Source organism: Salmo salar, unplaced genomic scaffold (assembly GCF_965601325.2).
Source record: "Salmo salar unplaced genomic scaffold, fSalSal1 ptg000519l, whole genome shotgun sequence".
NCBI lineage: Eukaryota > Metazoa > Chordata > Actinopteri > Salmoniformes > Salmonidae > Salmo > Salmo salar.
In genome coordinates, this window is record NW_027675407.1 from 146152 (window position 1) to 205598 (window position 59447).

Here is a 59447-nt window from a genome sequence, read left to right on the forward strand (position 1 = left end):
GGCACTCTTCATATAATTGATTAAAATGCCTTTATTAGTATGGCAGGTTCAATAGAAACAATGTTTAAAAAAAAAATCCAACGCGTTTCGGCTGCATGGCCTTCGTCAGGGAGTACAAAGAAATAATACAATGTCCTCTTTTTAACAGCTTTTCCAATCAGCCCTAATTGGAGAGGGAGTGGTTACAAAATTGATTGGACACACCTAGTAAGCAATACTATACACATTAAAAAGTGAAACACTGTGGCTGTGTCATCACAAAAAAGGAAAGGTAATACAACTCCAAGCTAGAGGCACTAGAACACCCAGCAAGGTAGTTCCAACCCTAAACATGTCTGGGAGAGAAGTCAAGAACAAGAAAGCAATCTATTCCCTAGTACACTTGAACCCAACAAAACATGAACAACAGTCTAAACATAGCTGAGGGCAATTGAGAAGAAAGACCACTAGATGATAGCAAATGGACCTATCACAACCCTACAGGAATGGACCTATCACAACCCTACAGGAATGGACCTATCACAACCCTACAGGAATGGACCTATCACAACCCTACAGGAATGGTGAGAAATCCATATCTTCATGTAAACCTGGGTATTTAGTGGCCTGTAGTTTGTAAATCCATATCTTCATGTAAACCAGGGTATTTAGTGGCTTGTAGTTTGTAAATCCATATCTTCATGTAAACCTGGGTATTTAGTGGCCTGTAGTTTGTAAATCCATATCTTCATGTAAACCAGGGTATATCTAATAGAGGCCGGGATATGATCAATACCCACAAAATACAGTACTGAAGCAGAGAACATTAAAATAATCAATAAAAATAATTGGGGAATTATCCAAAGTGATACTCTACTACGCCAAGTCTTTCCTGTGCCACCAGTCATAAGCTTTAAAAGATGTCCTACCCTAAATGATAAATTAGTACACAGTTATCTTCCGGGTGACTCTCAAAAAACTTGGCTTGACCACAAACCCAAGGGCTCTTTTAAATATAACCACTGCAGAAATATTGCACAGAAAAAGTATTTTGTTGATACAGCTTCCAAAATGGAGTATTACGTCAAGCATTTCATTAACTGCAAAACCACTCATGTCATCTATAGATTGGAATGTCCACAGTGCAAGGTGTTCTACATTGGACGGACAAAGAGACGCCTTCAAGACCGCCTAGCGGAACACAAGTACGCCATACGGGTAGGCAATGACGACTACCCCATGGCAAGGCACTATAAGTCCTTACACCAAGGCAACCCTGCCTCCATCTCTTCGCCCCAACCCGGCCTCAAACCAGGGACCCTTGCACACATCAACACCTGACACCCCACGAAGCAACGTTACCCATCGCGCCACAAAAGCCGCGGCACTTGCAACGCAAGGGGAAACCCTACTTCAAGTCTCAGAGCGAGTGACGTCACTGATTGAAATGCTATTAGCGCGCACCACCGCTAACTAACTAGCCATTTCACATCGGTTACACCTACAAGCTGTGGGTATTGATCACATTCCGGCCTCTATTAGAAAAGGGGACCGTCTTAAACAGTTAAACCAAAGGGAAAGTTTTGGGATTAAATATTTATGTCCCCTTAGTGGTTCATCACGTCAGCAAAAGGGAATATGTTCCATTTATGTTTATTTAGTGCAAATTGTCCTCTGGTATTGCTGTATGAAAGTGAATTTCCCCCCAGGCATACATACATGTTTTTTGTTATTACCCGAGCCACCTGAGCCACTGCCTGTTCACCCTGCTATCATTCAGAAGGCGAGATCAGTACAGGTGCATCAAAGCTGGGACCGAAAGACTGAAAAACAGCTTCTATCTCAAGGCCATCAGACTGTTAAATAGCACAGAGAGGCTGCAGCCTACATATAGACTTGACATCATTGGCCACTTTAATAAATGGAACACTAGTCCCTTTAATAATGTTTACATATCATTTCTCATCTCATATGTATAAACTGTATCTCAGTCTATGCTGCTCTGACATTGTTTATCCATATATTTATATATTCCTAATTCCATTCCTTTACTTAGATTTGTGTGTATTAGGTATTTGTTGTGAAATTGTTAGATATTAATTGTTAGATATTACTGCACTGTGGGAACTAGAAGGACAAGCATTTCACTACACCTGCAATAACATCTGCTGAACACCTGTATGTGACCAACAACATTTGATTTATTATGAAGGTCATTTGTGTCAAATTTACTTTTCCCCTCATTCACCCCACCTCTTTACATTGCTGATGCATAATCAGTGGCCTGACTGTGTCAAAGGCCCATCCTGGTAGATCTGAACCTAATGCAGCTTGGAGTGATCAGATGACAGAAGTCACATTTAGGTGCCAGGTGTAACTGAGGCCATAGATGCTCCATATCCATTACTTTGAGAGTTTTATATAATATGACTAAATGTGTTTCTGTGTTGCAGGGACAGTCAAGAAATGGAACAGCAAGGCCACAGAACATGACATAAGCAGAGCTGTGGGAGACCACTTCAAGCCCCTGGTAGAGCCGGGGGTGGTGTTTACCACTCCACCACGCCTTCAGCAGGCTGGAAAAGTGGGATTGATCTGGTTGATCCATTTGTTTGTGTCCGTTTCCAGTAGTTGAATCCTTTGACATATTGTTGAATTAAACATTTATCTTCAACAAATGCACTGGGTTGGTTGAAAAGTGATACTAAACGTACATACCAGCACTATTTTGACATAGTGGGAAATATACTGAATTTATACTTTTTTCATAATAAGATGGACCAAGATACGTATTGGTTTTGCAAGAGTCTGTTGATTGTCAGTCATTATGTTAATTTCTTTTGCAATATGTTCAAATCAAGCTTTATTTATACAACACATTTCAGACATGGATGCTTCACAGGAAAAAAATAAAACAATGAAAATAAACAGAAATATTTACCACAACAAACATAAGATTAACAACTGAAAGACGAATTAGCATTCTAAGGAAAATCCATTGATTAAAATATTAATTGGATGCAACATCCAACCCAAAATATAAGCATGTTTTTAGGAGGGGCTCTGAAAGACACTATGGGGGTGTCCACTGGAAGTTGACTAGTAACAACAACTGGGACCTAAAAGACACCCACCATGAGGCCCACTAAATCTGCCCAAGAAGAGGAAAACAAAAGAAAAACCCACACCAAACTTAAAGACAGGAAGTAAACCAAAAAGGTGGAGCAACTAAAGGTGTTGACTCTCCACATGTATCAAGACAACTGGAGCACTGGGCCAGACACTCTTAAATAGAACCTGGACCAGCTCAGGTGAAACACCTTCCCACTAACGAGATGGACAAGCCAGCACAGGTGTAACACATACTGACTAACGAGGTGACACCAATCAGTGCGTCCTACGTGCTAACGAGCTAGACGGGCTAACGAGCTAGACGTGCTAACGAGCTAGACGGGCTAACGAGCTAGACGGGCTAACGAGCTAGACGTGCTAACGAGCTAACGGGCTAGACGGGCTAACGGGCTAGACGTGCTAACGTCCAACCTCAAAACATAAATGGAAAAACCAAAGCCTGTAACACCTTATGACAACAAATATATCCTATATTTCTTTTGGACAAGTTTGCTCACCACCAACAGAAAACAACTTCCATTTCACATTATAATCAACTACAATGCTTCACCTTCACCAATATAAACATGGTGTCTACTGGATGTCAACAATTAAAAACAAGAAAAAAAACACGTATTTCTAAATAATAATATACAATAGTATTATTTGTTTCTCCTTTTTCTTTCTATAGAATCCTAAATCCCACTAGCTTCTAGAACTCTCGTCTTCCTAAATCCCACTAGCTTCTAGAACTCTCGTCTTCCTAAAACTCACTAGCTTCTAGAACTCTCGTCCCCTTGGAACGAGCCCAAACAAAACTCATCTCCAATACGGAAAAACGTGCAGTCAAAATACATTGTGATCCATGGCAACGCACTGTCTAAACACAAAACTTTTTGACTGCCCACCTTGAGACAATCAGCAACCAAGTTGTCCTCACCACAGACATGTCTGATTTCAAGAGGAAACTCCTGCAATATCCATAGTAACTTTCCACCTCACTGCAGAGCTTCTCTCCCTTTTCAGGGTTCACTAGATAGGCATGTTGTTGGATCGGGGCCCAGTCCCCAATGTCATGCTCTAGTACATTTGGGTTGGCACATCTGAGAATGAACCCTGATATTTTAAAAGCAGGGCAACAATGTCAATATAATTGTACCAAAAATTGTCAGTTGGTTGCATGAATAAATATCATCAATAAATCGATTACTAAATCTGATCATGAAATGTAAATATGAAATATTTGGTTGCATAGTCATATTTTCAATGTCTTTTCAATGACATGTTGCTAGATGGGATATCCCCAATGTCAAAACACAGTTTTAACGTGTCCAAATCAATAACCAATATGCAGAAACAGTTTGGGATATATTGAAAACATAAAATGTGCTATATACACAAACATCTGCCACAATAATCATGTTACTCCTTATAAAATAGGGGGAAATTAGGGGGAAATCAGGTTGTACGTGATGTTGAAACTAACAACTAAACAAAACACATGGAAATGGGAGATATATTTTACCTCACTGATTAGAGGACAACCTGCAGAAGACAGTCAGCTACATTTTGGAGTGATGCATTTAAATGTAGGGGTCGCTAAACAAAGGAACACAACACTTATTTGTCATAACTCATCGATATCATGTTAAAATCATTTGTGTGACAGGAGGGAGATGAAGTTGCACGTCCTGTTAAAACGAACAGCTCAAAAAGCACACGGAATCTGGGAATAATGTGTACATCCCTGGTTAGAGGACAATTTGTAGAAAGCAGCTAGCTACATTTTGAAGTGTTGCATTTTGATTCAAGTGCGTCACCAACGTGGTAAGTGTAACACAGCTCTTTTTGGTTCTACATTGTGACATCATTAAAATACTCCTTCTACAATGTTAAAACATTCTACATTGTGACATTATTTCATTGATATCATGAAACAACTCCTTCATGTATTTTCTGATGTTTAATCAGAGATCTGTTATCAGAGTATCTCTTCCCACATTGATCACAGCTAGGAGATTTCTCTCCTGTGTGTGTTCTCTGATGTGATACTAGGCTGGTTAGCCAAGAAAATCTTGTCCCACATTGACTACAGCTATATTGTTTCTCTCCTGTGTGTGTTCTCTGGTGTATAGTGAGATAGCTAGACGTAGAAAAACTCTTCCCACATTGAGTACAGCTATATGGTTTCTCTCCTGTGTGTGTTCTCTGGTGTATAGTGAGATAGCTAGACGTAGAAAAACTCTTCCCACATTGAGTACAGCTATATGGTTTTTCTCCTGTATGAGTTCTCTGGTGTTTAGTGAGATAGCTAGATGTAGAAAAACTATTCCCACATTGGTTACAGCTAAAAGGTTTCTCTCCTGTGTGTGTTCTCTGGTGTATAGTGAGATAGCTAGATGTAGAAAAACTATTCCCACATTGGTTACAGCTATAAGGTTTCTCTCCTGTGTGTGTTCTCTGGTGTAATATCAGGCCGTCTGACCGAGTAAAACTCTTCCCACATTGATTACAGCTATAAGGTTTCTCTCCTGTGTGTGTTTTCTGGTGCTTCTTCATATTCTGTGAAGTTGAGAATATTTTTCCACAATCTGAACAGTGGAAAGATTTCTCTCCTGTGTGTGTTTTCTGGTGTAGAGTCAGAGAGCCAGATGCAGCAAAACTCTTCCCACATTGATCACAGCTATATTGTTTCTCTCCTGTGTGTGTTTTCTGGTGTAATATCAGGCTGTCTGGCCGAGTAAAACTCTTCCCACATTGATTACAGCTATAAGGTTTCTCTCCTGTGTGTACTCGCTGGTGTTTAGTCAGATGGCAAGATGAAATATAAGTCTTCCCACATTGATCACAGCTATAAGGTTTCTCTCCTGTGTGTGTTCTCTGGTGTATTATCAGGCTGTCTGGCCGAGTAAAACTCTTCCCACATTGATTACAGCTATAAGGTTTCTCTCCTGTGTGTACTCGCTGGTGTCTACTCAGATGGCAAGATGAAATATAAGTCTTCCCACATTGATCACAGCTATAAGGTTTCTCTCCTGTGTGTGTTCTCTGGTGTGATAACAGGTTGCTTGACTGAGTAAAACTCTTCCCACATTGAGTACAGCTGTACGGTTTCTCTCCAGTGTGAATTCTCAGGTGTACTTTTAGTGCTTTTAAACTTGAGTAACTCTTCCCACAATCAAAACAGTGGTGAGATTTCTCTCCTGTGTGTGTTCGCTGGTGTATTTTAAGTTCTGATGAAGATTTGCAATGTTTTCCACAGTCAGAGCAGCAGATAGATTTCTTCCCTGTGGGTCTCTGCTGGTGTTTCTTGAGGTGATAGAATCTGGACAGACTCTTCTCTGACTCGTCAGCATCATGATGTTGAGGCTCCCCAGAGGATCCATGATAGTCACGTCTCTCACCTGTGTGAACAAGTCAGACAGATAGTTAAAGGCTCACAACAGCAGAAATCCACTGAAAAAGGTGATGCCAACAGCGTAGCCATGATACTGTACAACAATTGACGTCTGTAATGAATGTTAAAATGACTTGACAATTGTCTTAAGACAGTCAAGTGAGCAACAATAGTCATATTTAGTCTTGTTTTCACATTAGTAGTAACTAGAAATAAGTAAAAGGTGTTGAACTCCTAAGCAGTGTGCCAGGCGACTTTTGTTCTCAAATATAGGCACCTTTCTGTGTTTGCTAAAATTGCGACAAGGGCGATGCGCACACAATTTGATTGCAGAAACACCTCCCTGCTAATGCAGAAACCGCTAGTTATGGATGTAGTATATCTGCCTGGAGCAAAAATGGTGAGCAAGTGGCCTAAGCTGTGCCATTAGAGATTCTGGGTTCGAGTCCAAGCTCTGTTGCAGCCGGCCGCGACCGGGAGGCCCATGGGGCGACGCACAATTGGCCCAGCGTCGTCCGGGTTAGGGGAGGGTTTGGCCGGCAGGGATATCCTTGTTTCATCGCGCACTGGCGACTCCTGTGGCGGGCCGGGCGCAGTGCACGCTGACCAGGTCGCCAGGTGTACAGTGTTTCCTCCGACACATTGGTGCTGCTGGCTTCCGGGTTGGATGGGCATTGTGTCAAGAAGCAGCGCGGCTAGGTTGGGTTGTGTTTCAGAGGACGCATGGCTCTCGACCTTCGCCTCTCCAGAGTCCGTATGGGAGTTGCAGCAATGAGACAAGACTGTAAGTACCAATTGGGGAGAAAAAAGGGGTGAAAAAAAATATATATTTAACAAATGGTGAGCAAAGATTAGTTTTCACAATGTATTCTGAATATTACAGCACTAGATCAGGAGTGTTACTCAAGGAAACTCACATTAAGCTCTGTGTCTATTCACTAATTCACCACCGTGGGGGAAACTCAGGGGAGTTCTCATAGGCTGACAGCAAAAATAGCCTCCATTTCCAGGTTGATTATGATTATTATCATCATTTGACACTACTTTGGATTATAATTGTAAGGCTCGTTTGAATGTCCTGATTTAATATAATATTTGTGTTATTGTCAAATGTACTACTTTATATTTAAAAACGACTTCAACCAGTAAAATGCTCATTGGCTAGTTTTCCATCAGCCTGACATCAGCCTGACAATGAGGTTTTGTCCACTAAGTGTATGCCAAAATGGTCTATAATCTCACCTAACAATAACATAGACCTACTGTAGGACCCATAACTTCACCTAACAACAACATAGACCTAGGACTATAAATCATTTAATATTTTAGGTGAAACAAGGAGACTAAAATGTCTTTGTCATGACAATTCATAACCTGATCACCAGATAATTTTGTGAATAATCCCACTAGGCTACTCTGTAATGTGTTGTCATTCTAAATGTCCTGAATAAAGGAAAATAGCTCTGTGTGTTGTACAATAGCCTATCCATCAAGGAACAGTTCTCTACACATTATGAGCTAAGTATCTCCGTTTCCAAACGGACTAACGAGACCCTACTGTAAATCAAGTAGACAATAACACATTATAAATATCGATTTGTTTGGGATGTTGGATCCAACGTGGAGCACGGCATAACTGTCTTTACCGGTGTAATGAATGAAGAACTACGTTTGACTGGCATGCAGAAAATGATTTCCTGGATCAGCTGATGATAGTTGAACATGTGACTGTAACTAAACAGCTACAGTATTAAGTATTATGTGTAATTATTGAAGAACCGCATTAATGACAGTATCCATTTGGGAGTTGTCAATAAAGTTAAGGTGACTCTCGGTTAGAACCATTGGATTTAGTAAACTGAAATGATTTAGGATTTCTGTGCCCATGAAAACTGTTTTCCCAGCGTAACAAAAGGAGACACTAAATGTTACGTAGGTAGAGAGCATTTCGGAGATCTGAATATACAAAAAAACTGTCCGACAGCAAGATCCAGTATTTAAGTTAAAGTTCATCATATGACAAGCATAACGTTATGACTATAACTACTGTTCCCTGAAGGAGGGAAACTAGGTAGAACATACTATTAAATCCACACGTTATGACTATAACTACTGTTCCCTGAAGGAGGGAAACTAGGTACAACATACTATTAAATCCACACGTTATGACTATAACTACTGTTCCCTGAAGGAGGGAAACTAGGTACAACATACTATTAAATCCACTGGCTTACTGGTGTTCTTCCATGCCGTCCATGGGAGGGGTGCGTCACTTGAGTGGGTTGAGTCACTGACGTTGTCTTCCTGTCTGGGTTGGCGCCCCCCCTTGGGCTGTGCCGTGGCGGAGATCTTTGTGGGCTATACTCGGCCTTGTCCCGGGATGGTATGTTGGTGGTTGGAGATATCCCTCCAGTGGTGTGGAGGCTGCGCTTTGGCAAAGTGGGTGGGGTAATATCCTACCTGTTTGGCCCTGTCCGGGGGTTTCATCAGATGGGGCCACAGTGTCTCCTGACCCCTCCTGTCTCAGCCTCCAGTATTTATGCTGCAGTAGTTTATGTGTCGGGGGGGCTAGGGTCAGTCTGTCACATCTGGAGTATTTCTCTTGTCTTTTCCGGTGTCCTGTGTGAATTTAAATATGCTCTCTCTAATTCTCGGAGGACCTGAGCCCTAGGACCATGCCTCAGGACTACCTGGCTTGATGACTCCTTGCTGTCCCCAGTTCACCTGGCCGTGCTGCTGCTCCAGTTCAAACTATTCTGCCTGCAGCTATGGAACCCTGACCTGTTCACCGGAGGTGCTACCTGTCAAAGACCTGTTGTTTTCAACACTCTAGAGAGCAGGAGCGGTAGAGATACTCTCAAAGATCGGCTATGAAAAAGCCAACTGACACTTACTCTTGTGTTACTGACTTGTTGCACCCTCGACAACTACTATGATTATTATTATTTGACCATGCTGGTCATTTATGAACATTTGAACATCTTGGCCATGTGCTGTTATAATCTCCACCCGGCACAGCCAGAAGAGGACTGGCCACCCCTCATAGCCTGGTTCCTCTCTAGGTTTCTTCCTAGGTTTTGGCCTTTCTCTGGAGTTTTTGCTAGCCACCGTGCTTCTACACCTGCATTGCTTGCTGTTTGAGGTTTTAGGCTGGGTTTCTGTACAGCACTTTGTGATATCAGCTGATGTAAGAAATACATTTGATTTGATTTGTGACTATAATTACTGTTCCCTGAAGGAGGGAAACTAGGTACAACATACTATTAAATCCACACCTCGCTGGAAGCCCCGCATTCCACAGGTGATGAGCGTGAGACTCGGATATATTCCTTAACCTGTTAGGGCTAGGGGGCAGTATTGACACGGCTGGATAAAAAACATACCCGATTTAATCTGGTTACCACTCCTACCCAGTAACTACAATATGCATATACTTATTACATATGGATAGAAAACACCCTAAATTTTCTAAAACTGTTTGAATGGTGTCTGTGAGTATAACAGAACTCAAATGGCAGGTCAAAACCTGAGAGATTCCTTTACAGGAAGTGGCCTGTCTGACCATTTCTTGAACTTCTTTTCCATCTCTATCATTTACTAAGGATCTCTGCTCTAACGTGACACTTCCCACGTCGTCCATAGGCGCTCAGAGCCCGGGAAAAAACAGAATGTCGTCATTCCAGCCCCAGGCTGAAACACATTATCGCCTTTCTCAAGTGGCCGATCAAGGGACACTGGGCTTATGCGCGTGACCCGACCGCCCCCGCCTTTGGGATTTTTTCCTCTGTTTGCCGAAAAGGAGATTCCCTGTCGGAATATTATCGCTTTTCTACGAGAAAAATGGCGTAAAAATTGATTTTAACCTGTTGGGTCTAGGGGGCAGCATTTGCACGTCTGGATAAAAAAAATGTACCCGATTTAATCTGGTTACTAATCCTACCCAGTAACTACAATATGCATATACTTATTATATATGGATAGAAAACACTCTAAAGTTTCCAAAACTGTTTGAATGGTGTCTGTGAGTATAACAGAACTCATTTGGCAGGCAAAACCCTGAGACATTTTCTGACAGGAAGTGGATACCTGATGTGTTGTATTGACTTTAAACCTATCCCATTGAAAAACACAGGGGTTTAGGAATATTTTGGCACTTCCTATTGCTTCCACTAGATGTCACCAGCCTTTACAAAGTGTTTTGAGTCTTCTGGAGGGAGATCTGACCGAACAAGAGCCATGGAACGGTGATGTCCCATTAGACACCTGGCGCGCTAGTTCATGTTGGGTACCCTCGTTCCAATACGTTATAAAAGAGTATGCATTCGTCCACCTTGAATATTATTCATGTTCTGGTTAAAAAAGGCCCTAATGATTTATGCTATACAACGTTTGACATGTTTGAACGAACGGAAATATATTTTTTCCCCTCGTTCATGACGAGAAGTCCGGCTGGCTTACATCATGTGCTAACGAGACGGAGATTTTTGGACATAAATGATGAGCTTTTTTGAACAAAACTACATTCGTTATGGACCTGTGATACCTGGAAGTGACATCTGATGAAGAGAATCAAAGGTAATGGATTATTTACATAGTATTTTCGATTTTAGATCTCCCCAACATGACGTCTAGTCTGTATCGCAACGCGTATTTTTCTGGGCGCAGTGCTCAGATTATTGCAAAGTGTGATTTCCCAGTAAGGTTATTTTTAAATCTGGCAAGTTGATTGCGTTCAAAAGATGTAAATCTATAATTCTTTAAATGACAATATAATATTTTACCAATGTTTTCTAATTTTAATTATTTAATTTGTGACGCTGACTTGACTGCCGGTTATTGGAGGGAAACGATTTCCTCAACATCAATGCCATAGTAAAACGCTGTTTTTTGATATAAATATGAACTTGATAGAACTAAAAATGCATGCATTGTCTAACATAATGTCCTAGGAGTGTCATCTGATGGAGATTGTAAAAGGTTAGTGCATCATTTTAGCTGGTTTTATGGTTTTGGTGACCCTGTCTTTGACTTGACAAAACATTACACACAACTCTTGTAAATGTACTGTCCTAACATACTCTAAATTTATGCTTTCGCCGTAAAACCTTTTTGAAATCGTAAAACGTGGTTAGATTAAGGAGATGTTTATCTTTCAAATGGTGTAACATAGTTGTATTTTTGAAAAATTTGAATTTTGACATTTATTTGGATTCAAATTTGCCGCTCTTGAAATGCACCTGCTGTTGATGGAGTGCACCACGGGTGGCACGCTAGCGTCCCACCTAGCCCCAAGAGGTTAAACAGCGGTTGACATGCTTCGAAGTACGGTAATGGAATATTTAGAATTTTATTGTCACGAATTGCGCCATGCGCGCGACACTTCTTTACTATTTCGGATAGTGTCTGGAATGCACAAACAAAACGCCGCTATTCGGATATAACGATGGATTATTTTGGACCAAACCAACATTTGTTATTGAAGTAGCAGTCCTGGGTGTGCATTCTGACGAAGACAACAAAAGGTAATCAAACTTTTATAATAGTAAATATGATTATGGTGAGTGCTAAACTTGCCGGGTGTCTAAATAGCGAGCCCGTGATGCCTGGGCTATGTACTTAGAATATTGCAAAATGTGCTTTCACCAAAAAGCTATTTTAAAATCGGACATATCGAGTGCATAGAGGAGGTCTGTATCTATAATTATTAAAATAATTGTTATGCTTTTTGTGAACGTTTATCGTGAGTAATTTAGTAAAATGTTAGCGAATTCCCCGGAAGTTTGCGGGGGGTATGCTAGTTCTGAACATCACATGCTAATGTAAAAAGCTGGTTTTTGATATAAATATGAACTTGATTGAACAAAACATGCATGTATTGTATAACATAATGTCCTAGGGTTGTCATCTGATGAAGATCATCAAAGGTGAGTGCTGCATTTAGCTGTCTTCTGGGTTTTGGTGACATTATATGCTGGCTTGAAAAATGGGTGTCTGATTATTTCTGGCTTGGTACTCTGCTGACATAATCTAATGTTTTGCTTTCGTTGTAAAGCCTTTTTGAAATCGGACAGTGTGGTTAGATTAACGAGAGTCTTGTCTTTAAATAGCTGTAAAATAGTCATATGTTTGAGAAATTGAAGTAATAGGATTTTTAAGGTTTTGAAAATCGCGCCACAGGCTGCCAGTGGCTGTTACGTAGCGTCCCACCTAGCCCATAGAGGTTAAATGATTTAATCCTTAAATGTAATACCTCACTTCACCGACCCAGGAAGTGGAGGAGCCAAACAGGTGTTGTAACTCGTTCATAACTGGCACGCAGATCGTAGAAATGGTAAGATAAATTGGCACTTCAAACGGAAATGGAAAAAGTTTGCCTATTTTACCGGAAACTTCAGGAGCATAACGTCAGAATTAACGAAGGCCAGCAGCAGGTGGGGAATTGGTTATTTTCTTCTGGTTATATTGACCTCTGGCTTCCTCAAGTAATTTGTTTGTGTTAATTATTTAATCAAATGCTTGAAGCATCAGTTCAATTCAAGTTCTGCACATACAGTTGATTTTATTAAACACATGGGGTGTGTCTATATGAACAAATACACGTCATAAAATTTCAACCAATCAATTGGTAGAAAGAATACAGTAGGTTGTATCTCTCTAGGTCATGCCAGTAGGTTACAGTAGGTTGTATCTCTCTAGGTCATGCCAGTAGGTTACAGTAGGTTGTAACTCTCTAGGTCATGCCAGTAGATTACAGTAGGTTGTAACGCTCTAGGTCATGCCAGTAGGTTACAGTAGGTTGTAACTCTCTAGGTCATGCCAGTAGGCTACAGTAGGTTGTATCTCTCTAGGTCATGCCAGTAGGTTACAGTAGGTTGTAACTCTCTAGGTCATGCCAGTAGGCTACAGTAGGTTGTATCTCTCTAGGTCATGCCAGTAGGTTACAGTAGGTTGAACCTCTCTAGGTCATGCCAGTAGGTTACAGTAGGTTGTATCTCTCTAGGTCATGCCAGTAGGTTACAGTAGGTTGTAACTCTCTAGGTCATGCCAGTAGGTTACAGTAGGTTGTATCTCTCTAGGTCATGCCAGTAGGTTACAGTAGGTTGTATCTCTCTAGGTCATGCCAGTAGGTTACAGTAGGTTGTATCTCTCTAGATCATGCCAGTAGGTTACAGTAGGTTGTAACTCTCTAGGTCATGCCAGTAGGTTACAGTAGGTTGTACCTCTCTAGGTCATGCCAGTAGGTTACAGTAGGTTGTAACTCTCTAGGTCATGCCAGTAGGTTACAGTAGGTTGTAACTCTGTAGGTCATGCCAGTAGACTACAGTAGGTTGTATCTCTCTAGGTCATGCCAGTAGGTTACAGTAGGTTGTAACTCTCTAGGTCATGCCAGTAGGTTACAGTAGGTTGAACCTCTCTAGGTCATGCCAGTAGGTTACAGTAGGTTGTATCTCTCTAGGTCATGCCAGTAGGTTACAGTAGGTTGTACCTCTCTAGGTCATGCCAGTAGGTTACAGTAGGTTGTACCTCTCTAGGTCATGCCAGTAGGTTACAGTAGGTTGTAACTCTCTAGGTCATGCCAGTAGGTTACAGTAGGTTATAACTCTCTAGGACATGCCAGTAGGCTACAGTAGGTTGTAACTCTCTAGGTCATGCCAGTAGGTTACAGTAGGTTGTAACTCTCTAGGACATGCCAGTAGGCTACAGTAGGTTGTATCTCTCTAGGTCATGCCAGTAGGTTACAGTAGGTTGTAACTCTCTAGGTCATGCCAGTAGGCTACAGTAGGTTGTAACTCTCTAGGTCATGCCAATAGGTTACAGTAGGTTGTATCTCTCTAGGTCATGTCAGTAGACTACAGTAGGTTGTACCTCTCTAGGTCATGCCAATAGGCTACAGTAGGTTGTAACTCTCTAGGTCATGCCAGTAGGTTACAGTAGGTTGTAACTCTCTAGGTCATGCCAGTAGGTTACAGTAGGTTGTACCTCTCTAGGTCATGCCAGTAGGTTACAGTAGGTTGTATCTCTCTAGGTCATGCCAGTAGGTTACAGTAGGTTGTATCTCTCTAGGTCATGCCAGTAGGTTACAGTAGGTTGTATCTCTCTAGGTCATGCCAGTAGGTTACAGTAGGTTGTATCTCTCTAGGTCATGCCAGTAGGTTACAGTAGGTTGTATCTCTCTAGGTCATGCCAGTAGGTTACAGTAGGTTGTATCTCTCTAGGTCATGCCAGTAGGTTACAGTAGGTTGTATCTCTCTAGGTCATGCCAGTAGGTTACAGTTGGTTGTATCCAAGTGGAAACAATTATCAACCCAATGTGGAAAGTGTTGAATTTGGTCAACAACAAAATGAATGGCTTATTTGCTACGTGAGGTTTACTTGATCTAACAGAAGTTTCGTAATGATTAAGTTGTTACGTGGACACGTGACATACCGACAACTTTGATAAAAACACTATTGGAGTTGTCTCCAGATTGCTATGCATATTCATGCTAGTAGCTTAGCATCTCTCTCCATTGAATACAGGCGGTTGACGACAACAACCCTCATAGAATATAAACAATAGATTACAATAATAAGATGTATCCACCAATCCAAAGACAGGATAGGCGGGAGATAGACAACCCACAGTGCAGCTTTGTGGACAACGACTCCCCTTGTCAGGACGGAGAGACATCTTGTCAGTATATCCATAATCTTTGGTGTAGCCAACCCAACTCTCACATGGCTCTATTGGGGGTCACGGTGTGTAGTAAAACATCACTACATTAAAATCACTACATGCCGTGGCCCCCCAGTCTGCGGTCAGCAGATAGACCCTCCTCAAATATATATGTTAAGTCACTTTTTGGAAACGGAACGGAGAAAACAAGGGGTAGCTTGTCTCTACGTCGTCTGATTCTGGACATATCAGTCATCATCCCAGGACCCTCCGTTGAAGAGGTATTGACGAGCCAACTCCGAATATCCAAAGTTAAAAACTAATTGAAGGCGGTACTTACTGGTGTTAATCAGATCTCCTATCTCCTCCTCTTCATCTTTCAATGTGACAGTAATCTCCCCTTCCTTCTTCACTCCAAAAACAGCATCATCCTCTTCTTCCTCTTGTTTAACTGAAACGTCTTTCTCTTCATCTTTCACTGTAACAGCCTCACCCTCTACTTCTTGTTTTACTGTAACATCCTCCTCTTCCTTCTCCTCTTTCACGACAATGTTCAGCCCCAGAGCTTCTGTCTCCGTCCAGCAGACCTCCTCTTCTTTAACAGGAGGGGAGTAGTTTAGGGAGCTCATGTTCGGGGATGTTAGCTAGCTAGCTATCATTAGCGACTAGGCTAATGCTAACTTAACCAGCCAGCTACTATAGCTGACTAATAAAAAATAACGTAATATTAAATTAAATAGGTTAACAAGTAGATACGACAGAAGTGTGTCTAAAACACAGTAGCTAATATAGACCGAAAGCGTATAAATAGCTTGATTCTTTCGGCTATGTTGGCTAGCAAGCTACCGAGGTGGTTGACGAGCTGTTTATGAAGAACCGTCCACTAGATTATACGTCACGCTGGCAGCATCGCCTGAAAGACGCACATCGCCGTCTGCTGACTGGAGGGAAACGCAGTTGAGGATCACATTTTATATTCAGTCAAAGATTATTTTACATGGATTTAATTAAATAATACTATTGAGACATACAAAGACAGGAATGTGGTGATTGATTAGTGAGAATAAAAAATGTTTACTACAGCACATTTAAGGCAGTTTCATTCAGTCAAACAACATATAAATAAGTAGCCAGCTGCTGTAGGTCTATACTGCTCCTACATGGTGTAACAATACATCATGTAGATGTATATAATGAACAGACTAGGTCTATACTGCTCCTACATGGTGTAACAATACATCGTGTAGATGTATATAATGAACAGACTAGGTCTATACTGCTCCTACATGGTGTAACAATACATCATGTAGATGTATATAATGAACAGACTAGGTCTATACTGCTGCTACATGGTGTAACAATACATCATATAGATGTATATAATGAACAGACTAGGTCTATACTGCTCCTACATGGTGTAACAATTGTTAGGGTTGAACTGGCTATTTGTATGCATAACCTTTATAATATACTGGGGAAGCTATGCTACAATATTAAGTATATGAACTGCGAGTAAATCAACTGAAGACAAGAAGAACTACAACCGGCAACAGGAAGTGCGTCACGACGCTGGTTATCAGCCTACACGCCGACGACAGGAGGAGCAAGTTTAAACCACGCTCCTCCTCCCTCGGACAGGCCAGCATTGAGCAGGAACTATCTCTGTCAGTGTAAAAGACAGAACAATAGGATGTGTCGTCCTCTTCTCTGTTTTGCCCTGCGAGGTAAAACAGTGAGACCGTATATATACACGAACCACACATATACCACGCACGTGTTTGCATTAATTAAAGTACAGCTAAATCAGAAGTTACTATGTGCTGACTATTTTGTTCTGTTACCAGAAACGAACTGTCGCAACATTAACATGGTGAACCCCGACGGTCTGGTATATAGGACGTTTACGCTGAGCATTTAATCAGCCAATTGGACTTCGCTTTCGGGGAAACGGTGTACTTTACAAATTGTCCGGGCTACTAAAAACAGGTAAGCAGACACCTATTGTTATAATAACTAAAGATCTGCATATTGGCTTTAACCAAATTAATTTTGTGAAGCACCTGTTCGATGTAAGTGAACAAAATTATGAATTATTATGAGTAGATAAGAAATTTGATAGTCACCATTGTGAAATGCAAACCTGTGGTAGATGTGTTGTTATTAATGGTACCTTTGAGTATTTTGCACCTGGCGAGATCCGTAAAATATAAAAGGTGCGGTTAGGTTCAGGGAGAATACTGAAATCTATCGGCGAGATTCGTAAGGAAGGATACGATTAGGTTCGATGATATAGGGAATAATTGGGTTTGTAATTGGTATCGGCAATGATTCGTACATATAGAAATGCGGTTAGGTTCGATCGGGAAATTTTAGATAGAGAATAATTGGGTTTGTAATTGGTATCGGTAATGATTCGTACATATAAAAGTGCGGTTAGGTTCAAGGAATTACCCCGACAATGATCGTGAAATTTTAGATAAGAATACTGGATGACAGGCAAGATTCGTTCATATAAAGGTGCGGTTGGGTTCGGTAGAGTAATTCTTGGGAAAGGAGGTGAGGTTATAAGGCGAAATAAAAGAGGAATACTGAATTGAGGATTTAAAGATAAGAGAATAATGGTATAATAAAAGGATTGGAAATAAAATAATATGATACATTTAGGCGTGGAATAATAGGGAATAGTTTACTGTTTGAAATTATTAACGAAAAAGCAATAAAAGACGGGAGGAATATTTTAGATAGGACGATAATTGTGGCTATTGGCAAGGCCCATACTGCGGGAGTGGTTGGGTCTGAAGAATATATGGTTTAAATGAGAGATATTGTTGACTCGACTGGAGAGTTATCAAATTAGTTGATGTTTGAAGCTTGACACTGTAAAACACGGGTTTAAATAATTGGTTTGAAATGTTATGGAGTGATATTTGAATTGTATTGAATAACTCCGGTTCCATATAATTAGGTTAAAATAAGAACCGAGTTTAACTAAATAGGTTGAAATAAGTGGATTTAAATAAATAGTTAACGTGCTTTAAATAAGGGACTAATTATCGAATTGGTCAGAAATAAAAATGAAAATCATACAGTAAAACTAAAATATGACTATCAGTGAAGAAGCGGAGAGAGTATTACAGGCTCTAAAATCCACGCTGGAAATCAACGGAGGGAAAGAATAGAAGAGACGAGGAGAGAAACTCTATATGGATTGGATAGAGGATGGTTGGGTATTGTCTCCTGATGGAGTTCCCACAGAAGGTGAGCCAGGTAGAATACTGGGAGCATTGAAGCGGAAAATTCAGAAAGCAGAGGGGAAATGGAAGAAAGCGGGAGAACCCGGAGAAGGTACATTTATGGAAGCAATGGAGAAAGCCAGACAGAAGGAGAGAATAGGACTGATAATGATAGAGAAGCTTAAGTAAATGGGGAAAGAAAAACAAAGTAACGAGGAGGAACAGGAAAAGACAGAGAGGACTCCCACGGCTCACACAGAGACAACATCTAAACCCATATTATACCCCTCCCTGGCTGACCAGGGGTGGCGGGAGAAACCAGATAGCGAGGTGGTGGTAGTGGGACGGAGGCAACTATATCAAGTGCCGCCCGTAACTTTACCCCCTCCCCCATATGCTAGTCCTCAGGGAGCCGAGGGAGGTAAAGAGGAAGAGACACAGGGAGGAGGACAGGATGTAGCCACTTTATTAAAAAAGTGGATAGAAACAAAGGGAGATATAATGATAAGAACGTGGGGTCGAGAGCGTGTAAGTGGTGCTGCACCACCCAGAGCCCCCGGTAGACCCGTTTACCATAACCAAAGTCCGGATGGGAATAGACAAAAGAAAGGGGGAGATGGATGCTTTAACTGTCACAAACCGGGTCATTTTGCTAGAGAATGTGAGGTTCTGTGTAAACACTGCAATAAAATAGGTCGAAACTGCAAAAAGAGTGAATCGGTTGAGATAGAGCAACTAACCGTAACTGTCGGGGTAACAGAGTACCTGATAACAAACCTAGGAGAAATAGCGGGGAGGAGCAGAGACTCCGTAGACAGAAGGGGAAAAACAGGGAGATACGCTGACAAAGACGGAGTGAAGCGGTGTTTTAACTGCGATAGGACGGGACATCTCGCAAGAAACTGTTATACACCCTGTAAACATTGTGACGGAGTTGGACATAACCACCGAAATTGCACCTCCAAGCAATAGCATTGGTGGTTCAGTGGTAGAATTTTCGCCTGCCACGCGGGAGGCCTGGGTTCGGATCCCAGCCCATGCACTATGGGACTACAATTTTATTGTTATGTTTTGAATGGAACCATAAGGTTGATGGTGGTTGTTTAAGATATAAACCGAACGTTTTGATGGCTTGTTTAGTTTAAAATGAAGAGAAGGTTACCGAAATCTAATGAATTATAATGAGCGGATAGGGAGTAGTAATAAATTGTATTAAGTATTATATAAATTTGGCGATTTACATGGTACATATAAAGTCATAGACATTTCAAAAATGTGAAGCCGAAAGAGATACAGTTGGAACATTGGTTTTAATCTTACTATAGAGGTAAGGCAGAACGTTGGTTGAGTAGTGGGTTATATTTTTGCTTACGGGTAAAACAAAAGATGAGAAGAGAATTGGTTATGTGCGCTGAGCTATGCTTGGGCTATGTTTGGCTGGAAGGAAGCATTTTGTGATGTGAAGCTGGTTATTGATTCTTGGTTTGAATGTTTAGGTAACACCAGTGAATTACAAAAGGAAGTTTATGTATTTAAACATTATACTCTGTTTCCATTACGTGGAACAATGTCAGGACAGTACAGTGAATTACAGGTGGAGTTAATTTTATATTTACAGGGACAGGGCAAATTCATCACAGTTGTGCGTGTGCTTGGCCGGTATGCGCGTTCCTGTAAGACGTAAGATAGCGCGAGGACGAGCTTTGTGAGGGGGTGAGTGTAACCGATGTGAAATGGCTAGTTAGTTAGCGGTGGTGCGCGCGAATAGCGTTACTCGCTCTGAGACCTTGAAGCATAGTTTAGTTACTTCTGTAGTAAAACAATTTCATATGTTTTGGAAATTAGCTAGGTTGCATATGGTTATTTGAAGACATTTTTTTCATTTGCTTTTAAAAGAGAGGTTGGAATCAAGTATGATGCCGTGGAACTTAAAATCAGATACCACCTGGAACTTTTCCCCTGATACAATAGACATCTGTCTCAGGGGCATCAGTTGTTTTCCTTGTAAGGAACATGCAGACTGTGTTTGGTGTTTTTTAATTTTATTGAGATGCAAACATGAGTCTCTTAGCAACTTTGTCATCTGAACCGTTACAGTAGTGAGTTTTTGTGTAGGTTGTTTGTTAATTGCATGCATTTATCACTGTATCATCTGCATACATTGGAACTTCAGACCCTGTACAGACAGAAGGAAGATCATTCATGTATGAGCTGAACAGTATTGACCTTTGGGGAATTAAAAGATTGTATATTATGAATGGAAAAAAGTTTGTTTTGATTCTTACGCTGATGAGACAGCACACATTTTTTGAAAGGTTTTAGATTTGTTAAACAAGGATTGTTGTACTAAATTTATGCTACAGGTTGAAATGATTTGATTGCTGGAAAGAGGTTATGGGTTTGTTTACTGTTTATTTTTGGTGTTGTTTTCACTTAATTAAACATTGTATTATCTGATGTGTTTGAGTAGGATTCTTTCCTCCAGGACGGATGAAAGTCAACTGAAGTATGTATGTTAAAGGCGACATGAGAGAACACGTCTCAAACTACATTTTATTAAATGCCTGGGATTAAATATTGCTGAACAATCCAAAGGTGAAAAAGCTATCACATATTTGTTGGACATTGGTCTAGTAATGATACCAGGATAATTGTGTCTAAGGGTCAATTAAGCATGCATATACAATTGATGCAGATTAAAACTAATAATTAATGATGAGGGAGTACAGTGGAATTATCATTAGGTTTTGTTTGTAGTTAACTTTTGGGTTTCTGAATCAGTTGTATAATGAATGCTAACGAAGTGTTTTGTGTTTGTCTTTGGGAAAATGGGGATTTCATTGTCTCTCTTTGGAATGTTTCCTGGGACTATAATCTTGGGTGAGTGAGATTGAGGCTGTAAACTACCTAAATGGAAAAGGCCTGGACATATTTTGTTTGTTTTTACTTTAGGGTTTGATAATACCCACACACAACACTGTCATGACGTTGGCCTGTGGGTAAGGTTTATGACCCCCCCCCATAAATACCTTTCTCTCTTCCCCTCTCTGAATCTACTGAAGGACCTGAATAGACTGTGTTAAATATAGAGGTTTATGACCCCCCCCCCCCTATAAACATATTTCTAAATATATATTTTTCTACAACCTTATTTTTTGAAAACTCACTAGCTTCTAGAACTCTCATCACCCCAATCAGGAACCAAGTCGTCCAAAAGAGGAAAACACAAATCTTTTTGACTGCCCACCCTTGAGACAATCAGAAACCAAGTTGTCCTTATCACAGACATGTCTGATTTCAAGAGGAAACTCCTGCAAATATCCGTAGTAACTTTCCACCTCACTGCGGAGCTTCTCTCTCTTTTCAGGGTTCACTAGATAGGCATGTTGTTGGATCGGGCCCAGTCCCCAATGTCATGCTCTAGTACATTTGGGTTGGCACATCTGAGAATGAACCCTGATATTCTAAAAGCAGGGCAACAATGTCAATATAATTGTACCAAAAACCCCAAAATTGTCAGTTGGTTGCATAAATAATTATCAGTACTAAATGTTACATGTAAATATGAAATATTTGATTGTCTTATTTTCAATGACATGTTGCTAGGTGGGATATCCCCAATGTCAAAACACAGTTTAAACGTGTCCAAATCATTAACCAATATGCGGAAACAGTTTGTGATAAATTGAAAACATAAAATGTGCTACATACACAAACATCTGCCACAATAATCATATTACTTGTATTTTTTAAAACAAGCACCTTATAAAATGCACAAGCACCAAAAACGCTGTTGTTTTGACAAGTAGCTATAAATCACTGATATCGATTAGGGGGGAAATCAGGTTGTACATGATGTTGAAACTAACACAACTAAAAAATAAACATATGGAAATGGGAGATATATTTTACCTCACTGGTTAGAGGACAACCTGCAGAAGACAGTCAGCTACATTTTGGAGTGATACATTTAAATTTAGGGGTCGCTAAACAAAGGAACACAACACTTATTTGTCATAACTCATCGCTAAAATCAATTGTGCGAGAGGAGGGAGATGAAGTTGCACGTCCTGTTAAAACTAAGCTCAAAAACCACACGGAATCTGGGAATAATGTGTACATCCCCGGTTAGAGGACAACTTGTAGAAAACAGCTAGCTACATTTTGAAGTGTTGCATTTTGATTCAAGTGGGTCACCAACGTGGTAAGTGTAACAGAGCTCTTTTTGTGTTAGTCACTTTTTGTTAAATCACATAAATAGTAACTCTTCCAATTCAGAGCCTGGATTTTCCCCCTGAGGCTAATATCCATATCATGCTGAAATCAATAGAACAGGGGGCAAACATTTAGGTTTCTACATTGTGACATCATTAAAATACTCCTTCTACAATGTTAAAAACATTCTACATTGTGACATCATTTCATTGATATCACGAAACAACTCCATGTATTTTCTGATGTTTAATCAGAGATCTTTTATCAGAGTATCTCTGGTCACATTGACCACAGCCAAAAGATTTCTCTCCTGTGTGTGTTCTCTTGTGTTGAGTCAGATCTCCAGATTGACCAAAACTCTTTCCACATTTACCACAGCTATAAGGTTTCTCTCCTGTGTTTGTTCTCTGGTGCACTGTCAGATGTCCAGATTGACCAAAACTCTTCCAACATTTACCACAGCTATAAGGTTTCTCTACTGTGTGTATTCTCTGGTGTACTGTCAGATTATCAGATGTAGTAAAACTCTTCCCACATTGATCACAGCTAAAAGGTTTCTCTCCTGTGTGTATTCTCTGGTGTACTGTCAGATGATCAGATGTAGTAAAACTCTTCCCACATTGATCACAGCTAAAAGTTTCTCTCCTGTGTGTATTCTCTGGTGTAAAGTCAGTTCTCCAGATTGACCAAAACTCTTCCCACATTGACCACATATATAAGGTTTCTCTCCTGTGTGTCTTCTCTGGTGTACAGTCAGAATGCAGAGGTCTCGAGGTCAACTATTTTTGATGTGTTTTCGCGTATCATTTTCTCCAGACCATCGGCTCTTTCGTTTATCTTTGCAGAGACAGCATCGATTATGTTGACCTGTAATTCGCGCAAAGATAATTCTTTCTGTGTCTTTTTGGGTGCAGGACTATTGACTGCATTTTCAGAATCAACCGAATGTCCAGAATCCTCCATTTCTTCTCCTGATGAGTCAGGTGGCGGTTTTTCTCCAACATATGAGTGCTCAGCTAGCAACTGCCTTCTCCTCCCTTTGCTCTTTCGCACATTTTTTCCTTCCATTTCTCAAAGTTATGAATCAAATTATCGGTCAACTAAGTGTTGTTCTCTATTGTGTTTACTATAAGCCAAGTTCCGTTACATTTAAGTAAGTTTGAGAGGGATAAAAGTTAAGGTTACTCGGAGCAAGCTGAAATCTCGTCTACACTCGCCGCCATCTTCCAGCGCCCCCCCCAGCCCAGGTGTGTCCCATTTCACTGACGACCCTCCCGGCTCCGCCCACCGACATCCTATTAAGGAAGAGCAAAGAGAAAGAATTCAGCAGACAGAGTGGGAGGGTCACAGCAGTCTGGTGATATACCAGGGACTGGGGATGCAGTTAGGTTTGTACAGTCTGGTGATATACCAGGGACTGGGGATGCAGTTAGGTTTGTATACAGTCTGATGATATACCAGGGACTGGGGATGCAGTTAGGTTTGTACAGTCTGATGATATACCAGGGACTGGGGATGCAGTTAGGTTTGTATGCAGTCTGATGATATACCAGGGACTGGGGATGCAGTTAGGTTTGTATGCAGTCTGATGATATACCAGGGACTGGGGATGCAGTTAGGTTTGTATACAGTCTGGTGATATACCAGGGACTGGGGATGCAGTTAGGTTTGTATGCAGTCTGATGATATACCAGGGACTGGGGATGCAGTTAGGTTTGTATACAGTCTGATGATATACCAGGGACTGGGGATGCAGTTAGGTTTGTATGCAGTCTGGTGATATACCAGGGACTGGGGATGCAGTTAGGTTTGTATACAGTCTGATGATATACCAGGGACTGGGGATGCAGTTAGGTTTGTATGCAGTCTGGTGATATACCAGGGACTGGGGATGCAGTTAGGTTTGTATGCAGTCTGATGATATACCAGGGACTGGGGATGCAGTTAGGTTTGTATACAGTCTGATGATATACCAGGGACTGGGGATGCAGTTAGGTTTGTACAGTCTGATGATATACCAGGGACTGGGGATGTAGTTAGGTTTGTATACAGTCTGATGATATACCAGGGACTGGGGATGCAGTTAGGTTTGTATACAGTCTGATGATATACCAGGGACTGGGGATGCAGTTAGGTTTGTATGCAGTCTGATGATATACCAGGGACTGGGGATGCAGTTAGGTTTGTATGCAGTCTGATGATATACCAGGGACTGGGGATGCAGTTAGGTTTGTATGCAGTCTGGTGATATACCATGGCCTGGGGATGTAGTTAGGTTTGTACAGTCTGATGATATACCAGGGACTGGGGATGCAGTTAGGTTTGTACAGTCTGGTGATATACCAGGGACTGGGGATGCAGTTAGGTTTGTATGCAGTCTGATGATATACCAGGGACTGGGGATGCAGTTAGGTTTGTATACAGTCTGATGATATACCAGGGACTGGGGATGCAGTTAGGTTTGTATGCAGTCTGATGATATACCAGGGACTGGGGATGCAGTTAGGTTTGTATGCAGTCTGATGATATACCAGGGACTGGGGATGCAGTTAGGTTTGTATGCAGTCTGGTGATATACCATGGCCTGGGGATGTAGTTAGGTTTGTACAGTCTGATGATATACCAGGGACTGGGGATGCAGTTAGGTTTGTACAGTCTGGTGATATACCAGGGACTGGGGATGCAGTTAGGTTTGTATGCAGTCTGATGATATACCAGGGACTGGGGATGCAGTTAGGTTTGTATGCAGTCTGATGATATACCAGGGACTGGGGATGCAGTTAGGTTTGTATGCAGTCTGGTGATATACCAGGGACTGGGGATGCAGTTAGGTTTGTATGCAGTCTGATGATATACCAGGGACTGGGGATGCAGTTAGGTTTGTATACAGTCTGATGATATACCAGGGACTGGGGATGCAGTTAGGTTTGTACAGTCTGATGATATACCAGGGACTGGGGATGTAGTTAGGTTTGTATACAGTCTGATGATATACCAGGGACTGGGGATGCAGTTAGGTTTGTATACAGTCTGATGATATACCAGGGACTGGGGATGCAGTTAGGTTTGTATGCAGTCTGATGATATACCAGGGACTGGGGATGCAGTTAGGTTTGTATGCAGTCTGATGATATACCAGGGACTGGGGATGCAGTTAGGTTTGTATGCAGTCTGGTGATATACCATGGCCTGGGGATGTAGTTAGGTTTGTACAGTCTGATGATATACCAGGGACTGGGGATGCAGTTAGGTTTGTACAGTCTGGTGATATACCAGGGACTGGGGATGCAGTTAGGTTTGTATGCAGTCTGATGATATACCAGGGACTGGGGATGCAGTTAGGTTTGTATACAGTCTGATGATATACCAGGGACTGGGGATGCAGTTAGGTTTGTATGCAGTCTGATGATATACCAGGGACTGGGGATGCAGTTAGGTTTGTATGCAGTCTGATGATATACCAGGGACTGGGGATGCAGTTAGGTTTGTATGCAGTCTGGTGATATACCATGGCCTGGGGATGTAGTTAGGTTTGTACAGTCTGATGATATACCAGGGACTGGGGATGCAGTTAGGTTTGTACAGTCTGGTGATATACCAGGGACTGGGGATGCAGTTAGGTTTGTATGCAGTCTGATGATATACCAGGGACTGGGGATGCAGTTAGGTTTGTATGCAGTCTGATGATATACCAGGGACTGGGGATGCAGTTAGGTTTGTATGCAGTCTGATGATATACCAGGGACTGGGGATGTAGTTAAGTTTGTACAGTCTGGTGATATACCAGGGACTGGGGATGCAGTTAGGTTTGTACAGTCTGGTGATATACCAGGGACTGGGGATGCAGTTAGGTTTGTATGCAGTCTGGTGATATACCAGGGACTGGGGATGTAGTTAGGTTTGTACAGTCTGGTGATATACCAGGGACTGGGGATGCACTTAGGTTTGTACAGTCTGGTGATATACCAGGGACTGGGATGCAGTTAGGTTTGTACAGTCTGGTGATATACCAGGGACTGGGGATGCAGTTAGGTTTGTACAGTCTGGTGATATACCAGGGACTGGGGATGCAGTTAGGTTTGTACAGTCTGGTGATATACCAGGGACTGGGGATGTAGTTAGGTTTGTACAGTCTGGTGATATACCAGGGACTGGGGATGCAGTTAGGTTTGTACAGTCTGGTGATATACCAGGGACTGGGGATGTAGTTAGGTTTGTACAGTCTGGTGATATACCAGGGACTGGGGATGTAGTTAGGTTTGTACAGTCTGGTGATATACCAGGGACTAGGGATGTAGTTAGGTTTGTACAGTCTGATGATATACCAGGGACTGGGGATGCCGTTAGGTTTGTACAGTCTGGTGATATACCAGGGACTGGGGATGCAGTTAGGTTTGTATGCAGTCTGATGATATACCAGGGCCTGGACATGCAGTTAGGTTTGTTTTCCTCTAGCTACTCTCCAGTTTGCTCCCAGCAGCGTTAATAGAACATAGATCACTGTTCAACTAGGCTGCAGAGTTCCTATTTTGACAGATAATTCAACCAGTGTGACCAGTGGGTTTCTTTAAATGAATGAATATGAAACTGCCTTAAATACAGATGTGAAGGACAGTATGTTTTAAATTCTCACTCAAAATATGCACTGCTCTTTTTGAACGTCTCAATATAATATTATTATTTAATGAAAGGAATGAAAAATACATTTGTGTGCAACAACAACTGCGTTTCCCTCCAGTCAGCAGACGGCGATGTGCGTCTTTCAGGCGATGCTGCAGCGTGACGTATAATCTAGTGGACGGAACACTTCTTCAACAACATCTAGTCAGCCACCTCGGTAGCCAACAGCCAAAACATTTAGACTGTTTCTGTGCATATTTGCCTCTGTTTTTTAAATATACTTCTGACATCTAGTTAATTGCCCCCATTTAAATGTTATAGGTACATTGTTAGTCAACTAGCTGGCTTGATAAATTAGCCTAGCACTAAACTAGTCGCTCATGCTAACTAGCTAGCTAGCTAACATCCCCGAACATGAGCTCCCTAAACTACTCCCCTCCTGTTAAAGAAGAGGAGGTCTGCTGGACGGAGAAAGAAGCTCTGGGGCTGAACATTGTCGTGAAAGAGGAGAAGGAAGAAGAGGATGTTACAGTAAAACAAGAAGTAGAGGGTGAGGCTGTTACAGTGAAAGAAGAGGAAGAGGTGAAAGAGGAGGATGTAGTTTTTGAAGTGAAGGAGGGGAAACAGGGAGAGAGAACTGTCATATTGACAGAGGAGTCAGGAGATCTGATTACCACCAGTAAGTACTGTCTTAAAAACGAGCTCTAACTGCAAAGGTTTTGAACGAATGTGTTGTTTTAAAGCAGCATGCTACTGAAATTCTATACTTGAAAATGTTGTTCTGTACTCTAGGAATTTATGTTATAATATGTTGAAGCTACATTTTAAAATGGGTGATTAAAGCCCTGAATGCTGATTGGCTGACAGCCGTGGTATATCAGGCCGTATACCATGGGTATGACAACATGTATTTTTACTGTTCTGATTACGTTGGTAACCAGTTTATAATTGCAATAAGACACCTCAGTGATAGATGGCCAATATACCACGGCTAAGGGCTGTATCCAGGTACTCTGTGTTGCGTCGTGCATAAGGACAGTCTTTAACCATGCTATATTGGCCATATACCACACTTCCTCTGGTCTTATTGCTTAACTGTAACATGTGTATACCATCAGAGTCCCTCCCACCACAAAATAACAACTTAATTGTCTCACAGAATGGCAAACAAGTTATAAATGAAACTTTTGATGTGTGTCTATTGTAGGCCTTGTGTGGAGTGTGTATACCAACAAAAAGCAGATTTCTAAATAATGTTGGAGAAATACATAAAATAAGATGCATTATTGACATGAAATGGACATGTGTTATGGGGAGACTGAACATATTAGCAAAAGGACAAGCGTTTTGGGGAGACTGAACATATTAGCAAACGTTTGTAAGTCTACAAAAAAACATAAAATAAAATAGCCATTTCAAGGAAAGGCTGAACTAAAGAATTATCATTTAGAAAGTATGGTAATTATTACTTTAGAGATGAAGTGGGACACCAACAAAATGTTATTTACATTGGATCAAATACAGCCTATAACATGACATTATCTATTATTATAGAGCTCTGATCAGCCTATAAACATGATCTATTATTATAGAGCTCTGATCAGCCTATAACATGACATTATCTATTATTATAGAGCTCTGCTCAGCCTATAAACATGACATTATCTATTATTATAGAGCTCTGATCAGCCTATAACATGACATTATCTATTATTATAGAGCTCTGATCAGCCTATAACATGACATTATCTATTATTATAGAGCTCTGATCAGCCTATAACATGACATTATCTATTATTATAGAGCTCTGATCAGCCTATAACATGACATTATCTATTATTATAGAGCTCTGATCAGCCTATAACATGACATTATCTATTATTATAGAGCTCTGATCAGCCTATAACATGACATTATCTATTATTATAGAGCTCTGATCAGCCTATAAACATGACATTATCTATTATTATAGAGCTCTGATCAGCCTATAACATGACATTATCTATTATTATAGAGCTCTGATCAGCCTATAAACATGACATTATCTATTATTATAGAGCTCTGATCAGCCTATAACATGACATTATCTATTATTATAGAGCTCTGATCAGCCTATAACATGACATTATCTATTATTATAGAGCTCTGATCAGCCTATAACATGACATTATCTATTATTATAGAGCTCTGATCAGCCTATAACATGACATTATCTATTATTATAGAGCTCTGATCAGCCTATAACATGACATTATCTATTATTATAGAGCTCTGATCAGCCTATAAACATGACATTATCTATTATTATAGAGCTCTGATCAGCCTATAAACATGACATTATCTATTATTATAGAGCTCTGATCAGCCTATAAACATGACATTATCTATTATTATAGAGCTCTGTTCAGCCTATAAACATGACATTATCTATTATTATAGAGCTCTGTTCAGCCTATAAACATGACATTATCTATTATTATAGAGCTCTGATCAGCCTATAACATGACATTATCTATTATTATAGAGCTCTGATCAGCCTATAACATGACATTATCTATTATTATAGAGCTCTGATCAGCCTATAACATGACATTATCTATTATTATAGAGCTCTGATCAGCCTATAAACATGACATTATCTATTATTATAGAGCTCTGCTCAGCCTATAAACATGACATTATCTATTATTATAGAGCTCTGATCAGCCTATAACATGACATTATCTATTATTATAGAGCTCTGTTCAGCCTATAAACATGATCTATTATTATAGAGCTCTGTTCAGCCTATAACATGACATTATCTATTATTAAAGAGCTCTGATCAGCCTATAAACATGACATTATCTATTATTATAGAGCTCTGCTCAGCCTATAACATGACATTATCTATTATTATAGAGCTCTGATCAGCCTGTAACATGACATTATCTATTATTATAGAGCTCAGATCAGCCTATAACATGACATTATCTATTATTATAGAGCTCAGATCAGCCTATAACATGACATTATCTATTATTATAGAGCTCAGATCAGCCTATAACATGACATGATCTATTATTATAGAGCTCTGATCAGCCTATAACATGACATTATCTATTATTATAGAGCTCTGATCAGCCTATAAACATGACATTATCTATTATTATAGAGCTCTGATCAGCCTATAACATGACATTATCTATTATTATAGAGCTCTGATCAGCCTATAACATGACATTATCTATTATTATAGAGCTCTGATCAGCCTATAAACATGACATTATCTATTATTATAGAGCTCTGATCAGCCTATAACATGACATTATCTATTATTATAGAGCTCTGATCAGCCTGTAAACATGATCTATTATTATAGAGCTCTGATCAGCCTATAAACATGACATTATCTATTATTAAAGAGCTCTGTTCAGCCTATAAACATGACATTATCTATTATTATAGAGCTCTGATCAGCCTATAACATGACATTATCTATTATTATAGAGCTCTGATCAGCCTATAACATGACATTATCTATTATTATAGAGCTCTGATCAGCCTATAACATGACATTATCTATTATTATAGAGCTCTGCTCAGCCTATAACATGACATTATCTATTATTATAGAGCTCTGTTCAGCCTATAACATGACATTATCTATTATTATAGAGCTCTGATCAGCCTATAACATGACATTATCTATTATTATAGAGCTCTGTTCAGCCTATAACATGACATTATCTATTATTATACAGCTCTGTTCAGCCTATAAACATGACATTATCTATTATTATAGAGCTCTGATCAGCCTATAACATGACATTATCTATTATTATAGAGCTCTGATCAGCCTATAAACATGACATTATCTATTATTATAGAGCTCTGATCAGCCTATAAACATGACATTATCTATTATTATAGAGCTCTGATCAGCCTATAACATGACATTATCTATTATTATAGAGCTCTGATCAGCCTATAAACATGACATTATCTATTATTATAGAGCTCTGATCAGCCTATAACATGACATTATCTATTATTATAGAGCTCTGATCAGCCTATAAACATGACATTATCTATTATTATAGAGCTCTGTTCAGCCTATAACATGACATTATCTATTATTATAGAGCTCTGATCAGCCTATAAACATGACATTATCTATTATTATAGAGCTCTGATCAGCCTATAAACATGACATTATCTATTATTATAGAGCTCTGTTCAGCCTATAAACATGACATTATCTATTATTATAGAGCTCTGATCAGCCTATAACATGACATTATCTATTATTATAGAGCTCTGATCAGCCTATAAACATGACATTATCTATTATTATAGAGCTCTGATCAGCCTATAAACATGACATTATCTATTATTATAGAGCTCTGATCAGCCTATAACATGACATTATCTATTATTATAGAGCTCTGTTCAGCCTATAAACATGATCTATTATTATAGAGCTCTGTTCAGCCTATAACATGACATTATCTATTATTAAAGAGCTCTGATCAGCCTATAAACATGACATTATCTATTATTATAGAGCTCTGTTCAGCCTATAAACATGACATTATCTATTATTATAGAGCTCTGTTCAGCCTATAAACATGATCTATTATTATAGAGCTCTGATCAGCCTATAAACATGACATTATCTATTATTATAGAGCTCTGATCAGCCTATAAACATGACATTATCTATTATTATAGAGCTCTGATCAGCCTATAAACATGACATTATCTATTATTATAGAGCTCTGATCAGCCTGTAAACATGACATTATCTATTATTATAGAGCTCTGCTCAGCCTATAAACATGACATTATCTATTATTATAGAGCTCTGTTCAGCCTATAAACATGATCTATTATTATAGAGCTCTGATCAGCCTATAAACATGACATTATCTATTATTATAGAGCTCTGATCAGCCTGTAAACATGACATTATCTATTATTATAGAGCTCTGTTCAGCCTATAAACATGATCTATTATTATAGAGCTCTGATCAGCCTATAAACATGACATTATCTATTATTATAGAGCTCTGATCAGCCTATAAACATGACATTATCTATTATTATAGAGCTCTGATCAGCCTGTAAACATGACATTATCTATTATTATAGAGCTCTGCTCAGCCTATAAACATGACATTATCTATTATTATAGAGCTCTGTTCAGCCTATAACATGACATTATCTATTATTATAGAGCTCTGTTCAGCCTATAAACATGACATTATCTATTATTAAAGAGCTCTGTTCAGCCTATAAACATGACATTATCTATTATTATAGAGCTCTGATCAGCCTATAACATGACATGATCTATTATTATAGAGCTCTGATCAGCCTATAAACATGACATTATCTATTATTATAGAGCTCTGATCAGCCTATAACATGACATTATCTATTATTATAGAGCTCTGTTCAGCCTATAAACATGACATTATCTATTATTATAGAGCTCTGATCAGCCTATAAACATTATCTATTATTATAGAGCTCTGCTCAGCCTATAAACATGACATTATCTATTATTATAGAGCTCTGTTCAGCCTATAAACATGACATTATCTATTATTATAGAGCTCTGATCAGCCTATAACATGACATTATCTATTATTATAGAGCTCTGATCAGCCTATAAACATGACATTATCTATTATTATAGAGCTCTGCTCAGCCTGTAAACATGACATTATCTATTATTATAGAGCTCTGATCAGCCTGTAAACATGACATTATCTATTATTATAGAGCTCTGATCAGCCTATAAACATGACATTATCTATTATTATAGAGCTCTGTTCAGCCTATAAACATGACATTATCTATTATTATAGAGCTCTGATCAGCCTATACACATGACATTATCTATTATTATAGAGTTCTGCTCAGCCTATAAACATGATCTATTATTATAGAGCTCTGATCAGCCTATAAACATGACATGATCTATTATTATAGAGCTCTGTTCAGCCTATAAACATGACATGATCTATTATTATAGAGCTCTGTTCAGCCTATAAACATGACATTATCTATTATTATAGAGCTCTGTTCAGCCTATAAACATGACATTATCTATTATTATAGAGCTCTGCTCAGCCTGTAAACATGACATTATCTATTATTATAGAGCTCTGATCAGCCTGTAAACATGACATTATCTATTATTATAGAGCTCTGCTCAGCCTATAAACATGACATTATCTATTATTATAGAGCTCTGATCAGCCTGAAGACATGACATTATCTATTATTATAGAGCTCTGATCAGCCTGGAAACATGACATTATCTATTATTATAGAGCTCTGATCAGCCTGAAGACATGACATTATCTATTATTATAGAGCTCTGATCAGCCTGTAAACATGACATTATCTATTATTATAGAGCTCTGTTCAGCCTATAAACATGACATTATCTATTATTATAGAGCTCTGCTCAGCCTATAAACATTATCTATTATTATAGAGCTCTGTTCAGCCTATAAACATGACATTATCTATTATTATAGAGCTGTGCTCAGCCTATAAACATGATCTATTATTATAGAGCTCTGCTCAGCCTATAAACATGATCTATTATTATAGAGCTCTGCTCAGCCTATAAACATGACATTATCTATTATTATACAGCTCTGCTCAGCCTAAAATACGACATTATGTAGCCTGGCAGGTAGGAGCCAGTAACCGAAAGGTTGCTGGATCAAATCCCCGAGCTGACAAGGTAAAAACGCTGTCATTCTGCCCCTGAGCAAGGAAGTTAACCCACTGTTCCCTGGCTGCCGATGACGTGGATGTCTATTAAGGCAGCCCCCCACACCTCTCTGATTCAGAGGGGTTGGGTTAAATACGGGACACACATTTCAGTTGAATCCATTCAGTTGACTAGGTATCCCCCTTTCCCTATTGTAGAGCTCTGCTCAGCCTATAAACATGAGAGAAAGATTAGATTTTATGTTCTACATTATTATTATTATTAGGGCAGCCACCAAGTTTTTATTAAATTATGTAATGTTCTGAAAACTGACTTCAGGTTTTTGAGGAATCTAGCCTCACAGGAAGACAGTTTTATTTCATGGAGGTTTAATTCAGTTCTCTGTTTAATATTTAACTAAAAACTCTGTTTGTCTTTGGTAGGAGAGGGACCAGACTCTCACTCTGACAGCAGGGAGACTCCTTCAGGGGAACCAGACCCAGAGACGCCCAAACCAGCGAGACAACACCACTGTTCCCAGTGTGGAAAGAGTTTTAAGTGGTTAAGGAACCTGAAAGTACATGAGAGAATACAGGAGAAAACCCTTACGAATGCTCCCACTGTGGAAAGAGTTTTACCAAGTTAGGGAACCTAAAAGAGCATGAGAGGACACACACAAGAGAAAAGAGTTTCCAATGTTCCCAGTGTGGAAAGAGGTTTACCCAGTTACAGTACCTGAAACAACATGAAGAAATACACACAGAAGATAGGAAGACCTACCACTGCTCTCAGTGTGTAAAGATATTTACTGGGTTAGGGAACCTGAAAATACATATGAGAAGACACTCTGGAGAGAAGCCGTACCACTGTTCCCACTGTGGAAGGAATTTTAGGTGGTATGCGAGCCTGAAGGAGCATGAGAGAATACACACAGGAGAAAAGCCTTACCACTGTTCCAATTGTGAAAAGAGTTTTACCCGGTTAGGGAGCTTGAAAAAGCATGAGAGAACACACACAGGAGAAAAGCCTTTCCAACATACTAATACACAGGAGGAGAAGACATACCACTGCTCTCATTGTGAAAAGACATTTTCCCAGTCAGAGGACCTGAAATCACATGAGAGAATAGAGAGGCTGTGTTCTGACTTATGTTTTTGATTGAGAAATTGTGTTTTTGTTCATTCTACATTAAATAATATTGTATGAATGAAATCATACTGAAAAATAGGTCTACATGTTTTTCCCAGCTCAAGACATGATCATGTCGAAAATCGGATTAAAAGAGTAAAAAAAAATGTTTTGATTATGAACTTAAGATTGATTGAATGCAAGTGTAAACCCCTAAATGTTGTTCACTATATCATTGGGATATTTCAAACATGTTAATTATTAAATAGATTGATATTAGTATTTCTTCATTCAGATTGTCATTGTAAATGCGTATTGGTTCTCAATTGACATATCTGATTAAATAAATGTGAAATAAAGTAAATGCCATATTGTTTTTGGGAAGTCTATTTGGTTCTATGTTGGGACTATAAGAATATTTTGAAGATAAATACACAAGGCAGAGTACGAGAGAGACAGAGGACGAGAGGTCAGTACAGTACTAACAACCAATGGAAATAGTGTTTTTTCCTGTAATAGGGAGTTATTGATCAGTGGTTCAGCAACATGGGAGGATGTAGATGTACACTACCGTTCAACAGTTTGGGGTCACTTAGAAATAACCTTTTTTTTAAAAGAAAGCCATTTTTTGTCCATTAAAATAACATCAAATTGATCAGAAATACAGTGTAGACATTGTTAATGTTGTAAATGACTATTGTAGCTGGAAACGGCTGATTATTAATGGAATATCTACATAGGCGTACAGAGGCCCATTATCAGCAACCATCACTCCTGTGTTCCAATGGCACGTTGTGTTAGCTAATCCAAGTTTATCATTTTAAAAGGCTAATTGATCATTAGAAAACCCTTTTGCAATTATGTTAGCACAGCTGAAAACTGTTGTTATGATTAAAGAAGCAATAAAACTGGTCTGCTTTAGACTAGTTGAGTATCTGGAGCATCAATGTAACCTCTCAAATTCATAGACAGGTGTTGCGTCTATTTTTACCCAAAAGTAGTTTTTTACCCGGAGACTGTAGTGCTACTTTCTCAAAATGAACATAAATGCTGTAGGGGGAGGGTTCTGGTGTTTTACCAGGAGACTGGGGCCGATCCCCATTTAGGAATGTATGTCTTGCTTACTCACACTCTGCATGTGTTGATACCTTGCTGAAAACCCTCACAGTTGTTGGCCAACAGATTTTGTCATGGAGTTTTCATTCAATAGGGTTTAGAGTCCATTTCATCTTAAGCCATTCTTTTAAATACGGTAATACCTTTAATTAGAATGTTGTACCTTTAAATACCTTTTCATTCTAATTTTGTTGACGGACTCAATAGAATACACGGAGTCAGAAACTAGGGATCAATTCAAGAAAGTCATCAGTCGTCTCTGTTTCAACACCAACTGGTAGATTTAAAAATACTCTGATCTTGTAGATTATTTAGGTACATTTTAGGGTTAGGAAAGTATGTATGAATCATAAAAACAATAGTCCTATAAATCTACCCTAATTCTTACTAATCATGGAAGTTTGATGACAACGGCCCAATCCTACATTTACATAAGTGTTCAGACCCTTAACTCAGTACTTTGTTGAAACACCTTTGGCAGCGATTACAGCCTTGAGTCTTCTTGGGTATGACACTAGAAGCTTGGCACACCTGTATTTGGGTAGTTTCTTCCATTCTTCTCTGCAGATCCTCTCAAGCTCTGTCAGGTTGAATGGGGAGCATCGCTGCACAACTATTTTCAGGTCTCTCCAGAGATGTTTGATCGGGTTCAAGTCCGGGCTCTGGCTGGACCACTCAAGGACAACAGTGCAATAATATGTAACAACTTCACAACAAATACACACATCTAAAGTAAAGGAATGGAATTAAGAATATATAAATATTTGGACGAGCAACGTCAGAGTGGCATAGACTAAAATACAGTAGAATAGTATAGAATACAGTATATACATATGAGATGAGTAATACATAGACAGATACAGTAGAATAGGATAGAATACAGTATATACATATGAGATGAGTAATGCATAGAGAGATACAGTAGAATAGGATAGAATACAGTATATACATATGTGATGAGTAATACATAGACAGATACAGTAGAATAGGATAGAACCTAGTCTGTTCATTATATACATCTACATGATGTATTGTTACACCATGTAGGAGCAGTATAGACCTAGTCTGTTCATTATATACATCTACATGATGTATTGTTACACCATGTAGGAGCAGTATAGACCTAGTCTGTTCATTATATACATCTACATGATGTATTGTTACACCAACACAAAAAAAGGAAATTATATTATTTTATACTAATACAATTGCTCAGAGAAAGAGATTTAGTTTAAAATGTAATTCTCAAAAGGTTGGGGTCTGAATTATTGCCACCCATGTTTTCAATACTCCAGCACCCTCCCCTTGGGAGAATAACGACACTGAAATGTTTTATGAGATTAGAGAACACATTGGGTGGGATCTTAGACCATTCCTCCATACAGAATCTCTCCATGTCCTTGATTTATTTAGTCTGTCTTATGGACTGCCCTGTTCAATTCAAACCACAGGTTTTCAATGGAGTTCAAGTCCGAAGACTGAGATGGCCATTGAAAATGTTGATTTTGTGCCCAATTAACCATTTCTTTGTGGATGTTGATGTGTCTTGCTGGAAGATCCACTTATGGCCAAGTTTCAGCCTCCTAGCAGAGAGGTAACCAGGTTTTGGGCTAAAATATCCTGGTAGTGGGTAAAGTTTATTTATTTATTTCATACAGTAATTTTAGCTCATCTTTATCAAGGATATCAATAACTAGGTGCTTATTTTGATATCTAGTTATTTGACTGAATCAGAAATACAGATGTGGAGTAGATGTAGAGTTTGTTTTAAATTCTCATTAAAAAAATCTGAACTAATCAAACAACACTTGTTGCTCTTTGTACGTGTTGATATAATATTAATATTTAATGGAGAGAAAAAAACGTTTCCCTAAACTGCTTTATAATATTATAATTCAATGAAGAATAAAAATAGTTTTCCCTCCTCAACTGCGTTTCCACCCTCCAGACAGCAGATGGCGATATGTGTCTTTCAGGCGATGTTTCTAGTGTGACGTATAATCTAGTGGACGGAACGCTTCTTCAACAACTGCAGCCACCTCGGTAGCTCGCTAGCCGACAAAGTCTGAACATTCAAGTTCTTTAGACAATTTCCTGGTTTAACTGTAACTGTGATTTAAACATACTTATGTGTAAACAACTAGCTACCCCATTTAATTTAATATTTACGTTGTAAGTCAACTAGCTGGCTGGTTAAGTTAGCACTAGCCTAGCTAGCTAACATCCCCGACCATGCGCTCACTAAGCTACTCTCCTCCTGCTAAAGAAGAGGTCTGTTGGACGGAGAAAGAAGCTCTGGGGCTTAACATTGTCGTGAAAGTGGAGAAGGAAGAGGAGGATGTCACAATACAACAACAAGTAGAGGGTGAGGCTGTTACCGTGAAAGAAGAAGAGAAAGACGTTACAGAGAAAGAAGAGGAAGACGCGTTCAGAGTGAAAGAGGAGGAGGATGTTACTGTGAAAGAAGAGGAGGATGCAGTTTATGGAGTGAAAGAGGAAGAGGGGGAGATGTTACTGTGAAAGAAGAGGAGGAAGTGAAAGAAGATGAAGACGTTTTTGGAATGAAGGATGAAGAGGGGGAGATTACTGTCACATTAGAGGAGGACGAAGAAGAGAAGACTGGAGAACTGATTAACACCAGTAAATACAGTGAGTACTATCTAATAATACAGGGACATTGATCTGATTAACACCAGTAAATACAGTGAGTACTATCTAATAAAACAGGGACATTGATCTGATTAACACCAGTAAATACAGTGAGTACTATCTAATAAAACAGGGACATTGATCTGATTAACACCAGTAAATACAGTGAGTACTATCTAATAAAACAGGGACATTGATCTGATTAACACCAGTAAATACAGTGAGTACTATCTAATAAAACAGGGACACAAACTCTGCAGATGTTGAACTAATGTGTGATTTTTAAAAGGGCATTCTACACTCATATGTTTTTGTACTGTATGAATTGTTAACTTTTCCTGTTGAAAAGTGATATAAATAAAGTAAAGTATAAACACACTAATGGGAAACAAATAAATGTTTTGAGTAAAATAGTGTTTTTTTAACAACTGCAAACTAGACGGAGTGAGTGATGTCATAGTAAGGCCTTCAAGGAGTTGGCTTGATGGGAAGTCGTGATGTCATCCAATAGGAGGCTGATCTTCATGTGAATATTCATTATTCTTTTTAAAATCCTTCATGTTCTGTCAAGTTGGTTGTTGATCATTGCTAGAAAGCCATTTTCAAGTCTTGCTATAGATTTTAAAGACGATTTAAGTCCAAACTGTAACTAGGCCACTCAGGAACATTCAATGTCATCTTGGTAAGCTCCTCCAGTGTAGATTTGGCCTTGTGGTTTAGGTTATTGTCCTGTTAGGACAGTTTTTTGTATTCAGATCTCTGAAATGCTCTCTACCTATGTAACATTTAGTGTCTCCTTATGTTAAGCTGGGAAAACAGTTTTCATGGGCACAGAAATCCTAAATCATTTCAGAGTTTGCAAATCCAATGGTTCTAACCGAGTGTCACCTTAACTTTATTGACACCCAAATGGATACTGTCATTAACGTCGTTCTTCAATAATTACACATAATACTTAATACTGTAGCTGTTTAGTTACAGTCACATGTTCAACTATCATCAGCTGATCCAGGAAATCATTTTCTGAATGACAGTCACATGACAAACATCACGACATGCAACAACAACCAAAGTGCTTCTTCATTCATTACTCTGGTAAAGACAGTTATGCCGTGCTCCACGTTGGATCCAACATCCCAAACAAATCGATGTTTATAATGTGTTACTGTCTGGCTGATTTACAGTAGGGTCTCATTACTCTGTTTGTGCACAGAGATACACTCCACGTTGGATCCAACATCCCTAACAAATTCATGTTTATAATGTGCTATTGTCTGGTCGATGTACTGTAGGGTCTCGTTAGTCTGTCTGGACACAGAGATACTTAGCTCATAATGTGTAGAGAACTGTTCCTTGATGGATAGGCTACTGTACAACACACAGAGCTATTTTCCTTTATTCAGGACATTTAGAATGACAACACATTACAGAATAGCCTAGTGGGATTATTCACAAAACTATCTGGTGATCAGGTTATGAAATGTCATGACAAAGACATTTTAGTTTCCATGTTTCACCTGAAATATTGAATGATTTATAGTCCTACGTCTATGTTGTTGTTAGATAAAGTTATGGGTCCTACAGTAGGTCTATGTTATTGTTAGGTGAAGTTATGGGTCCTACAGTAGGTCTATGTTGTTGTTAGAAGTTATGGGTCCTACAGTAGGTCTATGTTATTGTTACGTGAAGTTATGGGTCCTACAGTAGGTCTATGTTGTTGTTAGGTGAAGTTATGGGTCCTACAGTAGGTCTATGTTATTGTTAGGTGAAGTTATGGGTCCTACAGTAGGTCTATGTTGTTGTTAGAAGTTATGGGTCCTACAGTAGGTCTATGTTATTGTTGTGTGAAGTTATGGGTCCTACAGTAGGTCTATGTTGTTGTTAGAAGTTATGGGTCCTACAGTAGGTCTATGTTGTTGTTAGGTGAAGTAATGGGTCCTACAGTAGGTCTATGTTATTGTTAGGTGAAGTTATGGGTCCTACAGTTATAATCCAAAGTAGTGTGAAATGCATTCATAAGCAACCTGGAAATGGAGGCTATATTTGCTGTCAACCTATGAGAACTCCCCTGAGTTTTCCCCCACGGTGGTGAATTAGTGAATAGACACAGAGCTTAATGTGAGTTTCCTTGAGTAGCACTCCTGATCTTGTCCTGACATTGAGCTGTAATATTCAGAAAACGTTGTGGAAAACTTAAATCTTCGCTCACCATTTTTGGTCCATGCAGATATACTACATCCATAACTAGTGGTTTCCTCATTACTAGATATACTACATCCATAACTAGTGGTTTCCTCATTACCAGATATACTACATCCATAACTAGTGGTTTCCTCATTACCAGATATACTACATCCATAACTAGTGGTTTCCTCATTACCAGATATACTACATCCATAACTAGTGGTTTCCTCATTAGCAGATATACTACATCCATAACTAGTGGTTTCCTCATTACCAGATATACTACATCCATAACTAGTGGTTTCCTCATTACCAGATATACTACATCCATAACTAGTGGTTTCCTCATTACCAGATATACTACATCCATAACTAGTGGTTTCCTCATTACCAGATATTCTACATCCATAACTAGTGGTTTCCTCATTACCAGATATACTACATCCATAACTAGTGGTTTCCTCATGACCAGATATACTACATCCATAACTAGTGGTTTCCTCATTACCAGATATACTACATCCATAACTAGTGGTTTCCTCATTACCAGATATACTACACCCATAACTACTGGTTTCCTCATTAGCAGATATACTACATCCATAACTAGTGGTTTCCTCATTACCAGATATACTACATCCATAACTAGTGGTTTCCTCATTACCAGATATACTACATCCATAACTAGTGGTTTCCTCATTACCAGATATACTACATCCATAACTAGTGGTTTCCTCATTACCAGATATACTACATCCATAACTAGTGGTTTCCTCATTACCAGATATTCTACATCCATAACTAGTGGTTTCCTCATTACTAGATATACTACATCCATAACTAGTGGTTTCCTCATTACCAGATATACTACATCCATAACTAGCGGTTTCCTCATTAGCAGGGAGGAGTTTATGCAATCAAATTGCGTGTGCATCGCACTCGTGCCGCAATTTTAGCAAACACAGAAAGGGGCCTATATTGGAGACCAAAAGTCGCCTGGCACACTGCTTAGAGTTTCAACAACATGAATAACTTATTTCTAGCCTACAATCATCGATGTTACTACTAATGTGAAAACAAGACAAAATATGACTATTCTTGCTCATTTTAAGACAAATGTCAAATAATCATTACATTCATTACAGACGTCAATTGTTGTACAACATCATGGCTACGCTGTTGGCATCACCTTTTACAATGGATTTCTGCTGTTGTGGGCCTTTAATCATCTGTATGACTTTGTTGTTCACACAGGAGAGAGACGTGACTATTGTGGATCCTCTGGGGAGCCTCAACAACCTCATGATGCTGACGAGGCAGAGAAGAGTCTCTCCACATCAGAACACCTCAAGAAACGCCAGCGGAGAACCACAGGGATAAGATCTCACCGCTGCTTTGACTGTGGGAAAAGATGCACCTCATCAGGCATTAAACTACACCGGAGAATTCACACAAGTGATAATTCTCACTGCTGCTCTGATTGTGGGACATTTTTTAAATCTTCATCAGAACTCAAAATACACCTGAGAAATCACACAAAAGAGAAACCTTACTTCTGCTCTGACTGTGGGAAGAGTTTTCCTCTGTCAACCAGCCTGATATCACACCAGAGAACACACACAAGAGAGAGAACTTACAGTTGTGATCAATGTGGGAGGAGTTTTCCTATTTTAATCGCTCTGATATCACACCAGAGAACACACACAGGAAAGAAACCTTTTGGCTGTAATCAATGTGGGAAGAGTTTTACTCTGCTAAGCAGCCTGATATACCACCAGAAAACACACACGGTAGAGAAACCTTATAGCTGTGCTCAATGTGGGAAGAGTTTTACTTGTTCTAGCATGCTGACTAGACACCATAGAACACACACAGGAGAGAAACCGTATAGCTGCAATCAATGTGGGAAGAGATACTCTCAAAAACGTTCTCTGATTAAACATCAGAAAATACATGAAGAAGTTGTTTCATGATATCAATGAATTAATGTCACAATGTAGAATGTTTTAACATTGTAGAAGGAGTATATTAATGATGTCACAATGTAGAATGTTTAAACATTGTAGTAGGAGTATTTTAATGATGTCACAATGTAGAACCCTAAACGTTTGTCCCCTGTTCTATTGATTTCAACATGATATGGATATTAGCCTCAGGGGGAAAATCCAGGCTCTGAAATGGAAGAGTTACTATTTACGTGATTTAACAAAAAGTGACTAACAAAAAAAGAGCTGTGTTACACTTACCACGTTGGTGACCCACTGGAATCAAAATGCAACACTTCAAAATGTAGCTAGCTGTTTTCTACAAGTTGTCCTCTAACCAGGGATGTACACATTATTCCCAGATTCCGTGTGGTTTTTGAGCTGTTAGTTTTAACAGGACGTGCAACCTCATCTCCCTCCTCTCGGCACAATTGATCTCATCGTGATATCGATGAGTGATGACAAATAAGTGTTGTGTTCCTTTGTTTAGCGACCCCTAAATTTAAATGCATCATTCCAAAATATAGCTGACTGTCTTCTGCAGGTTGTCCTCTAACCAGTGAGGTAAAATATATCTCCCATTTCCATGTGTTTTTTGTTTTGTTGTGTTAGTTTCAACAACAGTACAACCTGATTTCCCCCCTGACGATATCAGTGATTTATTGCTACTTGTCAAAAAAATACAAGTAATATGATTATTGTGGCAGATGTTTGTGTATATAGCATATTATATGTTTAGTTTTTCAATATATCACAAACTGTTTCTGCGTATTTGTTATTGAAAACTGTGTTTTGACATTGGGGCTATCCCATCTAGCAAAATGTCTTTGAAAAGAAGCCTATGCCCGATGTCCTATATTCGTTCGGTTGTAGTTAAATTACTTGAAAACAACTTAATTTCAACGTACTTCCAAGTAGCCTTGTGGTTAGAGCGTTGAGCCAGTAACCAAAAAGTTGCTGGATCGAATCCCCGAGCTGACAAGGTAAAAATATGTTGAACCCACTGTTCCTAGGCCGTCATTGTCGATAAGAATTTGTTCTTAATTGACTTGCCTAATTAAATAAAGGTTAAATGAAAAGTGGACGAGAGTTCTAGAAGCTAGTGATTTTTCGGATTCTATAAAGAATAAAATGAAAAAAATAATTCTATTGTATATTATTATTTAGAAATACGTGTTTTTTTCTTGTTTTTAATTGTTGACATCCTGTAGACACCATGTTTATATTGGTGAAGGTGAAGCATTGTAGTTGATTATAATGTGAAATGGAAGTTGTTTTCTGTTGGTGGTGAGCAAACTTGTCCAACAAAAATATAGGATATATTTGTCTTAAGGGGGAAGGTGTTACAGGCTTTGGTTTTTCCATTTATGTTTTGAGGTTGAACTTTAGCTCGTTAGCACGTCTAGCTCGTTAGGACGTCTAGCTCGTTAGCGCGTCTAGCTCGTTAGCCCGTCTAGCTCGTTAGCCCGTCTAGCTCGTTAGCGCGTCTAGCTCGTTAGCACGTAGGACGCACTGATTGGTGTCACCTCGTTAGTCAGTATGTGTTACACGGCTTGTCCATCTCGTTAGTGGGAAGGTGTTTCACCTGAGCTGGTCCAGGTTCTATTTAAGAGTGTCTGGCCCAGTGCTCCAGTTGTCTTGATACATGTGGAGAGTCAACACCTTTAGTTGCTCCACCTTTTTGGTTTGCTTCCTGTCTTTAAGTTTGGTGTGGGTTTTTCTTTTGTTTGCCTCTTCTTGGGCAGATTTAGTGGGTCTCATGGTGGGTGTCTTTTAGGTCCCAGTTGTTGTTACTAGTCAACTTTCAGTGGACACTGAGAGCAAAACTGCAACATTATGTAATAATACTTTTATTGCATCAAATGGTTGTTTGATGCAACAGAATAGAGGGTTCTTATAACTATTGTGTCTGTGTTCTACTGAGGATGGGCCTCTGGGAGAAAACACTGACAGGAGATTTACAATGTCTTTTGGGTGATAAAACCTAAAGAGACTGCATTCCAGAACATGAGTTAATGTTTCTGTTCTATATGGTACCAGGGAGAGATGACCCCAGGGCCAGACCCTGGTCTCTACACAAAGAGTACTGTTTTTACAGCAGATACTGTCTGCTGAGAATTAGAAGCATCTTTCATACAAATCTTAAGCTTGTGACCCATTCTATTCATCGGTTGTTTGTCATGTAGGTTGAAAGGGGTGTATCTTGGCTTTAAAATACCTTTGTACTTTTGTATCGTGGTTCTCAACGAGTCATCTGGGGGTGATTCGTCGACCAGCCATCATTATCGTAGAGCACTCAATTGATTCACCCTATATTTGCGTGTTGTATTGACCTGCTCCCTTATTAATAAGTTAATAAAGATTTAGTTTAAGTATAACTCTGACTTGTGTGATAAGTTTGTCTCATTTGATGTTAAAGAAATTAATCACCACATTTGGGGATGTGAATCTTCACTTGGTGACCGCTCCTGGTGACCTGGGTAAATGGTGCACCAGGGATCCCTCTAACTTGGGATCTCAGGGAGACCACACTTCAGGAACGGAGCAGATGGTCCCACCTTTGATCTGAGAGGCAGTGAGCTGAGTGGATACCACATCTCGAACGTAGTTAAAAAAAAAAAGAGGTGAGCGAAGTAAAGTGGAGTTTTTAGAAAAGCCTCGTAGGCTCTGAGTGTGTATTCCTGTGTGGAGGTGTAAACAGGGCCCAGTCAGGAGGCTCTGAGTGTGTATTCCTGTGTGGAGGTGTAAACAGGGCCCAGTCAGGAGGCTCTGAGTGTGTATTCCTGTGTGGAGGTGTAAACAGGGCCCAGTCAGTAGGCTCTGAGTGTGTATTCCTGTGTGGAGGTGTAAACAGGGCCCAGTCAGTAGGCTCTGAGTGTGTGTTCCTGTGTGGAGGTGTAAACAGGGCCCAGTCAGGAGGCTCTGAGTGTGTATTCCTGGGTGGAGGTGTAAACAGGGCCCAGTCAGGAGGCTCTGAGTGTGTATTCCTGTGTGGGGGTGTGGGGGGGGGGGGGCGCCGCCGCCGCCTTGGAGGTGTAAAGCCCAGCCAGCCATCTGTGAACTGAATGAAAACTAGAATCTGTGTTTACTAGTTAAGACCATTTATGATATAGTATAAGCTAGTAAGGTGCACCTGTAATTATTTTAAACATATACTTGATTTAAACCTGTAATAGTTAGTTAACGTTAGCTAGTTCATTATCACAAAAGTGAGAACTGCTCTAGATTGGAAACTTACGTTAATGAGAGTAAAGCCATGTTGGCTTTATGGAAACTTGTTTTAAACCTGTACTTATTCTAAACCTGTAATTATTTTAAACCTGTACCCCATTTTACAAGTAATGAAAAATGTATGAGTTGCATTATCCTAGGAACTAACCATGAGATAGAAATGTGAAAATATTCCTGCAGGTTAAAATATTGTTGAAAAACAACTAATTGATTAGTTATGTTTGAGAATAGCATTGTGTGACAGGCTGACTTGAAAGATTATACGCAACATTTTGCTGCGTGGCAATACTGTGTTTGGATTCTGAAGGGCATTCATACAAAAGAGGTAGTCTAGACACTGTATTAATACCATTATGCATTTGAATCCCATCTACAGCTACCATCTAAGATATTAATTTCCCTCCACAAGGGGGCGGACATGTAACGTTTCCAAAATGGGATAGTATTGTCCATGTAACGTTACCAAAATGGGATTGTATTGTACATGTAACGTTTCCAAAATGGGATAGTATTGTACATGTAACGTTTCCACAATGGGATAGTATTGTACATGTAACGTTATGCCCCCTTGTGAGTTAATAGTATTGCATGCTGTAGCAGGCTATATAAAGAGGAAGACCTCCATTGACGATTCAGTTCGTTGTAACATCTCGTCTGGACAGGTCACCGTCCTTAGTTAGTTAGTTAACGAAGCTAACGTTAGCTAGTTCATTATCACAAAAATGAGAACTGCTCTAGATTGGAAACTTACGTTAATGAGTGTAAAGCCATGTTGTCTTTATGGAAACGATATAGAATATATGGGAAAGAATATAGTTGAGGAAATAATCCAAACCTAGTTGTGCCTAGTTAGGACATAACGTTAGCTAGCTAGCTAACGGTACTGTACTGTAGCTCATACAACGCCGACGGTCAAACCCGGCTTTCTAATATTAACATTAATTAACTATAGTAACGTTATGGAAGATATTCACAGAAAACTATCATTGTCTTCGTTATTCATTATTAGTATGTTATTTTATTATAATACATTATTTCGAGACATATTCAGAGCCAAACATCAACCCAACTTAACCTTTTTAACTGTTGTCGCATCCAAACTTGTCACCATCGTTTCCAGTTGTAATTGCGAAGTTCCCGGAAGAAGTCCAGCAACAACGGAGGTTCCTCGATGAACCCACCTTCTAACAAGTTCTTTGAAGAACCTTTTGGGGCTGTTTTTCATTGACCAAGAACCCTACGGTTCTTAGGGGATCTGAGAACAACTCCAGTTGAACCCTTAATTTTTAGAGTGTAGTCGACTCTATTTACTCTCAGATTCAAACATGATGATTAGCATCAACGATCAAGTCAGCTGCTGCTGCTCCAATACAGTATGAGGTGAGACGGTGAACTGATGTTGAACTGGGCAGTCAGCTGCTGCTGCTCCAATACAGTATGAGGTGAGACGGTGAACTGATGTTGAACCGGGCAGTCAGCTGCTGCTGCTCCAATACAGTATGAGGTGAGACGGTGAACTGATGTTGAACTGGGCAGTCAGCTGCTGCTGCTCCAATACAGTATGAGGTGAGACGGTGAACTGATGTTGAACTGGGCAGTCAGCTGCTGCTGCTCCAATACAGTATGAGGTGAGACGGTGAACTGATGTTGAACTGGGCAGTCAGCTGCTGCTGCTCCAATACAGTATGAGGTGAGACGGTGAACTGATGTTGAACTGGGCAGTCAGCTGCTGCTGCTCCAATACAGTATGAGGTGAGACGGTGAACTGATGTTGAACTGGGCAGTCAGCTGCTGCTGCTCCAATACAGTATGAGGTGAGACGGTGAACTGGGCAGTCAGCTGCTGCTGCTCCAATACAGTATGAGGTGAGACGGTGAACTGATGTTGAACTGGGCAGTCAGCTGCTGCTGCTCCAACACAGTATGAGGTGAGACGGTGAACTGGGCAGTCAGCTGCTGCTGCTCCAATACAGTATGAGGTGAGACGGTGAACTGATGTTGAACTGGGCAGTCAGCTGCTGCTGCTCCAATACAGTATGAGGTGAGACGGTGAACTGATGTTGAATCATAATGATTAAGTTAATTAAAATGAATTAGTGAAACTATTAAAAAATAGTATTTGTCATATTAAATATATTACTCTATTGTTATCATATAGAAACATCATGGAATATTATACATCATATTAAATATATTACTCTATTGTTATCATATAGAAACATCATGGAATATTGTACATCATATTAAATATATTACTCTATTGTTATCATATAGAAACATCATGGAATATTATACATCATATTAAATATATTACTCTATTGTTATCATATAGAAACATGATGGAATATTATACATCATATTAAATATATTACTCTATTGTTATCATATAGAAACATGATGGAATATTATACATCATATTAAATATATTACTCTATTGTTATCATATAGAAACATCATGGAATATTATACATCATATTAAATATATTACTCTATTGTTATCATATAGAAACATCATGGAATATTGTACATCATATTAAATATATTACTCTATTGTTATCATATAGAAACATCATGGAATATTATACATCATATTAAATATATTACTCTATTGTTATCATATAGAAACATGATGGAATATTATACATCATATTAAATATATTACTCTATTGTTATCATATAGAAACATCATGGAATATTGTACATCATATTAAATATATTAGGCTATTGTTATCAGATAGAAACATGATGGAATATATTAAATATATTACTCTATTGTTATCATATAGAAACATCATGGAATATTGTACATCATATTAAATATATTACTCTATTGTTATCATATAGAAACATCATGGAATATTGTACATTATATGACCATCAACATACATTATTGTTTCATTCAATTTCACATAATAAGGATATTTAATATTTTCAAGTTCAGAAGTCAGAACCCATCACCTGCTATGTAAAAGAGACAGAATAATGCACAATGGTCAATGCTATCTGGGATCCTTGGGACATCCCTACCCTGAACCCTAACCTTAACCCCTACCTTAACCATTTTAAATGTCAACTTCAATGGGCTATGGACGTCCCAAGGATGTATCTCTACCTGAAAATACATGATCTAAGTGATTGATAGTTGGTATTCAGCAGTCATAAAGCCTTATTTACTTTAATGAACTACTAAAATAGTGAATTTGTCAGACAGCATAGACAGCAGCTCTACACTTTATTGACTGACTGATCCATTCATCCTTCCATCCCTCCTCAGCCTTCCTCTCCTCTGAAGACCCAGTGAGGGTGGAGCTCAGTCAGAGAGCTGTTGAGGGACTGGTTAGGAAGAACACTTCTACAGCCAGAGAGGTGAGAGGTCACACATGGTTTAGATGGTAAATATTTATGTTCCCTTAGCGGTTCATCACGTCAGCTAAAGGGAATATGTTCCATCTATGTTTATTTACATTAGTGCAAATTATCCACTAATATTGGTGTAATTTCTCATCCCTGTTGGCTGTATGAAAGTTAATTTCCCCTCAGGCACACACATTTGTTCTTTGATATTATGAAGGTAATTTGTGTCAAATGTACTTTTCCACTCATTCACCCCATCTCTTTACATTGCTTATGCATAATCAGTGGCCTGACTGCATCCAGACTATGTCAAAGGCCCATCCTGGTAGATCTGAACCTAATGCAGCTTGGAGTGATCAGATGACAGAAGTCACATTTAGGTGCCAGGTGTAACTGAGGCCATAGATGCTCCATATCCATTTACATTTACATTTAAGTCATTTAGCAGACGCTCTTACTTTGAGTGTTTTATATAATATGACTAAATGTGTTTCTGTGTTGCAGGGGCAGTCAGAAATGGAACAGCAAGGCCACAGAACATGACATAAGCAGAGCTGTGGGAGACCACCTCAAGCCCCTGGTAGAGCCGGGGGTGGTGTTTACCACTCCACCACGCCTTCAGCAGGCTGGAAAAGTGGGATTGATACAGTTTTTCATACTAAGGTGGACCAATAGTTTGTTGATTGGTCAGTCATTGGGTTAATTTGTTTTACAATATGTTCAAATCAAATCAAGCTTTATTTATACAGCACATGTCAGACATGGACGCAACACAATGGCTTCACAGGAAAAAACTATGAAAATAATCAGAAATATTTAGTACACAAATATGAGGATAAAAAACAATAATAACAACTGAAAGACTAATGAGCATTGTAAGGAAACGCCATTGATTAAAATATCAACAATATGATGCTATATCCAACCCACAATATAACTTGTTTTTTAGGAGGGGCTCTGAAAGACACTATGGGGGTGTCCACTGGAAGTTGACTAGTAACAACAACTGGGACCTAAAAGACACCCACCATGAGACCCACTAAATCTGCCCAAGAAGAGGAAAACAAAAGAAAAACCCACACCAAACTTAAAGACAGGAAGTAAACCAAAAAGGTGGAGCAACTAAAGGTGTTGACTCTCCACATGTATCAAGACAACTGGAGCACTGGGCCAGACACTCTTAAATAGAACCTGGACCAGCTCAGGTGAAACACCTTCCCACTAACGAGATGGACAAGCCAGCACAGGTGTAACACATACTGACTAACGAGGTGACACCAATCAGTGCGTCCTACGTGCTAACGAGCTAGACGTGCTAACGAGCTAGACGTGCTAACGAGCTAGACGTGCTGACGAGCTAGACGGGCTGACGAGCTAGACGTGCTAACGAGCTAGACGAGCTGACGAGCTGACGAGCTAGAAGTGCTAACGAGCTAGACGTGCTAACGAGCTAGACGTGCTAACGAGCTAGACGTGCTAAAGTCCAACCTCAAAACATAAATGGAAAAACCAAAGCCTGTAACACCTTAAGACAACAAATATATCCTATATTTTTGTTGGACAAGTTTGCTCACCACCAACAGAAAACAACTTCCATTTCACATTATAATCAACTACAATGATTCACCTTCACCAATATAAACATGGTGTCTACTGGCTGTCAACAATTAAAAACAAGAAAAAACACGTATTTCTAAATAATAATATACAATAGGATTATTTGTTTCTCCTTTTTCTTTCTATAGAATCCTAAATCCCACTAGCTTCTAGAACTCTCGTCTTCCTAAAACTCACTAGCTTCTAGAACTCTCGTCTTCCTAAAACTCACTAGCTTCTAGAACTCTCGTCTTCCTAAAACTCACTAGCTTCTAGAACTCTCGTCTTCCTAAAACTCACTAGCTTCTAGAACTCTCGTCTTCCTAAAACTCACTAGCTTCTAGAACTCTCGTCTTCCTAAAACTCACTAGCTTCTAGAACTCTCCTCTTCCTAAAACTCACTAGCTTCTAGAACTCTCGTCCCCTTGGAACGAGCCCAAACAAAACTCATCTCCAATACGGAAAAACGTGCAGTCAAAATAAATAAAGATCCATAGCAACGCACTGCCTAAACACAAAACACAAATCTTATATCCATTTGGGGGGAAATCAGGTTGAATCTGCTCTTGAAACTAACACAACAAAACAAAAAACACATGGAAATGGAGATATATTTTACCTCACTGGTTAGAGGACAACCTGCAGAAGACAGTCAGCTACATTTTGGAGTGATGCATTTAAAATTAGGGGTCGCTAAACAAAGGAACACAACACTTATTTGTCATAACTCATCAATATCATGTTGAAATCATTTGTGCGAGAGGAGGGAGATGAGGTTGCACGTCCTGTTAAAACTAACAGCTCAAAAACCACACAGAATCTGGGAATAATGTGTACATCCCTGGTTAGAGGACAATTTGTAGAAAACAGCCAGATACATTTTGATTGAAGTGCGTCACCAACGTGGTAAGTGTAACACAACTCTTTTTGTGTTTGTCACTTTTTGTTAAATCACATAAATAGTAACTCTTCCATTTCAGAGCCTGGATTTTCCCCCTGAGGTTAATATCCATATCATGCTGAAATCAATAGAACAGGGGACAAACATTTAGGGTTCTACATTGTGACATCATTAAAATACTCCTTCTACAATGTTAAAACATTCTACATTGTGACATTAATTCATTGATATCATGAAACAACTCATTCATGTATTTTCTGATGTTTGATCAGATGTCTTTTATCGGAGTATCTCTTGTTACATTGACCACAGCTATAAGGTTTTTCTCCCGTGTGTGTTCTTTGGTGTGATACTAGGCTGGTTAGCCAAGCAAATCTTGTCCCACATTGATCACAGCTATAAGATTTCTCTCCTGTGTGTATTCTCTGGTGTGATGTCAGCTGGCCAGATTGACCAAAACGCTTCCCACATTGACCACAGCTATAAGGTTTCTCTCCTGTGTGTGTTCTCTGGTGTATCTTCAGTTCGCCAGATTGAACAAAACTCTTGCCACATCGAGTACAGCTATAAGGTTTCTCTCCTGTGTGTCTTCTCTGGTGCATCTTCAGTTCTCCAGATTGAACAAAACTCTTCCCACATTGAGTACAGCTATAGGGTTTCTCTCCTGTGTGTCTTCTTTGGTGTATCGTCAGATGGTTAGATTTTAAAAAAAACTTCCCACATCGATTACAGCTATAGGGTTTCTCTCCTGTGTGTGTTCTCTGGTGAAGAGTCAGATTGCGCAAGCAAGTAAAACTCTTCCCACACTCATCACAGATATACGGTTTCTCTCCTGTGTGTATTCTCTGGTGTGATATCAGGCTGCTTCGATGAGTAAAACACTTCCCACATTCATCACAGCTATATGGTTTCTCTCCTGTGTGTATTCTCTGGTGTGTTATCAGGTTGCCTAGTTGAGTAAAACTCTTCCCACATTCATCACAGCTAGAAAGTTTCTCTCCTGTGTGTATTCTCTGGTGTGATATCAGGCTGCTTCGATGAGTAAAACTCTTCCCACATTCATCACAGCGATAAGATTTCTCTCCTGTGTGTGTTCTTTGGTGTACAATAAGATGGCTAGATGTATCAAAACTCTTCCCACATTGAGTACAGCAATAAGCTTTCTCTACTATGTGGCTTCTCCGATGAATTTTAATGCCTGATGAGGTGAATCTCTTCCCACAGTCAGAGAGGTTAATTATCTTCCCTGTGGGTCTCTGCTGGTGTTTCTTGAGGAGTTCTGATCTGGAGAGACTCTTCTCTGCCTCATCAGCATCATGAGGTTGTTGAGGCTCCCCAGAGGATCCACGATAGTCACGTCTCTCTCCTGTGTGAATGACAAAGTCATACAGATGGTTAAAGGCCCACAACAGCAGAAATCCACTGTAAAAGGTCATGCCAACAGCGTAGCCATGATGTTGAACAACAATTGACATCTGTAATGAATGTAATGATTACTTGACATTTGTCTTAAAATGAGCAACAATAGTCATATTTTGTCTTGTTTTCACATTAGTAGTAACATCTAAGATTGCAGGCCCTTTTCTATGATTTTAGTTTTTCACAATGTATTCTGAATGTGAATGGGGGAAAACTCAGGGGAGTAACCTCCATTTCCAGGTTGCTTATGAGTTCATTTCACACTACTTTGGATTATAATTGTCAGGCTCGCTTGAATCTCCTGCTTAATATAATGTTTGTGTCGTCATCGCAAATCAACCGCTTTGTACTTAAAAAACACTTCAACCAGTAAAATGCTCTTTGGCTTTTCCATCAGCCTGACAATGAGGGTTTGTACACTGTTTGCCAACTTGGCCCATAACTTCACCTAACAACAAATATAGACCTACTGTTGGACCCATAACTTCACCTAACAATAACATAGACCTACTGTAGGACCCATAACTTCACATAACAATAACATAGACCTACTGTAGGACCCATAACTTCACCTAACAACAACAACATAGACCTACTGTAGGACCCATAACTTCACCTAACAATAACATAGACCTACTGTAGGACCCATAACTTCACCTAACAACAAATATAGGAAAATAGCTCTGTGTGTTGAACAATAGCCTATCCATCAAGGAACAGTTCTCTACACATTATGAGCTAAGTATCTCCGTTTCCAAACAGACTAACGAGACCCTACAGTAAATCAAGCAGACAATAACACATTATAAACATCAATTTGTTAGAGATGTTGGATCCAACGTGGAGCACGGCATAACTGTCTTTACCAGAGTAATGAATGAAGAAGCACTTCGGTTGTTGTTGCATGTCGTGATGTTTGTCATGTGACTGTCATTCAGAAAATGATTTCCTGGATCAGCTGATGATAGTTGAACATGTGACTAACTAAACAGCTACAGTATTTAGAATTATGTGTAATTATTGAAGAACTGCGTTAATGACAGTATCCATTTGAGTGTTGTCAATAAAGCTAAGATAAAAAAAAAAAAAAATGTATTTCACCTTTATTTAACCAGGTAGGCTAGTTGAGAACAAGTTCTCATTTACAACTGCAACCTGGCCAAGATAAAGCAAAGCAGAGCGACAAAAAAAAACAGAGTTACACGTTGGATAAACAAACGAACAGTCAATAACACAATACAAAAATCTATATACAGTGTGTGCAAATGAAGTACGGAGGCAAGGCAATAAATAGACCATAGTAGTTAAGTAATTACAATTTAACACTGGAGTGATAGATGTTCAAGTAGAAATACTGGTGTGCAAAAGAGCAAAAAAACGTAAATAAAAACATGGGGATGAGGTAGGCAGTTGGATGGGCTATTTACAGATGGGCAATTTACAGATGGGCTGTGTACAGCTGCAGCGATCGGTAAGCTGCTCAGATAGCTGATGCTTGAAGTTAGTGAGGGAGATATATGTCTCCAACTTCAGCGATTTTTGCAATTCGTTCCAGTCACTGGCAGCAGAGAACTGGAAGGAAATGCAGCCAAAGTAGGTGTTGGCTTTGGGGATGACCAGTGAGATATACCTCCTGGAGCGCATGCTATGGGTGGGTGTTGCTATGGTGACCAGTGAGCTGAGTGAAGTCGGCCTAGCAAAGACTTATAGATGACCTGGAGCCAGTGGGTTTGGCGACGAATATGTATACCAGGTCGATTAGAAAGGCCTGCTCGCAGAAGTGATCTAGGGAGCATTTGACAGTGATGAGGGGTGGCCGTTTGACCGCAAACCCATAACGGATGCAGGCGATGAGGCAGTGATCGCTGAGATCCTGATTGAAAACAGCAGAGGTGTATTTGGAGGGCAAGTTGGTCAGGATAATATCTATGAGGGTGCCCATGTTTACAGATTTAGGGGTTGTACCTGGTGGGTTCCTTGATAATTTGTGTGAGATTGAGGGCATCTAGCTTGAATTGTAGGACGGCCGGGGTGTTAACCTCACTAGGGTAGGGGGCACTGTTTTCACCTCCGGATGAAAAGCGTGCCAAAGTAAACTTGGTAGATTTGGATAGAAAACACTCTAAAGTTTCCAAAACTGTTAAAATAATGTCTGTGAGTATAACAGAACTGATATGACAGGCGAAAACCTGAGAAAAATACATCCAGGAAGTGGGATTTGTTGTTGTTGTAGTTTTCCATTGACTGCCTATACAGATTCCATTGACTTAGGTCTCAAATTGCACTTCCTATGGCTTCCACTAGATGTCAACAGTCTTTAGAAATAGTTTCAGGCTTGCATCCTGAAAAATGAGAGTGTAAGACCACTCTGAATGAGTGGACCATTCAGTATCTCAGAGATTTTTCATGCGCGAGACCGAGAGCGCACCTTTCTTGTTTACCTTTTATATTGACGACGTTATTGTCCGGTTGAAATGTTATATATTATTTAGGCTAAAAACAACCTGAGGATTGATTATAAACATCGTTTGACATGTTTCTACGAACTTTACTGATACTTTTCGGATTTTTCGTCTGGCTGTTGTGATTGCCTTTGAGCCTGTGGATTACTGAACAAAACGCATGAACAAAACGGAGGTTTTTGGATATAAAGAGAGACTTTATCGAACAAAACAAACATTTATTGAGTAAATGGGAGTCTTGTGAGTTGCAACGATATGAAGATCATCAAAAGTAAGTGATTCATTTTATCGCTATTTCTGACTTGTGTAACTCCTCTACTTGGCTGGTAACTGTTACTAATGATTTGTCTGCTGGGCGCTGTTCTCAGATAATCGCATGGTATGCTTTCACGGTAAAGCCTTTTTGAAATCTGACACCGTGGTTGGATTAACAAGAAGTTAATCTTTAAACCGATGTATAACACTTGTATGTTTTATGAATTCTTATGAGTATTTCTGTTTTTGAATTTGGCGCTCTGCAATTTCACTGGATGTTGGCCAGTGATATGCTTAACCCCCTAGAGAGGTTAAGCATATCCCAGTTTAGGTCACCTAACAGAACAAACTCTGAAGATAGATGGGGGCCAACCAATTCACATATGGTGTCCAGGGCAGCTGGGAGCTGAGGGGGGTCTGTAACAGGCGGCAACAGTGAGAGACTTATTTCTGGAGAGATTCATTTTTTTAATTAAAAGCTCGAACTGTTTGGGCTTAGACCTGGAAAGTATGATAGAACATTGCAGGCCATCTCTGCAGTAGATTGCAACTCCTCTCATTTTGATGGAAAATGTTGTAGTTGGGGATGGAAATTTCAGAATTTTTGGTGACCTTCCAAAGCCAGGATTCAGACACGGCAAGGACATCAAGGTTGGCGGAGTGTGGTCAGGTTATAGTGACGACTGGCTCCCTCCCTCTAGTCAGGTTATAGTGATGACTGGCTCCCTCCCTCTAGTCAGGTTATAGTGATGACTGGCTCCCTCCCTCTAGTCAGGTTATAGTGATGACTGGCTCCCTCCCTCTAGTCAGGTTATAGTGATGACTGGCTCCCTCTAGTCAGGTTATAGTGATGACTGGCTCCCTCCCTCTAGTCAGGTTATAGTGATGACTGGCTCCCTCCCTCTAGTCAGGTTATAGTGATGACTGGCTCCCTCCCTCTAGTCAGGTTATAGTGATGACTGGCTCCCTCTAGTCAGGTTATAGTGATGACTGGCTCCCTCCCTCTAGTCAGGTTATAGTGATGACTGGCTCCCTCCCTCTAGTCAGGTTATAGTGATGACTGGCTCCCTCCAGTCATTTGTGTTTAAATTATTTAATCAAACAGCGTGCTTAAAGCATCAGACAAGTTCAGTACATACAGTTGATTTTATAAAAACACATGGGGCGATTTGTAGAAAGAACAGATGACTCTTGGTTGACCAAGATGTATTTTAGTTGGGGACAGCACTAGAACATGATTTTGGGGCTCCCGAGTGGCGCAGCGGACACTGCATCTCAGTGCTTGAGGCTTCACTACAGACACCCTGGTTCAAATCCAGGCTGTATCACTACCGGCCGTGATTTGGAGTCCCATAGGGCGGCGCACAATTGGCCCAGCGGTGTCCGGGGTAGGCAGTCATTGTAAATAAGAATTTGTTCTTAACTGACTTGCCTAGTTAAATAAAGGTTACATTTAAATACATTTAAAAAATAGAGTTTCATGACAATCCATTTTTTACAAATCCGGCAAGGCACCAATTTTGAGAAGGGTTTAAAACAAAGGTTTCAAACCAATTCATGAATGTAATTGAATCTAGGTATGTCTTGCCTTTAATGTGATGGCATGAAAAACAATTGGCTGAATATTATACAATGACTTAACAGCTCTAATAATTTGCCTCCACAGGAAATCTACACTGGCAGTTATAGAATATACTATATATCCTAGAAACCTGGTTAAACTATCATTATGACATCATGGATGAATTCTAGAATATACTATATAGCCTAGAAACCTGGTTAAACTATCATTATGACATCATGGATGAATTCTAGAATATACTATATAGCCTAGAAACCTGGTTAAACTATCATTATGACATCATGGATGAATTCTAGAATATACTATATAGCCTAGAAACCTGGTTAAACTATCATTATGACATCCTGGATGAATTCTAGAATATACTATATAGCCTAGAAACCTGGTTAAACTATCATTATGACATCATGGATGAATTCTAGAATATACTATATAGCCTAGAAACCTGGTTAAACTATCATTATGACATCCTGGATGAATAAATTTGAGTGGTTACACTCCTCCTTCCCCCATCCCTCAGCTGTTTACCAAACCAAGCCTCTGGGCAGCCATTTTGTTACTGTTGAAAAAACCCACACAACCCAGCAATCTGCCGTTCATACAACAACAAAGCTGTCATTCCACCAGTTTTGGTAATAAGATGATTAGGGGGTTGGAGAAATGTAACTACTTTCAAATTCATAGACAGACCTATGGATGCAAGGACTGACCATCCATGATATCAACATGATAGTTTTAACCATGTTGAGGCTATACAGTGTTGATTTACATTGTTTCTAGACATTGGAGTAAAAAAAGCTTATTTGGGGATCTGATTGGGTAAACTGGTGAACTAAGCTCATGAGGCATGTGTTATATTCTTCAACAATCAATGGCTATAAATTAATAATTTAAAAGTCACAATATGGATGTAGCTATTGCATATTTCCGCTTTAACACCACACATCAGTTCAACAACTGCAGAGTTTGTGCCTCTGTTTTTAAGACAGTACTTACTAGTGTTAATCAGGGAACGGTTTCTCAAAACCATCTTATGGCTAAGTTCACCGTTAGAACCATTGGACGTCTTAAGATGCGTTTGGGAAACCGGGCCCAGATGTCCAGTTTCCTCCTTTATCGATGTAACAGTCATCTCCTCCTCATCTTTCACTCCATAAACTGCATCCTCCTCTTCTTTTACTGTAACATCCTCCTCCTCTTTCACTCTGAACGCGTCTTTTTCTTCTTTCACAGTAACGGCCTCACCCTCTACTTCTTGTTTTACTGTGATATTCTCTTCTTTAGCAGGAGAGTAGATCAGTGACCGCATGGTTGGGAATGTTAGCTAGCTAGGCTAATGCTAACTTAACCAGCCCGCTAGCTGAATAATAACAACAACACCGTAAATATGAAATTAAAACGGATAACTAACTAGACGACAGAAGAGGGTTTAAAACACAGTGGCTAATATACACTAACGCGTCTAAAGAGCTTTATTGTTCGGCTATTTTGTCTAGCAAGCTACCGTGGTGTCTGACTAACTGTTGCTGCTGTTGAAAGAAGAGTTCCGTCCACTACATTATACGTCACACCAACAGCATCGCGTTAAATTCCCAGACCGCCATCTGCTGACTGGAGTGGGTAACGCAGTTGAGTAAAATGTATATTTTGTCAGACAAAA

At 39.5% G+C, this 59447-nt stretch overlaps 2 protein-coding genes and 1 pseudogene across 2 annotated transcripts; 1 reads left to right on the plus strand and 2 right to left on the minus strand.

The window, feature by feature from the left end:
* Nucleotides 1–2825: 2825 nt before the first annotated feature.
* Nucleotides 2826–16008, minus strand: LOC145876210 (uncharacterized). The gene is made up of 2 exons (XM_082971998.1): nt 15484–16008; nt 2826–6494 (listed from the first exon to the last, which is right to left on the minus strand). The coding sequence occupies exons 1-2, from the start codon at nt 15770–15772 to the stop codon at nt 5020–5022; spliced, it is 1764 nt and encodes a 587-aa protein (XP_082828124.1). The 5' UTR covers nt 15773–16008; the 3' UTR covers nt 2826–5019.
* Nucleotides 16009–22721: 6713 nt separating this feature from the next.
* Nucleotides 22722–53505, minus strand: LOC145876227 (uncharacterized; annotated as a pseudogene).
* On the plus strand, nt 27031–35430 carry LOC106591999 (uncharacterized). The gene is made up of 2 exons (XM_082972010.1): nt 27031–27890; nt 34370–35430. The coding sequence occupies exons 1-2, from the start codon at nt 27626–27628 to the stop codon at nt 34570–34572; spliced, it is 468 nt and encodes a 155-aa protein (XP_082828136.1). The 5' UTR covers nt 27031–27625; the 3' UTR covers nt 34573–35430.
* Nucleotides 53506–59447: the final 5942 nt, after the last annotated feature.

Coding starts and splice junctions, on each gene's coding strand:
- LOC145876210 (XM_082971998.1), bottom strand. CDS start 15,772: ATGAGCTCCCTAAACTACTCCCCTCCTGTTAAAGAAGAGGAGGTCTGC. Junction 6,495..15,483: donor AGGAGATCTGATTAACACCA/GTAAGTACCGCC, acceptor TTGTTCACACAG/GTGAGAGACGTGACTATCAT.
- LOC106591999 (XM_082972010.1), top strand. CDS start 27,626: ATGAGCTCCCTAAACTACTCCCCTCCTGTTAAAGAAGAGGAGGTCTGC. Junction 27,891..34,369: donor AGGAGATCTGATTACCACCA/GTAAGTACTGTC, acceptor TGTCTTTGGTAG/GAGAGGGACCAGACTCTCAC.